Here is a 72,089-nt window from a genome sequence, read left to right as displayed (position 1 = left end):
GAGGATGAGGGCTGGAGGATGGGGGCTGGAGGATGGAGGATGGGGGCTGGGGGCTGGAGGATGGGGGATAGAGGATGGGGACTTTAGGTTGGGGGCTGGAGGATGGAGGATGGGGGCTGGAGGATGGGATGTGAGACGCTGGGGGTTCAGGACCTGTAGACATTGAGGCTCTATGAGCTCTGAAAACAGGGCTGCTGTGAGGCAGAGAGGAGGGAGACTGGAAGCTGCCAGTGTGTCTGTGTGTGTCAGGCCATGGGGATAAGTCTTGCTGCATGCACGGCCATGGGGATGTCTACCAGCTGTGCCAATGGCTCTTGGGCGTCTGCCAAGGTCGGCTGCTCTGGGAGGAGCAGGTAGTAGCCCAGCAGCTCAGAGGGAGAACAGGCTGAACTAGGACACATTTATCATTCCGCCTCCCATCCTGACCCACATAGCCCTCGCCGCGCTTCTCAACCCCTCCACTACTCCTCCTCCTCCCCTGCCCTCCACTCCTCCTCCTCCCCTGCCCTCCACTCCTCCCCTGCACTGCCCATTGCTTTCCCTTTACCCCATTGTGAATGTCAGTGTACACTGGCTGAATTTGAATAGATTAGTGTGTGTGTGTGCGTATGTGTCACGGTGTTTGGTGTGTGTGTGTGGCCTACTGAAGACACAGATCGACCCCATGTCTAGGACAGAGGAGGGCCACTATTTCTGCCTTACTTGAACCTAAATCTAGAATGTTCCTTTTGAATCCATCATAGGCTGCTGAAGCCTGCTCACCCACTATTCCACCTCTTGGACAGGGGCTGGGGCTGGGACAGGGGCAGGGGCTGGGGCGAGGGCTGAAGAAAACATCAGGAAGACTGGATTGGCTTTCTGCAGTTCTTAATTGAGTTTCAGACTCTCACATGTTGTTCTGATCTCAAAGTTTTATCTGGGACAGATTGGAGGAAAAATCTAAAAAGTCTTCCTGTTAGTGAATTCTCATATTTTTATTTTATTTTCATTCAACCCCCCCCCCCCCCCCCCCCCCCACCCTCACTACTTCTCAAGGCCAGAGACACATGCTGAGACAACGTGTCAGTTCCAAAAGTAATTATTTCTTCTCTATTGGGAACAAAACATTATCTTTAACATAAAAGCATGTTCTTACACAAAGTAAACTATAGATTTATGTGTGATTACACTTTCTCAAGTCCTGCTGAACCAATTTACACAGCTTGAGAATGTGGTTCTGGGTAATGGGATTTGTCTTTCGAATAATTGCCCAGTGTTAGGACATAAAAAGAAACTAATGACAGACAGGAACTAATCAACACCCGAAAAACTACCTAAATGTATTACTGTGCATGAATGTGATTTTCACAGGGGTTTTTGTACATGCTACGCAGGATATACGAAACAGGCGATTAATCATTAGTGTCGGTTGTCACATTTCAGCCACAGGGCTATGCACATCTGTAAACTTGTTAATCTTCCATCGTGGAACTAGTATAGGAGTAGTGCTGCGTTTAACTAATGCATACACTTACTTGAAGTACATAGTGTTTTAACATACTCACAGGCAATGTAGGCGATCAAGGCGAGAGCAACTAGCAGCTTCATCATCCTTCTGTTGAGTCCTGATATCACCCAGAGCACCCGCTTCATCATCTGCTTACTGCAGCATCAGGAACCCCGGAAGCACAGGAGGGCTCTGGCTCACAGCATTTCAGTCACCAAAACGCTCGCCTTTCTTCAATCCCTCAGTTCCAGTTATCTTTCCTTGCCCAATCTGTACCTGTTATTATGTGTGTAACTTGTTGATAAACTGTAAATGTATTTTCCAGGAAAACAGTCCTCCAATCCCCTATACGTGGCCAACTCTCGACTTGCTAGTTAGCTATTGTTGCTCATCTCTGCCACCATTGCATCAAGGTTGTTACTGAATTTCCCTCATTCTGGTTAGTTGCACGTGTAGCAATTATGCAGTAGAGTCATTCATTTGTGTCGTTTCTACATGCAGTAGAACTGAGTAACTTGATACATTAACTGGTTGATTGGCCTGCTACACAATTTATCAGCTACCAGAGTTAGCATTTAGCTAACGTTAGCTATCCAGCTTGAGCCAGCTGCCGACGACATTATCAATATTAATGGCAAGGACTGCTTTGTATGTGTTTTTAGAAAACTAATCATATGCATTGGCCATGTTATAAGAATGTAAACGAATAGTTATCTTATCTTTCCACTAACGCTCGCATAACGAAGTTTATTTCCCTCTTGAGTCGAAGATATTCCAAGCAAGCGATTATTCCATGCATCGATTGAGCAGCCTGTCGCGATAGCGACTGTCACTCGTTACACTTAGTTTGGACGGCTTGTCATAAAACAATTTATAATATTTTTACACTTGCCCTTAATTACAACCGAATTGCAAACGTTAAACTACCGAATACATTTTTACCGAAACCTTGCGTATTCATTATTCACTCAGGTAAGATGTGTCGATTTCCGCTGCATTCATCTCATGCACAGAGGCTTATTCATAAACTCATGGCTTGGTCTGCTGATACGCACTTGAGTAATTTTCCATTTAACTAGTGCACTGCTTTTCGGAGCCTATGCATTGTTTCTATGTGAAAAGAATGTCACCGTTCGGCATTTTTATTTTTTGACAGAATAACACATTGACAACTTTTTAAACTACTAGTGTGCAACGACATGCAGTTAATTGAGCTTTGTCTGAATCCAATCATATTTTTATCATACCAGCCTAATGAAGAGGGTATCTCCATTCATGGACATAATTGCCTAGTTTTCCACTTCATAAATAGGAATGTGTATGATTTGTAATATTGAATAAGAATGCGTTATCCTAGAGTAGGTCGCTGATGAGTTTAACACATTCACAAGGTTGATGGGGAAAGTCTTGCTTTAGTCATCAGGCCAATTGTTTGACATCCCACTCTCACTAAGGTTGTGAGTGAGTGCTGTCCTGTGGACCTGAATGGTGTTTGGAGCACACGGACACCAACAAGATGAACAGTGTGAGATTGGCTGCAAGAATAAATAAATTAACAAAGGTAAATGAACCTGGCCAAAGACTCTTGAACGTTCTCAGAATTGATCGGAACCTCGTTAGCTAGTCAAACCTGCCCTTGCCTCAGAAAATAAATCTGTCTTCCCACCTGGAAACCTGGCTGTTTTGCTGGTAGCTTGATAAAAACAGCCATATCCACTCTCTTCACACCTCTCTTCAGAGCCTCTTGGATCTGTTTGTGCCCTCTGAATGTACTGTAATCACCTTCAAGCTGTGGAACTCGGTACCCTCTCCATTCCTCCTAAGTACCTCCCCTCAAGTGTTCTTATTCCTCATTAACACTTCAACTCTACCACGTTAAAATGTATGCAGGCTGTCAACAGTGTGAGTGAGAGGTGTACTGCAAGGGAAATCTGAATGCAGAGAGAGAGAAGGTGTGTGGGGGTGGATTTAAATAATCCAAAGTGTGTCTATTTAACCCATGCAGCACTTTGAGCACACATATAGACCTGAAGTCTCTCCCCAAATGGACTTAGCTTTGCTCAACACACACACACACACAAGCCTATATCCAGCATCTGTGTTTTGTCCAACCACAAACGTAAATCAAACATTTCAAGATTTGGGAGATGGTAATAAAAAAAATATTGCGTGTGCTTTCTCTAAGTCCAGCCTCCAAGTACATACACCTAAACCTGTACACACACTCACACACCCTATCTACTTTTGAGAGATCTCCAGAAGAATATGTAGTTCACGTCTTAAGAAGGATGTGTAGTTAGTCATACCTTAATTTTTTCTTAATTAATAAAATGTATCCTGAATTTTATTCAGGATTAATAAATGAAATGAATGAACTTCAATGTAACTGGATCATCAAATATTTGACTTAAAGAGACACCAAATCTGATGTGTTGGTGTGCGGTTGTAACACGTTTTCGAAATTCAAGATGAGTGCAGATTGCTGCATGTCGGCTTGCAGTCATGGTGTGAAGGTATATCTCTACCACACAGGAATCCTTGCTTTTCTGCTTGGCAGACCCACTGACATGTTAACCTCTGAATACATTTCAGCAGGCATTAGAGATCCAGGCCCCTAGCTTTGCCCTGAGATCTCATAGGTATGCTACCCCATACTGAGACTCCCCTCCTGGGGTCTAAGGGGAATGGAGGTCTGGTGGGGAGGAGCAGAACCGATATACTCATTTTCTGGTCCAAATGATCACCCCGCTGACATTGTAGGAGTCATTTGAAATGTTCAAGTGAAATTGTAAAAATAGGTCAACATTCTGACTTGGACATTCCCCCCGAGGCAAGTAGGGTGAAGTGCCTTGCCCAAGGACACAACGTCATTTGGCAGGGCGGGGAATCGATCCGGCAACCTTCTGATTACTAGCCTGACTCCCTCACCGCTCAGCCATCTGACTCCCATTGTGTTGTCCCTGTGTTGAACAGCTGTCCTCTGGGGGATTAGGACTGGCTTCGTGTGGATGGACTTTTTAGGGGGAGGAGGAGAAGGACAGATGAACATAGAAAACTCACCTTATGGTCAGACTACCTTAAATTCTACAGGATATTTTTTGTTAGATTTTTGTATTACACAAAAAACTCATAGAACTGTGTTATCTGTGTTAACTTGAATATAACAGCTTGTTTTACATGGGTATAATTGAAGTAAGGTTTAACCAAAGGCTGTATACAATGCCAAGCATTAGCTGATGAAGACAGAAGAACATGTACAAGTGTTTTGTGTAGCCGTGGGAATGTTTTCCTCATGTTGCCATGAAATACATATGTTGTAGTCTTGGTGTCTGAGTAGGTGTGTATGTTTTACACAGTCAACGCACTTGTAATCCACACAAATGTGTCACCAGATGAACATAGTCTTTTGATAGCATGATATGAAATCAAAATCATCACAAATAATAAATTGTGTTTTGTATATTTTTTATATCACATTCAGGTACTGCATGATGTATTAAATCCAATTCCCTGACTGATGAGTCACACATTTTGTCTGTTTTCTGAGGGACTGACTTACAGTAAATATCACAACCTCATGTTCGCACAGGCTCGACAGATGGTTTTCTGGAAGGTTCTTTCAGTAAACTGGTCTTGCTGTCTCTCTCACATTCCTAAAGCTGGTCACCCCTACTCAAGCTGGTGCCCCTCTGCCCCTCAGTTCTACAGTTCTTCTACTGGAAAATGGAACGCATAAGAAGACATGCATATGTGGTGGGCGCATGTAGGTCACTGTAAATGTGGTGAAAAATGTGTACGAGTTTATGTAAATGTGTGGGTTTTTGTGTGTGTGTGTGAGAGAGAGAGAGAGAGAGAGAGAGAGAGAGAGAGAGAGAGAGAGAGAGAGAGAGAGAGAGAGAGAGAGAAAGAGAGAGAGAGAGAGAAAGAGAAAGAGAAAGAGAAAGAGAGAGAGATAGAAAGAGAGAGAGAGAAAGTAAATGAAAGAAAACGATGTAAGACTGGGTATTTTAGTGCAGTGTGGGGTGAGCCAGGATTCGGAGCATGTGGTGGAATGGCTCTGAGACAGGACAGCCACCTCTTCTATCCAGCGTCTCATAAGCTTTCTGCATGTCACTCTCAAAGTGCCGCATGAAATCAGAGCTAGTTAAGTAACTAAATGTCTACTGGGATGTGCATCCATTTTTACTTCATGCACCTTTTTAAAAGCAACTGAGGAAAACATGCCTGTCCTTATCCAGATCAGTACTCAAAGCTGACCATCTAAGTCCAATAACAAGTGGGCTACTCTTTCCAGTCAACCAGAGGCCTACGAGAACAACACCGGCATGTTTCAGTGTTGGGCATTGCAGGTTCACTGGTGTGTCCTAACTGGTGTGTCCTAACTGATGTGTCCTAACTGGTGTGTCCTAGCTGGTGTGTCCTAGCTGTTGTGTCCTAACTGGTGTGTCCTAACTGATGTGTCCTAACTGATGTGTTCTAACTGGTGTGTCCTAGCTGGTGTGTCCTAGCTGGTGTGTCCTAACTGATGTGTCCTAACTGGTGTGTCCTAGCTGGTGTGTCCTAGCTGTTGTGTCCTAACTGGTGTGTCCTAGCTGGTGTGTCCTAGCTGTTGTGTCCTAACTGGTGTGTCCTAACTGGTGTGTCCTAGCTGGTGTGTCCTAGCTGTTGTGTCCTAACTGGTGTGTCTGTTTATTTATGATCTCAGGTGATAGATGATGTGGTGGTGAACTTCATGCATTGATTATATGGTAACAAACAGGTTTTTAAGTCTTAGCGCCTTCCACCCTGAGAGAGAGGACATTTCACCAAAAGTGTACAGTAGGTTTAGCTGTAATCACCACAGTTGACATAGAACCAGTGTTTGTCCTGACTTCATGCGTTCCCTAGAGACAACAGGGTACACATGGCTCATGCACATTATGTTCCAAGCGATGGCATGAATGCTACTTTGGCACCTTCATTGCAAGTAGTCTCAAACACTCCACATATATTTTTACGTACATTTCCTTATGCATTGTACTGCACTGGGGTCTGAGGGTCATTGTACTGCACTCAGCCGTCTATGAGGTCAGACGGCTGAGTGATTAGGGAATCGTGTTTTTAATCAGAAGGTTGCCGGTTCGATTTTTGGCCGTGCGATTTGACGTTGTGTCCTTGGGCAAGTTACTTCACCCTTCTTGCCACGGGGGGAATGTCCTTGTACTTACTTTAAGTCGCTCTGGATAAGAGCGTTTGCTAACTGACTAAATGTAATGTAATGTACTGCATTCAAGGTAATTGCTGACTTTATTCTGTGGCAATCATTATTTAAATCTGAATCCCCTTTAAATGTCACAGATCATTTGAATGCATCCGTCATTTGTGGGTTGGTCATTGTTAAACCATCCTGGTGCTGAGTTCTCTATCTGTCCACCACCAGAGATTTAATCTGCCTAGTAACAACAATGTGCTGCTGGTCGCCACGACAGCGGTGGTGCATAGTTACAGAGTCACAGTTTGGCTGTGACTCACATTGCCTTCCTCCTTTTCTCCTTGCTGTCATTCCACTGAAAAACGATGTAATTACAGTGCTTTTAAAAGTAACTTTAGATTAGTCTGTAAGAAACAGGAAATGAATCATAATTTTTTTCCCAATGATTTGAAGTTATCAGCACACTCTCTTTAATCTCTACTTCTACCATTAGATCTCTGTCTTGGTTTCTATTATCTGCATCACCATCTCGTTTTCCTTGTCTCTGTTCTCACAGTATCTGAATATCCATCTCTCTATCTCTCCTTCCACGGCCAGCTCCTTCCATTCCCCTCTTTCAGCCATTTCTCCATCTTCACCGCTCTGGCATATCACATACATTAAATAAGCAACCATTTATAGTATTCTAGCATTTCAGAATCATAACAAACATCTGAGGAGGTTGTTTAACAGTTTTTGTTGTCTCTTCTCTTATTTCAGGGGGTCAGATCGCTCAGCGGTTAGGGAATCGTGCTATTAATCAGAAGGTTGCCAGTTTGATTCTCGGCCATGCAAAATGACGTTGTGTCCTTGGGCAAGGCACTTAATGTCGTGGAAGTTTTTGAGAGAATCAATAGTTTAAGCTTAAGTCGGGTAAAGTACAGTGACAGTGGTGGCTCCCCTTCCCCGATCACTGTCACCAGAGTTTTGAAGTTCCTCAACTCACACACCTGCATCTTGTTTGCCTGATTAGATGTAAATCTATATATACCAGCTTAGCTTATCTCTTCTTCTTCTTTGCGAATTTCTTACCAGCAAAACCGACCGTTACTTTCTCAGAGATGTATGTGTACCGAACCATTGTTTTTGCCTCGACCATTCTTCTGCTCTTCCCCTTGGATTCCTAGAAACGGAGATAACGACCCCTGCTTGACATCGTACCTGCTCTGTGCCTCGTCTCTGCAATTCCTGTCAGCCTCTGCTCGCCCCAAGCCTGTGACTCGACCATCCTTTGGATTTGTCTGCCTTGCTGTTAGCCTGTTGCCGACCTGTGCCTGTCTGACTACTCTGTACTCTCATTAAAGCCCGCACTTGGATCGCTACCACGGCTCCTGAGTTCGATCATTACAAGGACAGAGTTAATATTTATTTGACGTAGATGTAAATATAATAACGTTATCAACATAACATCTTTGACACCTTGCTTGCCTCGGGGGAATGTCCCTGTACTTAATGTAAGTCCCTCTGGATAAGAGCATCTGCGAAATGACTAAATGTACATGTAATGTAAAATGTTTTTGTCCTCCTCAAACACCATGGCAACAGTTTTTCATCGGGCACACTCATGACACATACACTCACTCACCCACCCACACACATTCAGCAGCAGTTCAAATTAGAGTTGACTACATTTCGAAATAATTCCAGAATATTCCGATCCCTGCTTAAGTGCTTAATTAGAAATTAACAAGCTTTGCTTTAGTCATTAGATATTTTGTATGCTGAATATTTGATTATATCTGATGCGACCTAAACGTTTCTCCACCACAGGAAAACACATGTGCCTTGTTCTTGCATCATTAATGGAGACAGTTGAGGAGAGAGACCATTGAGGAAAGAGACAGGAAAGCAGGGAGAGAGGAGAAGAAATGTAGGACAAGGCCCGGGTCGGAATTGAAACCCGGTCCCTGCCTCAAGGCCTTGGTCTTAATGACACACGCTCCTATCCAGCAACTGGTTCCTCAACTGTCTTTGTCCTCTGGTTTTGAAACGTTCTTACATTTTTTATAAATTTCCTGTGGTGATTAAAAATAGGAAAATAAAGTACATATAAAAAATATATATAAAGTCACAACATGTCACGTTTTATCCCGGATAATGTGCTCGGAAAAACATTCAATGTGCTCTCTCTGGATACAGTAATCTAATCCTCCATGATCTCCACTAGCAAGTCTGTAAAAGCTACGTAACCAGAAGCAACACAGACACTCACTCACACACACACACACACACACACACACACACACGCCCTCCAAGATTTTCATCCATCTGTATTTTGCACAGATACACAAACAAACACATCAAACCCAGAAGTCAGTCAGCGTAGTTACTCCTTAATCAGGGCCTGGGTGGGCAGACCCTTCTTGCTGAGAGAAGCTGAGGGTTTGATTGGCCATAAGACCTGCCCACCTCTTGAAGTCCCCCTTGGTTTCTGTTTACATGTTCACACCATCAAGTAGACCTACAAATTATTCCATTTGGTTTGGAGAACTGGAGTGGAGAACCCAAAGTGTTTATTATTTTATCTCCTATCCGATCTTTAATAACACTCTGGGTGAGATACACAGATATACTTTCTTGTCTTGATTCCCTGCTGCAACATCACACTCACAAGCACGGACATACACACACACACACAGTAAGTGCAGACACACAATTGCTCTATTTCACTGTGTCTTTCTTCTGTGTCTTTGTCCGTCTCTTTCTAATAACCAATTTAGTTGAAAATCAATGTGCCAATGTTCATTCAATGGTCTTCAACCCTTGACCTCAATCCAACGCCCTTGCGTCAGGTGAACGGTTATAATTACCCTTCATACCACCACGCATCACCCCCCCCCCCCCCCCCCCTCCCCCGCAAGTTTAATGGCCTGCCACGCTGTGAGCCGCTCATACAAACAGAAGTAATCACCTGTTATGCAGCCTGACTCTCTGGTTGCCTGTTGGTCTGACTGCCCGGCTATGTGACTGCCCGGCTATGTGACTGCCCGGCTGTGTGACTGCCCGGCTATGTGACTGCCCGGCTGTGTGACTGCCTGTCGGGCTGTCTGGTTGTCTGGTTGTCTGGTTGTCTGGTTGTCTGTGAGGTCAAGCACATTATTGAGTCGGCCTGCCAGCCAACCAACATGGCCACTTTCATGTAAGAGTCAATCAACCTAATTACCACAGGATGGTTCAACAAACAAGCCTAACGAGGGCAGCGTGCTCCAGTCTCTCCCTGTGGCCTAGTCCCTCATCCCAGTGGCCACAGTCAGAATCTGGATCAGACGTAATCCCTGTCGAAATGGAATTGATCAGATTATAGAGACGAGAATTTTTTTTCATCATATCTGTCCTTGTGTCCTTTCAGTGAAAGGGATGTTTTGCAATCAAGCACATGTGTTGCACATGTATTGAATCAAATAGAGTATGGCTATACATTTCTGCTCACTACCACCCCAACCCTCTCCAAACCCCTCTCTTTGTTCTCTCGGGGCTTCAGTTATGGTATTAGTAATAGTTAGGTATTAGTAATGATGGCGAAAGCTTTTTGTCAATTACACTGATTTGACAGGTAGATTTTGGCAGATAATGACTTCTAATGGAGGACCACTGGGAACAACTATCGCTGTGGAAATGATGGGGATTATGGTTATGATTATCATCAATGTTTATCTCTTGCTCTTTTCATATTATTCCCCCCCCCCCCCCCCCCCCACGTTTTCCCTGCAAACACAATGTGAGGAGACTGGTCCATCCACATCGTCTGAGCAGCCAACAGCTGAACATCATCCATCCGATATAGAACAAGACAACAGCAGTAAGCCATAGAGCAGAGACGCACACGCTCAGAACACGCCTCCAATACAAAGGACAGAGGTTTAATTATTTATATTGCTGTCAACTTCTCCCACCTGTTGCCCTAGTTGGAAGAGAGAAACAATAAGGGATGATGTCACATCATTGATGTGTGTGTGTCTGTGTGTGTGTGGATCCTTTGTTTCTCATCTTGTTCTTCACTGTACTCTTTATGATCCTAAACAGATGCTGCGGAGGGAGATCGCATCGGCCTTTATCCTACAGCATGCCAAGGACCTTTTACACGGAGAGCAGAACTCTCTTCGGGAGAACATTAGTAAACACGTCAGCGACGACGGATAACGACTGGCTATTTACTGATGTTCATGGTCAAGTCGGCAGAATAATTAATACATTTCAATTATATAAATAGTAAATGATGGAGCACATTTGATTTGGAATGAGTTCAAAATATGGGGGCCCCTAGCACTCTCTGTTGAAAACTAGCCACTGTTCAGCTCCTTTTCAGCTAGCTACACTGCATTCTTTTGGTATCGCGTATTTTTAAGATTCTTAATTTGTATGTATTATTTTCCTTTTGTAGATGTTTATTACGTATTTATTTTTTTATCAGTAACCTATTTTGATTGTAATGTTTTAAGCCTATTTCCTCTTCTTGCCTGGTTCAGTGTTGCACTTTCCACTTGAGATTCTACTTTACCTACCTAATACCAACCTTTTTCTTTCTTTTTCCTGAGGATAATTGCATTTAAATGGTCTCACCCAGTCTTTCATGCTGTGAATTTGTTGACAGCATCTGCCTTCAATTGACCACACACACATGCACAGGTCTATTGACTTGATGTTTTTATGTATTTATTCATGTTTGGAATGTATGTCAGTGTGTGTGAGAGAGGGAGAGAGAAAAAGGGAGAGAGAGTGTGTGTTTTTATTTTTTAAGCGTTTATAAGGCAACCACAAAAGCTGTCACTCTCCCATTCACTTTCTAAAACTGCAGGTAAGCTGGAAACACCGCACAGCCTTGTCATCAAACTGCTAGCTTTTCGTTTCGCAGCCAGGCCAAAGCAATGTTTAAGGCGTTCGTTATCTGGACTTTCCCAGTTTGAGCCGGGCGGGGTGAGAGAGAGCGAGAGAGGGAAAAAAGAGGAAGAGAGAGATCTGGGCCCATTGAAAGGGACGGAGAAGTTGGAATGAACCAGCCCACTTATCATCTTCGCTTGGTTGGTTTTTCTCTCGGCCACACAGTCTTGACAGCACAATCTCCCCCACACCAGCGCACTGATAGAAACCCTCGACTCTAGAATTACACTTTCCAATCACTCAAGATTTCCTTATTCTTTTTCTGTGTTTCTTGGCGGGTCTGCCTTGCAAGAGCGATCGATATGTCCCAATGAGAAATACAATACCTGGATGACTGAATAATCCTACACATTTATAAACACAGAGTACGGTAATTACATCTCTGTTATTCTCCCGTATTAACCATGGGCTTATCAAAAGGGTTGCATCATTCTTCTACCTGCAGCTCAGCTCGGAAGATTACTGCTATGACTAGATGTCTTTGTGTGTTGTGTGAGTGTATGTGCTGCCCTAGGTGCTCGTGTGCTTGTCGGAAACCTCTCAGGCATATGTGCTTAATCAAAGTTTGGCTATGTTGAGTTCAAATTCATTCCACTGGTATGCTTTCCAAATCACGTTAGAGTCTAAACTCAAAACTCTTTCTCTGCACATCCCACTGGGCCCCAATGACCTTGCCTTCTTACCTTCTTTACATAGCACATCATTGTGTTTTGGTAGACCCCACCTCTGCAAAGTACCAGGTAATCAATTATGAAATAAAATAATACATTAAATAATGGATACCTGTACTCAGAAAACCAAATCAACATCAGAATGCACAAGGATGTGTGTTTTGAGGAAAGAACCACAGTACCTGTAGAGTGAATACCCAAAGAAAGCACAGCAGGAAATGAAGCACACCTGCTGTGAAGCACACACACACACACACCTGCTGTGAAGCACACGCACACACACCTGCTGTGAAGCACACACACACACAGCACACCTGCTGTGAAGCACACACACACACGTGGGTAAGCAAGCACACTCCCATTCACACACTCAAACGGAGATTGGAATGCACACACTAAGGCCGAATCCCAATACTCCCCCTTACCCCTTACCCCTTCCCCTTAACTTATCCCTTCCCCTTGGCCCTCGAAAGTAAGGGGTAAGGGCTACATAGCCCTAGGAAATGGGACGCCACTTGGTTACAGGTACGTCATCTAGCACGTATCGATATCTCCAAAGCAAGTAGCGTTATGCACTGATGTTAAACGAAATTCGCTGCTAATGGAGTTTACTTAGAACTGTAGACATGCTAGTCAAAGAAATGCGGGACTGTTGTGCAATTCAGAACTGTAACATTAACGTACCAAACTAGCGATTTTTAGAAACGTTTCAATTAGGAAAATGGTTGCAAATATACAGTGCCCTCCAAAAGTATTGGAACAGTGAGGCAAATTCCTTTATTTTTGCTGTAGACTGAAAACATTTGGGCTTGACATCAAATAATGAACGTGAGACCAGAGATCAACGTTTCAGCTTTTATTTCCAGGTATTTACATCAGGATCTGATGCACAACTAAGAAAATATCACATTTTGTTTGAATCCACCCATTTGTCATGTGAGCAAAAGTATTGGAACAGATATACTTAAAACATATTTAAGTGAATAAGACTTAATATTTAGTTGCAAATCCTTTGCTTTCAATAACTGCAGCAAGTCTGTGACCCATTGACGTCACCAAACTTTTACATTCTTCCTTTTTGATGCTTTCCCAGGCTTTCACTGCAGCCTCTTTCAGTTGTTGTTTGTTTTGTGGGGTTCCTCCCTTCAGTCTCCTCTTAAGCAGGTAAAATGCATGCTCTATAGGGTTTAAGTCTGGAGATTGACTTGGCCAGTCTAATACCTTCCATTTCTTGCCCCTGATGAACTCCTTTGTTGTTTTGGCAGTGTGTTTTGGGTCGTTATCTTGCTGCATGATGAAGGCTCTGCCAATCAGTTTGGTTGCATCTTTCCTTAAATTGGCAGACAAAATGTTTCTGTAGACTTCCGAGGTCATTTTGCTGCTGCCATCATGTGTTACATCCTCAATGAAGATTAATGAGCCCGTCCCAGAAGAAGCCATGCAAGTCCAAGCCATGACATTACCTCCACCGTGTTTCACAGATGAGCTTGTGTGTTTGGGATCATGAGCAGTTCCTTTCTTTCTCCAAACTTTAGCCTTTCCATCACTTTGGTAAAAGTTAATCTTTGTCTCATCAGTCCATAAAACTTTGTCCCAGAATTTTTGAGGTTCATCTCTGTACTTTTTGGCAATTTCCAGCCTGGCCTTCCTATTCTTCTCGCTAATGAGTGGTTTGCATCTTCTGGTGTAGCCCTTGTACTTTTGTTCATGAAGTCTTCTGCGAACAGTAGATAGTGATACCTTCACTCCTGCCATCTGGAGGTTGTTGCTGATCTCACTAACAGTTGTTTTAGGGTCTTTCTTTACAGCTCTCACAATGTTTCTGTCATCAACTGCTGATGTTTTCCTTGGTCTACCTGTTCGACGTCTGTTACTTAGTACACCAGTAGTTTTCTTCTTTCTTCAGGACATTCCAAATGGTTGTACTGGCTATGGCCAATGTTTCTGCAATGGCTCTGATTGATTTTCCATCTTCTCTAAGACTCACAATTGCTTGTTTTTCACCCAAAGACAGCGCTCTGGTTTTCATGTTGTTTTCACCTCTGAATACAGTCTGCATAGACAAAACCTATCTTACCCAATCTGAACCTGAGTGTAGACATTCAGTGGTATTTATTGATTGAATAATGTATGTAATAGGACACACCTGGGCAACAAAACACACCTGTCAGTCACATGTTCCAATACTTTTGCTCACGTGACAAATGGGTAGGTTCGAACAAAAAGGTGATATTTTCTAATTTGTGCATCAGATCCTGATGTAAATACCTGGAAATAAAAGCTGAAACGTTGATCTCTAGTTTCACATTCATCGTTTGATGTCAAGCCCAAATGTTTTCAGTCTACAGCAAAAATAAAGGAATTGGCCTCACTGTTCCAATACTTTTGGAGGGCACTGTATATGTTCATGACTGTATATAACACAAAACAAGACCGTCATAATTTGTTTTATCAATTAATTAAGCCGATAATATAACATTTATCGGATTCTCTGGATGATTTGGTCGCCATTGTTGCCGGTCGCGCAGTTTTCACATAGCCCTAGGTTTCAAGTAAGCTCCCGATCTTACTTGGTTTTAAGGGGTGTATACCCCTTAGTCTTAGCCCTTCCCCTAGCTCCAAAAGAGTATTGGGACACCACTAGCTCTCACGGGAACGCGCAAAACTAAGGGGAAGGGGGAAGGGGTAAGGGGGAGTATTGGGATTCGGCCTAAGTCTCTCGCAGGACTAACTGGACGTTAGAGAAGGCGAAGGAGTGAGATTAAAGTGTGAGAGAAAATGTCCCCTGTCTGACACCCCAGCCACGAGGACATTAGAAAGAGAGAGAGAGAGAGAGGAACAAGCACCCCTGTCTCCTTTAGGGAGACTCTCTTTGAGTGAGGCCATTAGAGCAGGAGGAAGGGAACATTAATCAGTGGGCTATTCCGGAAAACCACCCATCTGTCGGTGGAGGTGTGTGCTACTGTGTTAGTGTGTTGTTTGGTAATGAAACAGCAGACAGCTGCTAATGGAGGTAGGACACCTAAGTGGAGCTGCATTAGTGCCTTTGGTTGAATCCTCCCTAGACGAATCATGGCTTACTGATGTTCCTTTCCTTTCCTCCCCTTAACCTTCTCTCAGCGTCTCTCTCTCTCTCTCTCTCTGTCTCTCTCTCTCCCTCGCCTCCTCATGTGTCTGGTCCCAGATCTGTTTGGAGCACCCTCTCATCCAGATGCAACCAGACCCAGATTCAGAACAGCAGTGCCAGCAGTCATGGGCACCAGGACAACTGGCCCCCCAGCCTGTGACAGACTGCCACCTCTCAAGGGGGGCAAACAGCCTGAAGGGTGCATTCATTTGATGAACAGTGAAGGAGATTGGCCACTTTAAACCTTCATTACCATAAGAAGTGGAGAAAGGGGAACATGCAGCATTTCTGTTAGGGATTTGCTATGTAACTTGTTGAGAAAGAGATTGGGCAGAACATGTGGGTAGTTGCCTGAAGGTTTTAAAAAGGTCCAGAGGGAAAGGGGGAGAGAGAGACAGAGAGAGAGAGAGAGAGAGAGAGAGAGAGAGAGAGAGAGAGAGAGAGAGGGAGAGAGACAGAGAGAGAGAGAGAGAGACAGAGAGAGAGAGAGAGAGAGAGAGAGAGAGAGAGAGAGAGAGAGAGAGAGAGAGAGATAGAAAGCTAATGAGACCCAAGAGACAAGATCGTGTACGATGAAATGCTGGATGAGACAAATGTCAGATATTGTTCCCCCCTGTTTATATTCACTACTATCTGGAGAGAGAGAGAGAGAGAGAGAGAGAGAGAGAGAGAGAGAGAGAGAGAGAGAGAGAGAGTGAGGGGGAGGACAGAAAGGAAATGGAAGAGAGGGACAGAGGTCACTGTCTTTTTCCCCGATGGCACCTGGGTGAAGGTGGGATTTGGCACGTGTGGTGTTTTTATAAGGCTGAGATGATGCTGACTGATGACGGTGTTCAGATGTTCAAGCTGAGGTGAGAGGCTTCTCACAAGGCTGAGCCACTGAGGCTACCACCCAGCCCTTCAACCCTGTCCCTCTCTCTCCATCTGTCCATGTTGGCGTCTGAATACTGATTTGACAAATACTAGAAGAATGAAGGTATAGCTCGGATATTTTGAATGTAATTATTAGTGCTGTCAGTTTAACGCGTTATTAACGGCGTTAACGCAAACCCAAATTAACGGCGTCAATTTTTTTATCGCGCGATTAACGCTCTTTTTGGCCTAGCAAACTTTGTAGTTTTTTTCACATGCTGTTGCAACAATTACCGACGTCAGAAAGACTACAACACCACACCGGATCTAGCTAGACCGGAAATAAAACAACAGGCACGCCACACACGCACTTGTTTGGCTTGCGAGCCGGATAAAGAGTAGTAGCAGAGCCCGTTTACGGATATTAGACATTCTCTGGTAGTAGGCTAACGTTTTGAGTGGATGGCGAGCGCGAGACGCCGAAATGGATGCCAATAAGATTCTGAATGGAAAGTTTACTTTTAAAAAGTTGCCAAATGGTTCCATTGACAAGACCAAAGTGATATGTGTGTTTTGTCGTTGTAAACTGAGTTATCATCGTAGCACGTCCAGTCTGAAATACCACTTGATGGCCAAGCACACAGCTGATGCGATTCATCCGAATTCTCCGCCCCCTCGTCAAAGCCAGGCGATTGCAATGTTGTTTTCAATAAAAAAATATTTGCACGAAGCAATCCGAACCACTTTTCCATGTTGATAAGAGCTTTTTAAAATTGAAAAAAGAATGTGACAAAAAGAAATCAAGGGACATTTAGAATAGATAAAAATGTGCGATTAATCGCGAGTTAACTATGACATTAATGCGATTAATCGCGATTAAATATTTTAATCGTTTGACAGCACTAGTAATTATTTCTCGGAAGGAACTCTCGATTTTGAACTTGATTTTGATAGTTCCTCTCACCATTCTGTAGTCATAAACTGATGATGTGCACACACCCCACTTCAGATCATCCATTATGGAAGAATGCACCAATAACCAGAACCCATTCCCATGACAATGCCAGACTGTAGGGTGAGGGGACAGTTTTGGCACTTGGCAAATAAATGGTTTCTGTCTCCACTAGAATGCAGCAAGCCTCTCCAGCTCTGCACATTCTCCACTACAATGGGCCGATCCCTTTTTACAGGTTGAACCGAATGAAACGATTCCTTCACGGTAAAACATTTGTATTACCTGTAATATTGCAAACAGTGGGAAGGCCAAAGTCTGTACGAAAGAGATAATTTGTATCACCTGGTACTTTTTGTGTACAGACCTTGACAGTCTCTTCCTTTTAAGAGAAGCTCTTAATCAAGGTTGGAAACCCTCCCCCCGTGGGTACTCTCTCTCCCAGTCTCAGCCGTTGTATAGACTGCAGTGACCGGACACTAAGAGCTTGCTTCCTGGATCCACCAGACAAGTAAATAGGTTATGCATTTGAAACACATACAGTAATACACATGCCTAGAGCATAAGAGGATATGATGGTATCCAGTGAGATTGTGGATAATGGATCTTATGATAAGTGATAAGTCAAGCTCTTCTCCTGCCTGGCACCCCAGTGGTGGAATCAACTCCCCACCTCCATCAGAGACACGGACTGTCTCTCCACCTTCAAGAGAAGGCTCAAGACGCACTTGTTCCGGGAGTACAATGGTACTTAGGAATGGTTTGCTGAACCCAACGCTAGTTTCCTCAAGGATCACAATGACTCTTGCTTAGACTGTTGCTCTTGTTGGTTAGTGGTAGCTGGTTTAAACTGTTGTATTCTATTTTAGTTAATCCTATTTTTATTGCTTTCCTACAGGTACACCTGCACTTAAAGATTAATGTTGTGTAATTTAACTTGTTTAACTACATGCTCTTATGGTTTCTTCCCTTTAGCACTATTTTTTTTTGGTTGTTCACAATATGTACTTCTTGTTTTTGACTACCCGCAATGCTGTGGGGCTATCTTGTTGTTATTATCAGTGACCTATGCACTTTGTAAAGCTCTCTCTTGGAAGTCGCTTTGGATAAAAGCGTCTGCTAAATGAATAAATGTAATGTAAGTGTGGACCAGTAAGAGGACTCAGCTGTCGTGGTGTGACTGTGAACTTCTCAAACCGCCCTCCTCCTGAGGTCATTCCCATTGGAGCATGTCAGTGTCATAAGCTCACCGTCTTAGCGCTAACTGAGATAGAAGGGTGTGAACACGTTTTATTTGTGTCTGACTGTATGTGAACATTTTGACACAGTGTGTGTGTGTTTGTGTGAAAGGGAGAGATGGGAAAGTGAATTTGTGTTTGCCTGTCTACCACACAGACATTACCCTTGCACACATCTCTGACCCTTCACAACAGCATCTCAATGTAGCCTTGGCCTAATCAGTTGTTGCCCAAGACAGGTGTGACTCAAATGTCCAGAAAAAAACGTATTGTCCTTCCCTGTCCTGTCCGTATTTCTCCTGTCCTTTCCTATATTCTCTACTGACCTCTCATTACCTCTGTTCCCCTTGCACCATATCTCCTCTCTTGTCCTCTCCTCACATCTCCTCCCCTCCCCCCTCCTCTCCTCCCCTGTCCTTCCTTCCTCTGCCTGTTCTTTACCCGAACTCACATTGTAACTCACACGTATAATTCCAATCTATTCTAATGAGGAATGCTAATCAACACTAACAAGCAGCCAAGCTCTGGGACCACTATAGCAGGGAAACAGTCTGAGGTAGGGCCAACAGTAATCACAGCTATTATTTGTAATTTACATTTTCTAATTCTGAAAAATGTGTGCAGTCCCCATTATGGTGCCAGTTGTAAAAGTAGTTAGGAGTCAGGTTTTAAAGGTATATCGTGTTTCTGCGCGGACTTCACACTTCTCTCTCTTCTCTCTCTCTTTTCTCTCTATCTCTCTCTCTCTTGCTCTCTCTTTCCACCTCTCTCGCTCTCTATGAAATTGAAATTTCTCTTTTCAAATGTTTCTTTCCTCTGTCTCGCTTTCGTCTCCTCTTTCTCTCCGTCTCTTCTTCTCACTCCCTCTCCCTCTCTCTCTCTCTTTTCTTCTCATACGTTCTCCTTCTCTCTCATCAACACCCTCCACAGCCTCGGGCTGGTCAGCCCTCTGCCCTCTCACATCTCAGCCCCCCCACGAGGCCTGTGAAGGGTTAGGGCCGGGGGCAGCATGCCTGGGAGGAGTTAGAGACCCCCCACTGACAACCTGTGGATCAGAGGGTGCAGCATGCCTGGGAGGGTTCACTGCCACATGGGTCAGGTTCAGAATAAGAGCAGGAATAAACAACACAGACCCAGATGTGACCTGGAGTGGATATGTATCTTTACTACCTGTACTTTTGTTACAGTAACATGCGCAGTTACCATGCAGAAAACAGAACCATAAGATTCACTGGGATCTTGGCTGGGATTAGATACAGTTTGTCTATTTGCTACATTTGTCTAAAGTCTAAACTACAGAGGTGTATTCGGGGCCAGTACCGAGGAAGAGGGAAGACCAGATTGGCCACCCAATTCAATGTCCGTGAGTCACATGGAATTGTGAAAGCCAGAAATTTTTCTGTCCACCCACAGATGCAATCCCTGAACAATATATGTTTAAATTTACATTTTTCAAACATACTGGTTTAAATGGAAAACATGATACAGTATTTCCAGATTAGCTCTCCAGGATTATATGAGAGGGTTTCTAGTACACAAGTACACTTGACCAATCAACAGAGGGAGGATAATGAACAAGATTTAGAGGACTTCTCCAAAATATCATACAAAATGGCAGCATTTCAGGGATGGACTACCGGATTGCTAGGATTAAAAATAGGCTGAAATGTTAATAAATTTGTGGATGCTAACAATAACTTTGAAAGTCTTGTGGAACATTTCATAGCTAATCAAAATGTGGTAAAAAATTCTGTGGAAGCGTCCGTGAGTCAGACTGTGAGTCTGAGAACACACACATGGATAATAGCGCTGTGAAGCTCAGCTTGCCTCTGAGGATTTGGTCAGTAATTTGGGATAAAGCAACACATTTTAACTGTAATTGTGTTCTTGTCAAATAACAGAGATTATTTCTACATGCTGTCCTAACCCTTCAACACAATTAATCAGGCATCATTGTGTTGTAAATAAGAGCTTTAAAATCCCTGCTGAGGCCTGTAATACTAATATAGAATGCTGTTATCTGGATTAGTTTTGTCTCTAACTGAATGAGTTGTCCTATATGCTGGACATAGCTACTGAACACTAGTCAGGGCTGATGAGTTGGGTGTTGTAGGAGGACAGGTGGCAACTGGCATCCCTCCAGCATCACGACCTCAACTATATGCTTATTATACAAGCATACAGACAAGCTGCACATGGGCTACATACTGTAGTGCCTACAGTGTATCCACTCAGGAGGGGATTTAACCAGTTCAGCTCTGTTACACAAACATATACAGTTCAGAGTGTAAATAATCCCTCCTCTTGGATGCTAAAGCACGCTACAACTTGTATACTTCCTATGGTGCCTGGCGCTTAACTCTGGCCTCAGCTCTGACCCAGCCAACCAACCATAGCCCTCTGACCCAGCCAACGAACCACAGAGCGATCGTGTTACTAAAACCAGCAGGTGACAGTGGTGCTCCTGTTAAGACTGCAAACAATCCTGCAGAAAACATCTGAGTTGTCATCATGAATCAGCATATACCTGCCTGTCTGTCTACCTCTTACCGCATGATGTAGCATTCTCGGACCTGTCTTTCTGCCTCTTAGAGCATGATGTAGCAGTCTAAGACCTTTCTGTCTGCCTCTTCCTGGATGGTGCAGCAGTCCCAGACCTGTCTGTCTGCCTCTTCATGGATGGTGTAGCAGTCTAAGACCTGTCTGTCTGCCTCTTCCTGGATGGTGCAGCAGTCCCAGACCCGTGTTTATTCCAGCCCTTCATGGATCGTGCTGAATTTGGTGTGTCTGTATGTGCATGCGAAGGAAGGTCACTTTTATCCATAAAACTCCCACCTCTCAACTATTTCTCATTCGGATTTTCTTTCTCTCTCTCACTCTCCCTCTCTCTCTTTCACTCTCTATCTCTCTCTTTGTGTCTCTATCTGGTGACGTAGGCTGGGATTTGGCTTTAAAAGCTTTTCCGTGCTCATTCGAGGATTGAGAGCTCTCAGGTGCTCAACACGGTCATGCAGCCGATGTGCGTATTTATTTGAGACTAATATGTTCGTAGGGAATTATACCGTTTGTAGCCAGTTCGTGGAACATTTGTTTAACACAGAAAGTTTGTTTGCAAGTTATGGAATACTAGACTTTCAATGTTGATTCTTAGCCTAACGGCCAGCATTCAGCAACACGTTTCATACGATCAGAATAATGATAATGATTAGAAAAAAGATGAAGTAACCTTACACTGGATATTATCCATTTACTCCATCTGCCGTCGAAGATTGTGAATTAATCTGGAGCCTTCGTACACTGGTACACTCGCCAATGTACACTGTGGACCAGCGTGCGCTTTCACTCGGGGACTACCTCGCGCCATCGCTTTACAGTTAAAATGCTCAGAAAATGCCAATTAAGGCACTAGCCAAGAATCTAAATAATTTGACAATTTATGTAAAATAGCCTACTACATCTGTATCCTGACAATATCGATTGAAGAGATGCATAAAGCTCAATTGATGCCCAACGAACAATACAAATGCTGAGGAGTTTTCACTACTAACACGTTTTGAAGAAAAAGGGAGAGAATTCCGCATTCCTGTGTTATCCAGAGCATGGATTAAGCTACCATCTGGATCTCTACTATTGAACCCATCTCGATGGGCAGTAAAGCAGTTTATAATCTGTAAATGGGCAGTGAGAATGGAAGAAAGAGATATCTAGATAATTGCTGCAAGCTGTGCGCCCTATCCAATTGCACCCAAACCCTCATAAGACTAATGTGAAACTAGCTTTAATGAATAAAACCCAGGATGTTTTCTGACCAGGCAGACTTGAACTACAGTTTCAACGTGAGCGAAGACCTGTTCACGTTCCTGGACCGAGATTCGAGCAACTCTACGGAGGCAAAGCTCTCCAGAGCTGGCTTCATTGTCCTATCTGTGTTCCTGGGCTTGATCATGACTTTCGGATTCCTCAACAACTTCATTGTCCTCATGCTCTTCTGCAGATTCAAGACTCTGCGAACGCCTGTCAACATGCTCTTACTGAACATCAGTGTTAGCGACATGCTAGTGTGCTTGTTCGGAACCACGCTGAGCTTCGCGTCCAGCATCCGCGGGAAGTGGTTCCTAGGCACCCACGGATGCAACTGGTACGGCTTCATCAACTCCTGTTTCGGTGAGTCCGAGGTTGCCAGACCTCTACTTGCGGCTGTTTGTCTTAATTTCGGCCTCTGTTCAAACACGCCCTTTTAATTTAGTGGGTTGTTTCTCACGTGGGTTTAGAGATAGGCACCTCTGGTTTTACTCATACATGCCGTTTACGACTGTAAAACAGCCTCCAGAGCTCATTATTTACGTTTTCAGTTAATCAAACAGGGAGTTGGTGTATATTTTAAGAATCCGACACTAATAATGAAGCTTGTAAAGCTATAGAAAACCGCTGCATCTATAACACTCAAGTCACCATGACCGCTTGAGACTAAATAACTACATGAATATTTGCTACTATAACTGCACAATAATTACATATAATATAATAATAGACAGTATAAGGTAGTATAGTTGACATGCACAAAGACCACGTGCGCCTGTTCATGATGAAAAATATGTCTAAAGGTTTCAACTTCAGCCAAAGGAAATGTGAAATTATGTTAAAATATATATTTTCCGCCTGAAACCCCACTCTGAAAGTGAACCTTTGGCTCATTCGTTTGTATCCTGCAATTTGATGTCACACTTGATGCAAAGTCAAAGCTATCCACTTAAAGTCTATTGGATTGAAACATCACTCAGGCTTTGAAGTGCTGAAATATGTGTTGCTACAGGCAAGTATAGAGCAGCTAACAAGCTATTGAAACCTCCAGCACTATACCAGGACAGCTGTCTCTAGCTCCCCTGGGATCCAGTCTGTCTGTTTCACATACGGTATGGACTGTGATTGATCCTATAAACCCTCCCATCTGGGATGTCACACATCTCTTCTCAGCCACTTACTTGAAGAACGTGCACACACCTTATCCTCCTTAACGGTCATTGATACATTGTTTCATCGACGACATCATATCTACAGATATGGATTATTGTTCACGGTAATCTTACCAGCCAGTGTATAAAACTCAGGAAGATGGTATGTGGTGTAATGATAACAGAGAGAGAGAGAGAGAGAGAGAGAGAGAGAGGGAGAGAGAGAGAGAGAGAGAGGAGGGAGGGAGGGAGGGAGGGAGGGAGGGAGGGAGGGGAGGGAGAGAGAGAGAGAGAGAGGGAATGTGTGTGTGCGTTCGTATGCGTGTGTAGGGGTGAAGATTACACCATGGTCTGAACGGTGGGTGGACAGGCAGGTAGTGTGGAGGGTGGCGATGGAGGGAAGGTGTGGACCGGAAGGGGGGTGGGGGGGTGAGGATGAAAGGAAGGGGGATGTGTGAGTGAGCTTTGACTGATCTGTCTTGAAGAGAGGAGGGCAAGGTTGAAGAGAGAGAAGAATGGGAGAGATTACAGGAGAGGATGGGAGATCCTGCGAAGCAGTGATCCAGCCCTTAAATTGGCAGAGACAATCTGTCCAGTTGCAAGAAACAGGATATCTTAAGGAGGAAAACATTGAGGAGAGAAGAAGTTGGTAGAGTTGGTAGGAGAAAGAAAGGAGATGAGGGGAAAGGGACTGGGAGAGGTAACAAAGGGAGGAAAGCTGATCGGTGAGGTGATGATGGGAGGAGAGCAGAGGGTTCAAGGACAGGTGAGGGATGCCGTGTGGGGAGCTGACAAGGTGGGGGAGCAGGTCAAACCCATAGCTGTCACACACACATCAACACACACCTGAAACCCCTGATCCTGCATTCCTGTCATAAGTGCAGTGGCCAGTGATTCATGACTTTCATTCTCTCTTTCGCAGAATTCTGTCTCCTCCCCACCGTCTTTTCTTGTCCTTACACACACGCGTTTCTCTTTTTGTCAGATGATTAAATCATAACTATCGCCTGAATAACGTGAATCCGTTTAAAGCTTAATATGACAGCACTCTTAAGAGAGTCAGATGGCTGCCATTTGTGAGCTCCAGGCGCTCTGCCTGCTCCTGGAGAGGGATTAGGAAAGTGAAGGCCATTGTTCTGCTCTCTGGAATTTGCTTATCTTTTGTACCAGCATCCAATAAAAGCAGTTACTGTACAGAATGTTCTTCTGCAGGAAAAGTTCAGACCAATATATCAAAAAGGGGCTATGTGATAGCAGTTCAGAGCAACACACAGTAGGAGTGTGATTAGCCAGAGTGCTATCTGTCTATGTGCTCTCAGAGGAGAGGGAGGAGAACTGCCACTGCTCTCTCTCTCTCTCTGCTCTCTGTCCTGTGAGTCGGCTTAGTCTTACCGACCAGCACTAAGTCCAGGATTGCCTGGCTTTCTCTGGACCAATTGCCTCAGCTGACTTTGTGTCTGTGTGTGTATGCCCAGAAGAGCTCAGGAAATTAGTGAATTTTTTATGTACTATGTACCTTCTCTATGCATTTGTTTGTGTGTCTCTGTGTGTGTGTGTGTGTGTGTGTGTGTGTGTGTGTGTGTGTGTGTGTGTGTGTATGACCCGCCAACACAGAAAAAGGCACATAAGAGCACAATGAATTAGAGCCCGACTGATAAAGGATTTTTAAGGCCGATATCAATACGAATATTTGGTGTTTAAAAAATCAGATATTCTGATATATCGGCCGATATATATATATATATTTTTTAATACTCAGATTTATTTACATATTTTTTATCCAGAAACGCATGACAAAACAAACGGATTTCCCCAACATGAGTTATTTGTAGTTTACATGTAGTCATTTTTAGCAGACGCTCTTATCCAGAGCGACTTGAAGTTAGTACAGGGGCATTCCCCCGAGTCAAGTAGGGTGAAGTGCCTTGCCGAAGGACACAACGTAATTTTGCATGGCCGGGTATCGAACTGGCAACCTCCCCCCCCCCCCCCAACCCCGGCCATTCTAAATGCCAATACAGATAGTTTGGTAAGTGCCTAATATCGTCCGATAACATCGGCCAGCCGATAATATCGGCCTGCCAATATATATCGGTCGGGGTCTACAATAAATAAGTGATAGTTATTACGGGTAACGGGTAAGCAGGGTGGGTTAGGAGAGGGCTCCTGTCTGTCAGCAGAGGGATGTACAAACACGGTTTGAAATCCCGTCAAACACCAGTGTTTGCTTGAATCTCTCTGGACTGTCTCTCGGCTAGGGTGCATATTTAGAAAAACGCATTGGTTCTTTTGAAGTTGACAAGAATAATCCAGTACAAATACCCGTAAGTCATGTTAATGATAATGAATTGAGTGTTTAGACTCAAGACTTCCTGCCCGTCAAATATAATTGTAGTCCTCTATGATGATACAAGGACACTCTACCCACGGTAACTGTGGCCTTGCAAACATCCAGTGTTCTGGATCCAAACGCACATTGAACAAACCAGACTTTCATCTTCAGACTACTTGTTCTGAAGTCTGTCCTGTAGTAAACAGCCAAGGAAGAGTGAGTGTTAAACCGAAGTTGAGCCCAGCGGGGGGTGACTTCACTGACTGCATGCTCGGGTCTGATAAGCACAGGGACCATGAGGCTCAAACTAAAACTGTCAACGCTCAAATGCATTGTGTGTTTGTTGGTGTGTGTGTGTGTTCCTTCCTACTACAGTTCAATGATCAGATTTTTTTTCCTGTTTCACAGGGCTTAGGGATCACTTCTGCTGAATTACATGTCACGTAGCTCTGTTACACCCAACATGTGAGAAGTACAGAGATGGAAAATGGCTTCTGCGGATATTTTGTGTTGGCTTTTCAGTGTGTGTGACAGGATGTATATTATTTAAATGAATTCCCTTCTCACCTTTGCACACCTTCGGAAGAAATTGTTGTCTGTCCACACTACTCAGATGAATGTCTCAAGAAAGAGAAAGGTGATTGACATCAAAGAAATTACATTACTCCCTCCCTCCCTCCCTTTATCTAAATGAAACACAGAAGGAGAGGGAATAGGTAATATTTCTAGGGGCCTATCCTGGGGGCTTGCATTGATGGACTTATTTCACATCCCCTGTTATTTCTCCATTGCCATTACTGTCTACTTCTGTAGCTGGCTTTGCTGTTCTCAACTCCTCCTGCGGCATCCAGAACCCGTTTTGTCAGGGAGAGAGCAGGAGGTAATCAGACATAGACGAAGGCAAGGGGTAAAAGTGAGATTTAATCCACACAGCAAAGCAGATACATAAACAGCAGGCAGGCAGAAAATAGTTCACAAACGTCAGATGCAGAATCCCAAAACAACAGGAGAAATTGGGGTAAATAAACAAGCAGGGGTCTGAACAGGGTCTGAACGCTAGAAAATGCTGAAAGACTCTTGAAAATACTGTCACGATCTGGCAGGGTACAAAGGCACAGACAGTAAACACAGTCAATGTGTAGAGCACAGGTGAAGCTAGTGATGATAATTGTTCTCTGAGGAGGGGCTTGGTTGAAAGCTGGTTGAAGGATGAGTTATCTAAACCTCTTCTTGGTCATCCTGCAAAAATGCAAGATTCTGATGTTTTTAATCCACCACTTGTCAGCATGTTGGTAGTGAATAAAGAGCGAGGCGCTCTTGGAATGACTTTCTAGAAGTTGTTCTGTTATCTGGCGTGTTCAAGCTGCCAAATCCCCCCCCCCCTCATCTGCAGAGTTAACCAGCAGATCAATGGTGTTTTGGCCTTCAGTGGCCCTTGAAGTGTGTGACTGGGAGAGAAGGTGGGAATGTTCTTGTCCTCTAAGCTACCACACATCCTATGTATTTAAATGTACATGCGGTGGAACATTTTAGATGTGGTGAAGATAGAAGATTTATTGTTCAATTTCATTTTCATGTGTGTGTGTGTGTGTGGGAGAGTCACACAGCAGTCAATGCAATTCAAAATACAGGAAACTATTATGATGAAAATAGGATTTATAATAAGGCATATCTTGTTGTGCATAATTGCAATCATATATTTATCCCACATCACCATAAAACCCACTCTTTCTCCCTCTCTCTCTCTCTCTCTCTCTCTCTCTCTCTCTCTCTCTCTCTCTCTCTCTCTCTCCCTCTTTCTTCACCTCATCTTTCGTCATTATCATCCCTGTTTGCCAAATTGTCTTAGATTATTCTGATATTTTTCTCCCCTATTTCTATCTTTCCTTCTCCCTCTGTTTAGAGCTGATTAATTCACACACACTCTCGTCTCCTCAGGCAAGAGGCATGGTTTCCACACAAACACACATACACATGGGCACAGTCATTAGAAATGTACTCTGTTACGAAGATGCTTACATACACAATGACAAACATATTTCAAATGCATCAGACAATGACACTCAGTCCTTGTCATGGACACACCTTTCTCCTCTTCTATTTACCGTCTCTCCTTATTGTTATTGTTTTATGTCATATTTTTTGCTGTTAATGATTGGATTTTGTTTAATGTCAGCCTATTGGTTGATCATTTGACCCTTGACTTGATGTTGTGATATATATTGGGATGGAGGGAAGCGGAAGGAGAGAAGATGGTGGAGATATCAGAGTCTGTGTGCGTGGAGTTTGATATAATATTGCAGTCCTTATTAAACTTAAACTTTAGTAGGCTACAGTAAAGTTGATTGAATTGTGGGTTGCCAACTAGGTAATCATATTCAGATTGTAGTTACTGGTGAGCTGTCGGATAGGCAACTCCGTGGTTACAATTCAGAAAGGGACGGTATCAGAATGGAGAAGGACCAGATTTGATGGCTAGCCAAATCCAGGAAGCTTATTCATTTCTATACCATCAAATCTTCAACAAACTCTGCCAAGGTTCTCCGGGACACCGTCGACCTGCTCGCTCAGCTCTTTGATCATCGTATGCAGACTGTATTCAGAGGTGAAAACAACATGAAAACCGGAGCGCTGTCTTTGGGTGAGAAACAAGCAATTGTGAGTCTTAGAGAAGATGGAAAATCAATCAGAGCCATTGCAGAAACATTGGCCATAGCCAGTACAACCATTTGGAATGTCCTGAAGAAGAAGAAAACTACTGGTGTACTAAGTAACAGACGTCGAACAGGTAGACCAAGGAAAACATCAGCAGTTGATGACAGAAACATTGTGAGAGCTGTAAAGAAAGACCCTAAAACAACTGTTAGTGAGATCAGCAACAACCTCCAGATGGCAGGAGTGAGGGTATCACTATCTACTGTTCGCAGAAGACTTCATGAACAAAAGTACAAGGGCTACACCAGAAGATGCAAACCACTCATTAGCAAGAAGAGTAGGAAGGCCAGGCTGGAATTTGCCAAAAAGTACAGAGATGAACCTCAAAAATTCTGGGACAAAGTTTTATGGACTGATGAGACAAAGATTAACTTTTACCAAAGTGATGGAAAGGCTAAAGTTTGGAGAAAGAAAGGAACTGCTCATGATCCCAAACACACAAGCTCATCTGTGAAACACGGTGGAGGTAATGTCATGGCTTGGGCTTGCATGGCTTCTTCTAGGACGGGCTCATTAATCTTCATTGAGGATGTAACACATGATGACAGCAGCAAAATGAACTCGGAAGTCTACAGAAACATTTTGTCTGCCAATTTAAGGAAAGATGCAACCAAACTGATTGGCAGAGCCTTCATCATGCAGCAAGATAACGACCCAAAACACACTGCCAAAACAACAAAGGAGTTCATCAGGGGCAAGAAATGGAAGGTATTAGACTGGCCAAGTCAATCTCCAGACTTAAACCCTATAGAGCATGCATTTTACCTGCTTAAGAGGAGACTGAAGGGAGGAACCCCACAAAACAAACAACAACTGAAAGAGGCTGCAGTAAAAGCCTGGGAAAGCATCAAAAAGGAAGAATGCAAAGGTTTGGTGACGTCAATGGGTCACAGACTTGCTGCAGTTATTGAAAGCAAAGGATTTGCAACTAAATATTAAGTCTTATTCACTTAAATATGTTTTAAGTATATCTGTTCCAATACTTTTGCTCACATGACAAATGGGTGGATTCAAACAAAATGTGATATTTTCTTAGTTGTGCATCAGATCCTGATGTAAATACCTGGAAATAAAAGCTGAAACGTTGATCTCTGGTCTCACGTTCATTATTTGATGTCAAGCCCAAATGTTTTCAGTCTACAGCAAAAATAAAGGAATTCGCCTCACTGTTCCAATACTTTTGGAGGGCACTGTATATATAACCCTCTCCTTTTTCCTATTACTTAAAATATTTTTATGCGGTAGTGAAGCCCAGACCAACTGGCTCTGAGACAGCTTCTTCCCCCCCAAGCTATCAGACTTTGGAACAAATGACCCTAACTCCGTTTTTATTTACAATGATTGATAGTATAATTATAGTATAATCATAGCTATTTTTACTTTTAATTACATAATGATATGTGGTTTTATGTCATTTTCCGTCTCTGATCACATTTTCCGTCTCAGACACCCTGATCAACCTTATCACTGCGCAGAGTAATCCTGCAGCTGGCATTTACTCATGGACAAAAGGCTCTTTCTGGATTGAAGTTTAATCGATAGAAAATAGCATCTTCAAAAAACTGCTCACATCAAGGTCTATGGATTATCTGAGGCATTGAGAGACATATAAGACATCGCTATTGAGTTTTTCATTTCTGCGGCCAATATCTCCAAACCTTGGCAACTCACACCAAAACAATCTGAATGGATAAATAAATCAAGAAGAAAAACACATCAAATTTTAGGGGCTAACTGTCCTTGTAAACAGCAGCATAATGATGTGTGTAGAAACAATGCAACAAGAAAATATTATGGTTATACTATACAGATGAGCTGGGGCTGATTAAATCTGACCATGACCACCAAGCAATTCCACAAAAGAAGTCTCCAGATGGCTTTTAATCATGAAAATTGATGCAAAATGAAAATGAAAATGGCATCTCTTTCACAGCCATTTTTCCATCTCTCTGACAGTCACTCTCCACCTCTCTCTCCTCCCTCTATCTGTCTTACTCTGCATTGTTATTAGTTGTGACAGATTGAGCCATTGTCCGCTTTATCAGACCTGTAAACACAGTCTCGTCGAATTCTCCCCGACTCCCTCCTGGTAGCTACCTAGACTTACAGGGCTGGTTGTAACAGTGTTTCTGTAATCACGCTCGCTGTTCATTGGAGGCATCGTTCGAAATAATTCGAGACAAACATTGTGATGTAATATAGCGCCTTGGCGATTCCTCGGAGTTCCAAGGACGCTCGCTAACATTTAGTGTTTCACTCTGTCATTGCTAATTAGAATCATCTGCTTTAGAATGCCATGGCTTTCTCGCGCATTCGCACATCCACACACACACATTGTAAAATATGCAGAGATATTCGGTGCACAAACACACATAGACATCCACTCCCTAACGGCTGAGATCGAATCTCTGCAGGTTAGTGGAGAAGAAAACAGATCAGTTTTCTGCGGACATGATGGATGATGTGGAGAGTGTTTTGTCCCTATAGGGGGGCAAGCCTCACCCCTCAGCCTATTCTCTGTCTCAGAACAGATTACTTACTGATAGTCCTGACGACTGGTACTCTACCGAGGGATGGAGAAGAGAGAGGAGGAGAGGAGATGGAGGGGAGAGGAGAGGAGGAGAGGAGATGGAGGGGAGAGGAGAGGATGAGAGGAGATGGACAGGAGATGGAGAGGAGATGGAGTGGATAGGAGGAGAGGAGATGGACAGGAGATGGAGAGGAGATGGAGTGGAGAGGAGGAGATGGAGAGGAGATGGAGTGGAGAGGAGGAGATGGAGAGGAGATGGAGGGGAGAGGAGAGGAGATGGAGAGGAGATGGAGGGGAGAGGAGGAGAGGAGATGGAGGGGAGAGGAGATGGAGGGGAGAGGAGAGGAGGAAAGGAGAACGACAGGAGATGGAGAGGAGAGGAGGAGATGGAGAGGAGAGGAGAGGAGAGGAGGAGAGGAGATGGAGGGGAGAGGAGATGGAGGGGAGAGGAGGACAGGAGATGGAAAGGAGATGGAGGGGAGAGGAGGAGAGGAGATGGACAGGAGATGGAGGGGAAAGGAGATGGAGAGAACATGGAGAGAAGCCACACCTCATGCAGATAGGTAGAGGCAGTCTCTCTGCAGTGCTTTGATAAACCATAACTCAACAGTTATTGGAGAGTATCGGATCACCACACCCACCTACATCCTTCATTATCACCTCAAGGTTCCTCCAGGCATCGGTAGGAAAATGAAAATCCGAACCTAAACTGAGTGATAACTCTTTTGACCGGACTACTAAACCAGTCCTACCTCTCAATCCAAAACCCCGCCCCCAAACATTCTGTAATCACTAGCACGTGGCTTACTCTGGAGCAAAATGGCGTGCCGCAACATAACCGCTACGTTCCTCCTCTGCAGCCCTCGTACAGAGATAACGGCTGTGTGGAAATCCGCCCCCAGTGCTGTGTGATCTGAGGATTTGGTTGGGCCCCAGTTGGGTGGAGGATAGCAACGACAGCGTTAGGAGGAAAACCTATCCGTCTCATCCTTCTGTGGTTGCGTGTTTAGATGTAATCTGGGTTCAAATATTGTTGCTGTGAGTGTGTGTGTATGTGTGTGTATGTGTGTGCGCGCGTGTGTGTGTGTGTTGCACAAGGCAGCTTGTGAAGTTTTCCATCGACTGACCCTGTAGAGAGTTAGTGTCTGGTAGAGTCAGATAATCTGATCCATGGGACTTTCAGAGGTTATAACCAAACACTCCCTTTTCATCTCTCTAATCCGAGTTCTCCACCTCTCCTCTTTTCCCCCTTGGACTTTTCCCGTTCTCCCATACACCAATCTCAGGGAGAGAGAGAGAGAGAGACAAAGAGGGTGAAAGACAGATAAAGAAAGGGTGAGAGACATTACTACACCACAGGAGAGAGAGGGAGAGAATGCCTCACATACTTTTTCCCCGTCAGTAATTTTCCTCACGTCTGAGTTATCGGATGTAACAAGCGGCCGGGATTCCCTCACTGTAACTATCAGCCACACGTCGTTGAATCTTTTTAATTTTTCACTTGAAAGATTTTGTTACACGTACTTCTGTGTGTTTACACTGATTTGCTTGTGTGTATGTGTGTGTGTGTGTATGTGTGTGTGGCGATGGTGTATGAGTCAGCCATGTTAATACTTGCATGTACAGTATGAGTGTCATCGGTGAACCAGATAGTGATTAGCCTGAGCACCCCTACTCGCTGTGCTGAAGAATGACTGTGTGAAAGGTTCCTACATCAGGCCTTTCCTAAACTGGAGCATCATCACACCACACATATACATTATGATATGAGATGATCATATAATTCATTCGTATTTTGAGGGTCTTTGCATCGTGATGGGCATGCTGTTTACTGGGTATGCTGTCTTGGCTTTGATTGGCTGTTGGGGGGTGTGGGGGGGGGGCGGCAAAGTGCAAAGATGGGGGGGGCAAAAGCAGTGGAGCGCGAGACAGAAAGACAGATAGAGTGAGGAGGTCAGCAGACAGACAAAGCAGAGATTTCACTCTGACCCCCTGATTCACTTCAGGGTAACACTCATTCAGTCTGAGAGAGTGGTGTTCAGGAGCAATAAGATCTGTTGTTCAGGTTCAGCAGCAGAAGGAGGGTCTATAGCACAGCAGAGGGAGGTTCCATAGAACAGCAGAGAGAGGAGGCAATAGGTGGATTCTTATTCTTCATTTCAGAGACAGAGAAGTCAAACAGGGAAGGATAGGATGTGTGTATATGTGTGTGTGGATGTGTGTATATGTGTGTTGTGCCGCAGGTTGACTGGTGAGTCATAGTGACAGTGCAGATTCTGCACAGAAAAACTGAAAGGGTGAACCCATACCTGATGAATAGGATGTAACACTGTCTACCCTTCCCAGCTCCTTACCTCCCCTCCCCTCTCCTCTCCTCCCTTCCTGCCTCCCTCTCCCGCTTTACCCTCCCTCCACTCCTCCCCCTTCCTCCCAACTACAGCTGTCAGCAATCCCTCCCTCTTCCTCCTCATCTCCTCCCCCCCTCCACCTTTTAGCCATGCTCTCCTCCTCCCCCCCTCCACCTTTTAGCCATGCTCTCCTCCTTCCCTTCCTCCATCTTTCCATTCCTCTACATTCCACCCCTGTATCTCCCTTCTCCTGCCCTTTAGACATATCTGATAATCCTCAAATGGAAAAAGGGATTTGTCGATACAGCAGAAAAACAAAAGTAATATCACAGTATTTTCACAGACAGAACCCTCACCTGGCAAGTGTTCATTTGTTTTTGTTTGTTCCCGAAGGAGATTTGCCAGGGCGGTGATCCGCTTTGATTATTTTCTGTAGGATGACCATGATACACAACACTTAATGGAAAGGTGTACTTCTTCAATTTGAGTGGATTTAAAAATCCGTAAAAATCTCAATGCATCATAATGCACTTGCAAAACAAATATATATATATATATATATATATATGAATGTCCAGGAATAAAACATTCTCCCTCCTCTATTTCTCTACCCACACAAAGAGCTCTTATCTCCTCATGCAGCAGGTCGATGACAACTCTGCTGGGCCCAGCCCCCTGGTTCTGCTATTAGGAAGATAAAGGAATGTTGTCTCATCCACCAGGGTGGTGTGACTGCGTAGTGCCATCTGTTCAGAGCCCGTGCTTATCACTGTTCAACAATATGACATACATTCCTCTCCCCTCCTCAATGTTCAACAATAACATACTCTACACATGTGTTCTCCCCTCGCAGGTATAGTGTCTCTGATCTCCCTGGTGATCCTGTCCTACGACCGGTATAGCACCCTGACCGTCTACAACAAGCGGGGGCCCGACTACAGGAAGCCCCTGCTGGCTGTGGGGGGGTCCTGGCTGTACTCCCTGCTGTGGACGGTGCCCCCCCTAATGGGCTGGAGCAGCTATGGCCTGGAGGGGGCGGGGACTAGCTGCTCTGTGTCCTGGAACGAGCGCACCGCCCAGTCCCACGCCTATATCATCTGCCTGTTCATCTTCTGCCTGGCCCTGCCCATCATGGTCATGGTGTACTGCTACGGACGCCTCCTGTGGGCAGTGAAACAAGTATGGAGGTGGGGGGGGGGGGGGGGGGGGGGGGGGGGGGGTGAGGGGGCTGCAGGTGTGTGTTAGAGTGTGGTGTGTGTGCGGCTGTGGGGCGTGTGGGGTGTGTGGGGTGGGTGTGTGTGTGCGGGGTGGTGTGCATGAGGTTTACCGTTTGTTCCTAGAAGGACTTGTCTTGACAGGGTAAACCTTCTTCCCGTCAGTAAGGATATCCAGGAGGAACCATACAGTGCTATGCTCAAATCTGTTTCCGTGGTTCTGCATGTGTGTTTGTGTGTGTGTGTGGGGGGGGGGGGGGGGTCTGGCTTAGGGTCCTGTGTCCGTCCACCTCGAGAAGCCGTTTAAATCCTTTTTATTCGGAAAGGCTGATTTAAATAGTTTACGTCGCAATGCTAAGAGTGGCGAGCAGACCAGTGGATTACCTTGCGAATTTGTTTGCAGCGTGTAAGAATCAGCAGCTTTCACAAAGCCTAAGCCACTTACTGGCAACATACCAAAATACCAGGCATTCCAGGCATTCCCTTTTATAATATACAATGGACAGGGTCTTCTACGAATACACACCTCTCTCTCTCTCCCTTACAGACTTGGCTTTATTGTTTACAGGACCTGTTCTATCTTAAGGGGACCAAACCATTTGTTAAATAATCTTATTTTGGTGGTGGCCTCCTGATTATAATAAGTAGCTTTTCTCTAAATACACCTAGATCTCCATTAGCACCCTACTGTGTACAGGGGCGAAGGGTACTTCACACCAGGGGGTGTTCCCTGGGTCACAACAAGCTACCCTGAACTTGACCTGTCCGGCATAAATGGCCCCTGCTATCAGCAACCTGCCTAGCTTCCTATCTGTGTACCTGCCTGCCTATCTGTGTACCTGCCTGCCTGTCTGTGTGCCTGTTTGTCGGCCTGCCTGCATTCTCCATCTACTTGCCTGCCTGCTTGTGTGTCTGTCTGCCTTCCTTCCTGCCTGCCTGACTTCCCTCCTTCCTACCTCCATCTACCCGTCCGTTCGTCTGTCCAGATGTCCATCTGCTTGCTTTTTGCTATCACATTATTCATTCAGTTCAACCAGGGAGCAGAGCTCCAGGCAGAGTGGGTTCATCCCCTCTCCCGGCCTGCCCTGGTGCTGACAGCAGAGAGGGGGAGATGGATGGAGGCGGTAGGAGGGCCGTGGCGGGGCAGGGAGGGCATCCAGCGGAACGGAACCGATGGACTGATTATCACAGGCTCTGTGTGTGGTGAGAGTGAGAGTGTGGGTGTGAGAGAGAGAGAGAGAGAGAGAGAGAGAGAGAGAGAGAGAGAGGGGGGGGGGGGGGGGGGGAGGGGGGGGGGTGTAATGTGATGGGGACCGTGGGGAGTGGGTGAGATGAGAAAACGGGAGAGAAAATGGGAAGTAGACTGTGGCTGAAAGAGGAAGCAAACACAGGTAATTGAAAGAATAAATAGAAGGTTAGATGAAGATCAACTTAATAAATGAGTGTATACAGGGGAAACAAGGAAGGGATGAATAGAGGAGGTGAATGAAGCGATAAAAGATTGGATGGAAGAATAAAGATAAGGAAAGGAGAATGTAGATGAGAAAATAGCGAAGAATGACAGACACAAATGTACTGACAGAGAAGAGACATAACCATAGAATGAAAGGAAACAAAATTCATATTTGTCCCTCAGGGTACCTGCATCTCTGACTAACGAGACGTAACGTCTACGTACACAAAAACCCTATAAACACACACCCTTTCAGACACACACACACACACCATCACATAGAAAAACCCTCTTACACAAACACACACTCTTTCTCACACACACACACACAATCTATTGCATTGAATACTCATTTGTATTCAGGCTCAGCTGGCTTTAGGCAAGCCCCCTGTCTCTGGTGCAGGTAGTGTGAGGCGGAGGAACCAGCACTGTGTTGTTATGTAGTGTCCTTCAGGTCAAGGGCAGGCGATCTGAAACAACTCACCACAAGGAAATCACTATCTCCAGATATACCACATGGGAACACCGTCTCTGCTCTGACTCCTCCGCCTCCCCTGCACGACTATCCTCTTCTTTATGATATTTTCGTTCTTCTTTCCCTACAATCGCCTAGTCAGTATTTCTGCATTCTCTCTATTTAGCTTTCTCAACTTCTATCTCAAACTGTGATATCCATCCATATATGTCCCCCCCCCTAACACACACACTTTAATATCTTCATGCCTTGCTAATCTGCTCTCCTCTCTCCCTCCTCCCCTCCTCAGGTGGGTAAGATTCGGAGGTCTGCAGCGAGGCGGAGGGAGTACCACATCCTGTTCATGGTCCTGACCACGGTGGTGTGCTACATGGTGTGCTGGATGCCTTACGGCGTGGTGGCCATGTTGGCCACCTTCGGCCCCCGCGGCATCATCACCCCTGTAGCCAGCGTGGTTCCTTCCCTACTAGCCAAGAGCAGCACAGTCATCAACCCCCTGATCTACATACTCATGAACAAGCAGGTGAGAAGTGGAGGGGTGTGTGTGTGTGTGTGTGTGGCCTTGTTTTACTACCCTTGTGGGGACCAGAAATCCAAGCTGAGACTACATGTATTTTGTGGGGACAATTTCTTGGTCCCCGCAGCTTCACTCTTGATTTCTAAGGATTTTTAGGGGTTGGAATGACAATGACATTACGTGTTGGGGTTAGGAGCAGGGATAGTTAAGAACTAGGGTTAGGGTTAAGCTTAGACTTAGGGTGAAGGTTGGGTTTTTGGGTGAAGGTTAGGTTTGGGGTTTAAGGTTTAGGCAAACAATATTTTTTTATGGGAAATTCTTTTTTTAAAGAACACACACAAGATATGCATGTACAACATTGTTTATTTACACAGTAAAAATACAAAAAACAATATCACGGAAGGAACAATGTATGAAATCATACAAACAGTCGATTTACATTTCCATTCAAGCCTAAGAAAGAGGCTTTCAATGACAAATCATAAAAGAAAATTTGAAAAATGAAGAAATCAACCCAAAGGCTGTTGTGATGGCAAAAGGCTTTTCAAGAGCTCTTATTATTGTGGAACGCTTAATCTCCCTCTTCCTCCCTGCCTTCACAGGAGGCCTCATTCAGAACCTCCAAAGGGACTTTGAAGGTGTTAAGTGAAAGAGGGAGAAGATGAACATTGTTTTCATTTCAAAGGCGGCATGGACCCACAGCACTCCTTCCTCTGAGGGAGGGAGGGGGGGGGGAGAGCATGTGTGAGAGATGATAGGAGTTGGTTAAGCACAAAGAGAGCAGATTGGAAGATATACAGATGTGTTTGAGAGGCCAAGATAACCAGTTGACCTCCAATCTGGGAACCAATCTCCAGTAATGATCTCGGCTCTACCCCATATGGATCCAAGCACCATTCAGATTAACACTTAACGCTACCATGACCCCTTTAGGTGCTCCATATTTGTTTTTAATGATGACCCCCCCACACACACACACCACATACCTTGCAGTAAACCACCTAACCAGGCCTGAGCAAAAGTAAATAACAGAAATTTGGCACAATTTCAAGATTCCCCTGCATTTGGCCAGAAGGCATTGCATTTGAAGCTTGTAGAAATCTGGCCAATAATACCAGCTCTCTCTCCAACCGCTGGATGTGATTTCCTAGTGAGCAGGCATGGAAACAAGCACACACACGCACATAAATCAGTGCCTGATGAACCATCAGACGATCTGCTCTTATTTTCAGCACAGTCTCTGTCCTCTGTCCTTAGACTGGCAGTCTATTCACTGCTCAGCAACGTAGTGCACGGACACACACAGCTTGTTAACACCTGGATCCGACTTCTGATCAGCATGCTCTGTGCATCAGAAGATGTGTTCCCCTCACACAACATGGAGGTTTTTTTGCGATTTCAGTCTGCAACAATCACAAACAGATTTACAAGAACAGTTTACTATTCAACACTTCAAACACAAACAGGGCAATGGCACGGGCAATCCAGGAGCCTACTGTATGGACTCAGTTTGCTAAGTTAGGATCATATCTATAATCATATTAAAGCAATATGCACATTACTACTCAGGTACTGTAGTGTTGTGTAATCATTATGGTTAATAATGATCTGGTCCATCAATTCCCTAAAGAGGAGATAATATAAGAATGTAAATGTGCCACAAAATACACACCTAGCAGAAACACTATCAACCCACCATCCAAGACCACCATCTTCCCATGCTCTGACCACCATCTTCCCATGCTCTGCATTTTACAAGGTGTTGTTTTTGATTGTGTGCTGTAAAGCAGCTGACTGGGCAGCTAGAACTCGGAGCGGAGCTTTGTGAGTGTGATGTCACAGCAAGCGCCAGGGCTGTTTGAGCCAGCGACGCTGCCTGGATACGCTTAAAAAAAACAAGCTTCAGAGCTTCAGATTCTCAGCGTAGCGCGACAATGCCCCCACACATCAGCTCTCCAGGGACGCCGGGCCTCTATGGCTGCGTCAATGCTCGGTTTCTGGGGTTTAGGGTGAGTGGTTGAATATTGAATCTGTGGTTTCAGCACACAGTAGCCTTCTAGTTTTTCCGAGCTGTCTAGCGTGGCCTGATAGGAATAGGACATCTAAACCCACCGGAGTTGGAGGTTCTGGAGGTCTGGTCTGGCACAGATTCAGTGTAAACACCACGAGCACGAGGCGGCAGGTAACCGCCTCCAATCCCCTGCCCTGATAGGATCAGTTGCTGGCAGGCTGTATTCTCTCAGTAGAAACAGTGCAGAGTAGATAAGCTTTTCATTTCTCCCTCTGTGAGAGAACCCTTTCAAGAACGCAACCCTTTAAAGAGAACCACCATTTAAAAGAAAGCTAGCTTTCTTGTTATTGCTGGAACCTTTTTGGGAAGTTGTTCTAGCTAGAACCTTTTGTTCAGTGACACTGACTTTTTATCCATTAGGTTTTGGGGTTCTTCCGAGGGTTCTTGCATGGGAACAACCACAGAACAATCTAGGGTGTCGAGCCATAGACCACAGTCATTTCTTTGTACCATGGGAGGTACGCAAGCAATACAAGAGAAGCTTCAAGACATTTCCCTGTGAGTACGGCGAAGGATGTGGCACAAAACTTCATGTTAGTTTGAAACAATCCTATGCGGCCCTTGAACACGTAGGCTTGAATGAATCTGTGCACCACAAACAGGTTTGTCTATTAGAAGTGGATTACATTCATGAAAGAGTGAGATGGTTTTCAGAGACAACTTGCTGACTGGTCGGCTTGTATAGTTGGAGAGCCAAATCATCCAGCATAACACCACCGGAAACCTTCTAACTCAATTTCTAACAAATGAATTGCATTTGGGATGCTGCAGTTTCTGGATGTAGCTAACAATGTTAAATCACAGAATTTAAACAGGCGCTGGGTGTTGGTAAGGCAACCCAGGAATAGTATCTGGTTGGCCGCTTGGCAGAGCGTTACAATTATATACAATGGGGTCAGATGGCTGAGCGGTTAGGGAGTCGGGCTATTAATCAGAAGGTTGTTGGTTCGATTCCCGGCCGTGCCAAATGACGTTGTGTCCTTGGGCAAGGCACTTCACCCTACTTGCCTCAGATGGAATGTCCCTGTACTTACTGTAGGTCGCTCTGGATAAGAGCGTCTGCTATATGACTAAATGTAATTGTACAATTAAGTGTTTTGAACAACTGCTATATTTTGCCCACCCTCCAAACCACATCATCAAACAGAACACTATCAAATTGTACTCTTTATCCAATGGTGGGGCTGCCAAAGCCTTTCCCTAATCAAACTTATATACAAAGGCCTCCTGCTTTTGCAGGGAAAGCCAGTTGTAAAGTGCAGAGTAGGGTGACAGTAGAGTGACAGCAGATTGACAGTCTCTTGGCAGATAAGTCTGTGCAGTCATGCGAGAGTGTGACAGGCATTGAGCACAGATACATCAACAGTGTCTCCAAAACACCTTGATGGTGACACCTTAAGACTTTCAGGAAGGTATGTAAAAAGTATCCCACAACAACAGGGCTGTAGATCAATAAAAGTCCACCTGTCTCAGTTAAGAGTACAGATAATGTGTTTGAGGAGTGCCTGGTTACAGCTTGCTCATATCGAGATATGTCGCTAAAAGGGTATGTTTGTGTTTGAGTGAGAGAGTGTGTGTTCAGCATGGAAGTATGTTTGACATTCAGTGCACAACACTGTTGACACATGGATAGAAATGACAAATACTTGTCAAAAAAGTGGACTATTCCTTTAGGAAGAACAAGAGAACTCGAAGCTCTCGGTAAAGCACAGTTTCACGACAGCAAACACACACCCAGAGATATCACAAAACATCTGTCTATCTAAAACTAGGGATCTATTGCTACCATAGTTAGCCCCAGTACTAGCCAGGTTCAGCTCCAGGAGATCAAGGTTCAAGCCCACTGAAACAAAAGGTTTCCGGAATCACCTCTGGTTCTGGTCATGGTTTCCTTTGTTGGTCCCACATTTAGTGGCTATGGCTTTGGTTCTCCACGGTTCTAAGTGGTTCCGTTTCAGCCTGAGGGGTTCAGTCACCATTTCACCATACCTCAGTCCTAGAACGCCAGAACCTGACCTGGAGAATGGCTGTGGCGGTTCTTCCGTTCTTGGACAGGTTCTCCGAGGAGTGGGGGAAGAAGGTCGGAGTTCAGAGGTCACAGTGGACGGTGCTGAAGCCTGGCAGGGTGACCCGGCCTTTTTTCTTCAGGTCCTCCTCAAGGCCCTCGTTGATCCTCTGGATCAGGGTCTTCTCAAACAGCAGGGGGTGGTAGGCGCCCAGCGTGCAGGCGGCGTCGTAGTAGGACTCGTGGTAGTGGCACAGGTCCGTCTGACGCAGCGAGGGGATGTACTCGTACACGTGCACCTTCTCGCACAGCGCCATCATCAACAGGATGCCTGCAACGATGGGAGAGAGAGAGAGATGGTGAGCGAGAGGGAGAGAGATGGAGAGAGAGATGGAGAGAGAGAGATGGTTTTGAGTTATTTATTTACATGGTGATTAAGTGGGGGTATTTGTGTGGAGTGTGTACACACACTCTACTGAACTGCATGCATGCGACTGGTTTACGCTCTGCACACACACCATCTGTACAGTTATTGTGCTGTACACACAAAACGCACAGAAATCTGGACGACATTCCATTTTGGCCAGCGACTTTGCCTGCTTTTACAATTTCTCCATCGCAATTCCTAGCCAATTGACCTCTTAACAGGCACCACAACAGAACTAGATCCCATTCTCTCCGACTCACCCTGCCTATGTAGTGGCCCTTCTGCAGTGACACTTAGCTGGCAGCGGTCTGTGTGGTCAATGTTGCATTCCTGATGGCCTGCAAGGCCACGCTAAACACGCTAAGAACACGCCACTCCGCTGGTGCAGCAGAGGACATTACAGGGGCCCTTTCCACTCTGCACTGGTCCACTTCCTGTTGATTACACATTCAAAACTCAGGCAGCAGGATTTCTGCTTGGACAAACTCTGGGAGCATGTACATTTGGCCAACCTGTCAGGAGAGGTCAGACACACACCTCTGGCCGCTGTATGACTTGTGTGTACGATTGCGTTTGTGTTTGAGTGTGTCAGATTCTATCAAGTGAGAAAGTCACTTTTAAAAGCAAACACTTAATCCCCTCTCTCTACCCATCACTCCCCTCTCTTTACCTCTTCACTTCTCTCCCTCCACCCCCCCCCCCCCACCTCCCTCCCCCCCAGTTCTACAGGTGTTTCCTGATCATGTTTCGTTGCAAGCGGCAGGCGATGGAAAACGGCCTGTCTTCCATGCCCTCCAAGACCACAGTGATCCAGCTCAACCGCCGGGTCCACAGCAACACCGTGGCCTGCACCGCTCAGATCTCCACGGGCCTCAACCACGGGTGCAGCACCCCAGCCACCGAGCGCACCAACCCCCCAGAGGTCACCTCCTGAGGGGGCACAGCGCCAGCAGAGGCCTGGGGTAAAGGCACGGGGACTCCCACCATGACCAATCACGGAACAGCACTGCATGGTCAATTCTGTCACATTCACCGGACCGATTCTGATGATGCCACCAGAATAAACTCCCTTGTAGGGAGTCCTCTGGAGTCCGTCCAGTCAGTGTGTTTACATTGTGTGTGTGTGTGTGTGTGTGTGTGTATAATAAAGAGAAAATACTGTATATGGGCAATTAATTGTGCATGTTGTATCTCAGACAAACGAGTGTGTGTGTGTGTGTGTGTTGACGAGTGTCCAACAGAGTGGGTGTGTATGACAGACATGTACAATAAGGAGTACTGTATGTGCAATTTGTGCCTGTTTTCTCTGCTTTGTGTGTGTGCAAACCCCGTTTAGGTGTAAATATCATGTTTCCATTTAGCTCCAGCTCCATTCCTCCTCCACTCAGCACACCTCGTCACCCCCGACCCCTCACTTCAACCCTCCCTGACCCCGCCTCCCTGACCCCGCCTCCCTGACCCCTCCTCCCTCACCCCACCTCCCTGACCCCTCCTCCCTGACCCTGCCTCCCTCACCCCTCCTCCCTGACCCCTCCTCCCTCACCCCACCTCCCTGACCCTGCCTCCCTGACCCCTCCTCCCTCACCCCACCTCCCTGACCCCTCCTCCCTGACCCTGCCTCCCTCACCCCTCCTCCCTGACCCTGCCTCCCTCACCCCTCCTCCCTGACCCTGCCTCCCTCACCCCTACTCCCTGACCCTGCCTCCCTGACCCCTCCTCCAGCTGCTGAGCTCCGTCAGTGGAGGCAGAGACAGACTGAGGTGCAATAAGCTCACCGAGGACACAGCTGCTCACACGGCCCCACAACTGCTTGATTTGAGGATGATATTGTTATTTATTTGAGAATGAACCCATGTGAGTTGATGTTGAAGGACCGTGTGTCAGAATCCCTCCAAATCTGTCTTCACCCTCGCCTGTACAAAGACAGCTCCATGGAGATGATTGAGTGCGTGGTTTCTTGGTTTCTTTTCAATTTGGTACAAATTCTTTCATACTGACAAAAGATTGAGAGATTCCAGAGCAATACCTTGGTTTATCTGGAGTGACAACACAGAGAACAGACTAACACACCACACCTATCTGGTTCTTACTGTAATACACACACACACAGACAAGCAATCTCTGTTACCCAACACCACAATATACACTTTGACATTCTTATTCACACCGGTGTGCACGCACACACACAATAGCCGTAAATGCAGGGATAAAACCCAACAGTGAGTCACGCATCATGTGAGGAAGGAAACACAAAGACCTACATGCAGGGGGGTGTTTGGTGAAACATTCCCCTCGTTTATTTTGTCTTAATGGGAGTATTAATGAGAAACGAAAGAAAGGAGCGGAGGACCCCCCCGCACACACACACACACGTCAACACTTGAATGGCATTAGCAGTGTAACCTTGGTAACTGCTTCTAGACGTAAGTGCTAAATGAAAGTTATCATGACAAAGTGTTCTGATGCATAGCACCACACACACACGTCTAGAAACAGGACACAGTGGCTCATACAGATTACAATGCTGCAGCTGTTCTGCGGTTGAAAGTAACTTATTTAACTGACTTACGCCCGCTTAATTATTTCCAACACGATTACTGCTGTAAAAAAAAAAGGCTGAGTCAAACTGACAGCAAGAATGTGTACATGTATATATATCCCCAGGCTAGGAAGCTAGGCCAGGAGATACAAGGACAGCCCCCCATACGTTAAACTCCCAGCATGCAGCTCTGCACAACGGCTTGTGTGGCACTATGGAGCCCTTGTTTGAGCTACGGTCTGGTCATTTCCCTTTCGATTGATGTCAAGCATCTATGGCCAACGTATAGGGTTTATGAGGCCTGCAGCCTGCAGGAAAGCAGGAGGATACATTTAGAGGAGAGCAGGTTCACGGTCCAAACAGAAGGCAGCAATTGACATGCTGCAGAAGCCATGCCCAAGGGGTGTAGAACGCACACACCTGACCACACACACACACACACACCAGGTGCTTTGAAGTGGGAGGCCAGGAGAAATGTCCCAAAGGCATGAGATTACATAAGTGTGTGTGTACATTTGTATGTATGGGTTAGTGTTGGTGGTACCTATGAAGCCTGACGAGGGCGGGTTGGGCTGGATGTTCTCCCGGGTGTTGCCCTGGACCAGATCCCAGAGCTGCCACACGTATCTGGGGTGCAGCACGTAGAAGGGCTGGCTGGGACGCAGCTTCCGGTGCTCCACATACGGACTGAACAGGTTGTAGTCCGGGCTGGCATACCACTGAGGGAGAGAGAGAGGGATGGAAAAAGGAGGAGAGAGAGGGATGGAAAAAGGAGGAGAGAGAGAGAGAGAGAGAGAGAGAGAGAGAGAGAGAGAGAGAGGACGGAACAAGCAAGAGTGTGGGGAAAGTGATAGGGCAGAGGAGGGAGAACATAAGTGATTATTGCCTGCGATCGTGATAGAAAGCATAATGGTGTGCATGTCAGTCAAGCAAATGGGTGCAGCAGTTAAACGGATGCCTGTGTTCATAATTGCATACTTTTCATCCATATACACACACAAACACACCCTTTTTTTCCATCAAAATTCCTTGTGTTGACGGATTGGATTAGAAAATGTATTGTTACACTGCTTTCCTTTGATAGGCTGCAATAGAAGGACACATTCATGATGAAAACATGCCATCAGCACGTAAGTTCTACCTGGAAACAATGAATAAACTTGATTTATCACTCAGTGGAATACCACTGGAACATGCCGGCTTCAGGGGAGCATCTAGCAAGGTATCTGACCCGATGTATTGGACCCGAGGTCTGTATCAGTACTTTACATCCATGTAATCCATAATGGTACACACGTCAGGGAAAAGATCGAAGCATTAGTAGAATTTTCAGGGGTTCAGGGTTGTCAAATTATTCAAAGCTCTTAAGAGGTTTGACTGAATTGAGTACTAGTAGTTTCAATGCATGAGGCAAAGCACCCTCCAACTAGTAGCATGCTATACATAGATTCCAGCAGCATCCCATGCATGTACTAATGACTCCAAATTCAGAGTGTGTGCCTATTAAATTGTGTATTGATGTAATATAAAGCAGGGATTGAATTATTCTATTCATTAGAACAGAGGGAAGAGGGAACGGAGGGAAGTGCGGCCATAATTCAATTTCCTATCGCCGTTTCCAGAAATGGAAGCAAGGAGCTTTCCAGAAGTCCGAGGAGTTGATTATTGCTCCATTTACGTGATCAAAAACACTGTCCCGGTTCTAGAAGAGAGAACGAGCCAGAACATAGAGCGCGAGCAGGACGTAAGAAGATACACATGTAGCAAGATGGGAGACAGTTGGCCCGGTAAAAGACGTAGGAATCACGCGCTGAAGAGAGGAGAAAAATGGAGGGAGAGAGGACTGGAGGAGAGACTGAGGGAGAAGGAGAGAGATGAAATGGCGGGGGGGGGGGGGACGTCGTGACAGATCACACGTATGAAACATGTGAGAGCGTCACACACGGACATTAATAATGGGTGGGGTCAAAGACGGAGGAAGGAGAAGAACCGAAAGTTGAAAAAAGGAAGAGAAGAAGATGAGATTGGATGGAAGAGATGGTTAATGAGGTGATGATACAGGTTGGATAGATGTAAGTTAGATAAAAGGACAGGGTGAGGATGAGTGGGATATATGTAGGTGTGCGTGTACATGTCAAAGGTTACAGTGTGTGTGTGTGTGGGGGGGGGGGGTATCGAATCCTGTCTCCTTGGCTGTAGCAGAAAGATAAATGAATGTAACATTTCCACTCATGGGCTCCTATACAGGGGTGGTTAGGACTGCAAAGATTACCGTGCCCTACACAGCACCTTGTCCTCACACACACTGTGTGTGTGTGTGTGGGTGTGTACCTCGTGTAGGTTGACAGCATAGGGTGCAGGGTCCCATGCCACCAGAGTCACATTCTGATAGAGGGAGCTGGTGTTGAACTTGTGCTTGGGGTTGTCCAGGATCTAGAACAGAACATACCCGTTGAACCAAGGATTCGAGGAAAAGTCAAAGCCATAGCTCATTTACAGGAAAACAACCACACAGACTCGTACAGATGCAAGTACAGCACAAACAGCAAACACACACACACTCAAAGTACACACACAATATTGCAACATTCTAGAGTTAATCCTTTTTCCATTAAACCTTTGTTTCAGGTAGCAAACTCTATACACCCACACACATAGGAGAACTGGATACACAAGTTCACGTTTTTCAGTATGTGTGTGTGATTAATGTCGATTATTCAGATGTAGATGAGCTATGCTGCTCCATGGCCGTGCACACATTAAGTGAGTGAGTTACAGATGTTCATGATCTCTAGCCGCTAACCCAGAAATCATATGAATAACACTTATTTGTGAATGTTTGCGTAATGAGGACTTTACACATTCATGGATCCTTCCGAACTCCGGTGGACTCTCTGACAAACACGTACACACACACACACACACAAACACACACCTACACACCCACACAGACACACACACACACACACACACACACCTACACACCTACACACCCACACACACACACACACACACACACACACCTACACACCTACACACACTCACCTGGGAGTTGATGACCCGGATGGTGGTCTTGTTTCCCACATCCCTCTCAAAGCCCTTGGTGGGAGCCGCGTTGAACCGCAGCACTGCATCATGGGAATCTGAGGAACACAACCCAGAAACCGCAACACGTGTCAACGGGAGCTGAACATCAGAGATCCAACAGAGATCCGAATCAAGCCCAGGACCGGGACCAGCACCAAACCCAGGCGCCAACACCACCCAGCCCACAGACCCAGAGGGCCCCATCAGGGCTCTTCCCTCCCCACTGAAGGAGCCTGGTCATTCAGGCTCAATCGTCCACACATCTGGATTCCACCGTCAAATCTTTGGAGGACACGTTTTTGGCAAACCACATCGAAAAAACCTGAAAACAAAATCGATCATGCACTTTAAAAAAGTGCCCGTCCCTAACTGAATCCACTAGGGTGTCCTTAGCGAGCACTGTGTTTACTCCCAACAAGCACTGTGATTGGTTGAGAGGACGTTCCACATAATCGGTCGTGTTCGGAGGGTGCCTCTGGGTAATTCAAACAAACAAATAAACCACGCACGCACACACACACACACAATCACTGAGGACGCCTTCTGGAACGCTGCAGTTTACTCAGCTTTAGAGAAGGTACACACACACACACACGTGATGCACCCCTATGCCTTCTGCAATTCCTCCTATACTGTACGTTCAACATGTGTAGTTATGGCTGTCAACACGTTTTCAGTTTATATCGATCAGAGTGAAGGAGAGCATCTCAAATGTCACCGAATGGGAGAATGGAGATAGATATCCACCTTGAGTTCCCTGGTGGAGGTCAGGAACCATCGCCAGGTTGGTTTTTCTTCTACATAGCTTGTTACCTTTCTAGCACTGACAGTCCCCCCCCCTGCTCTCCCTGAACCAACAGAAGCAGCAGGAGAGACCTCTAGTGGCAGCAGTGAGGAACTGCAGCCCCTCAGCCGCACCAGGGACACTCCACACCTTATCCGTCACTTTGAACAGTCATACATTATGGTGGAGGTTTGCCTTGAAGCCATTTAGAAACCAGCACAGGCTTTTGATGCAGTTATAATGTGTCCTTCTGCTGTCCTACACACACACAGTGCACACAAGCACACCCACATAGACACAAAGGCATGGCTCTTGTATCCCAAAATGTGAACAGACACAATCTCACAGTTGTGCATGTTGGTGGATAAGATCAAGGACTAGTAATCTGTGCTGCCATCGATTAAATATCGCTTGGCTATACTTTAATTTGACAACTGGATGATTGATGCTCCCATCTGAGAATGAAATCTTGTGTGTGTGTGTGTGTATATATATATGTGTGTATGTGTATGTGTGTGTGTGTGTGTGCGTGCATGTGTGCGTGCATGTATGCGTGCGTGTGCGTGTCACAGTGGATCGGCATGGAGCACCTTCACCACTTCTGAGCAATACCTAGGGAAGCAGTGTCCTGCCTGACATTGGGAGTGTGTGTGTGTGTGTGTGTGTGTGTGTACGTTCCCACTCTGAGCTGATAAAAGCAGCCATACATACTAGCAACCTTGACAGTTGAACACCCCTGGGTTGCAATCAAAAGTTCCTTTGAACTAAATTAGGATTCAGAGAGTAAAAGGAAGGTTTGCATCTGCATTTGCAAATGGTCATATTGCGTTTTCAGAGGGCGACAAGCCTGGGTTTGGACAGTGCTGGTTCCAGAGAGACAAGCCAGGAACCAGACTTTTCTAGAGGTCTAGAGATGTAAGCGTTTGGCCACTAACAAACAGCATGGTGATAAAGTAGAGTCCCGAAACACTGCAGTACCAAATAGCTAGACGAAAGCTGGTCCCACCTAGACTGACAACTTTGTTCATGTGTTCATTCAGCCAGCCATGCAAAGCATCATTCAGAGGGGTAATCAAACCGGCAGCCTTTCAATCTAACACCGAGGTAAAGCCCTGGGGGATGGGGTCGTGTTCATGTTTGAAAGGCAGCACACTGTTCTGGGTAAGTCTGTCTCAGGATGGAGATATGGAGGGGAATCTAGGAACAGACAGCTATTAGCAGTTAATGCCACTTAAGGTGCAGTTCACGCAAACCACCACAGGATGGCAGTACAACACAGCCAACGGGCCCAACAAGCACAGATCCAGACAGACGCTGAAGACAAATCTATACAACATCTGCACCAACACCGAGTGGTCTAGACTGTCAGTGGACACATCTAATTGCAACAGTCGTAGAGTCTGTCAGCTACAAGAGGCTGATATATGGCGTTAGCCTTGGGAGGTGAGGAACTTAGTCAGATCAATGCAGCTAGATTTCCCGCCGTTGTCTGGTCTATAAAATATGTGTAGCAGAGTTCGACTCCCCCCGCAGTTACGAGAAGGCTCAATAATTCATTAGTCTGTTACGTTCATCAACAGAACAAAAAAAGATCAACCCCCCTCCCTCTCTCCTCCTTCCACCTTCCCACCACCTCCCCCTCGCTCTCCCCCTCGCTCTCCCCCTCGCTGTCCCCCTCGTTCTCCCCCTCGCTGTCCCCCTCGCTCTCCCCCTCGCTCTCCCCCTCTCCCTCCCACCAGGCAGCCATTTTCTTCAGAGTTGTTACCTGACAACGGATAGACATCACAACGACGGTGTGTGTTTTCATGCAAGTAACAGAAGTATACGACCACACTCGACCACACTTGCCTTGGCCTGTTGTTCTGGTGTGTGTGTGTGTGTGTGTGTACGTGCGTGTCTATGCATGTGTGGGTCTGTGTGCGTGCATTCGTGAGTGCACAATACATGTGACATGCTTATCAATCCCACCGGTTCTTGTTCAGTCTGACAGATAACCAGACCCTTATCTCATCAAGTACAGTGCGGGAACATGCAGGATTGCAAACCACTCTTTCTTCTCGAGGGACTCAGGTGGCTGAGCGGTTAGGGAAGCGTGCTAGTAATCAGAAAGTTGTCAGGTCGATTCACGGCCGTGCCAAAAAAAAACAAAAACAAAAGCTATGACGTTGTGTCATTGCATTGTATGCATCTATGACGTTGTGTCATTGCATTGTATGCATCTATGACGCTGTGTCATTGCATTGTATGCATCTATGACGCTGTGTCATTGCATTGTATGCATCTATGACGCTGTGTCATTGCATTGTATGCATCTATGACGCTGTGTCATTGCATTGTATGCATCTATGACGTTGTGTCATTGCATTGTATGCATCTATGACGCTGTGTCATTGCATTGTATGCATCTATGACGTTGTGTCATTGCATTGTATGCATCTATGACGCTGTGTCATTGCATTGTATGCATCTATGACGCTGTGTCATTGCATTGTATGCATCTATGACGCTGTGTCATTGCATTGTATGCATCTATGACGTTGTGTCATTGCATTGTATGCATCTATGACGTTGTGTCATTGCATTGTATGCATCTATGACGCTGTGTCATTGCATTGTATGCATCTATGACGCTGTGTCATTGCATTGTATGCATCTATGACGCTGTGTCATTGCATTGTATGCATCTATGACGCTGAACATGCACTCCTCTCCTAAGTAAGAACATAGCCCTCTCCCCTGTGCTGTGTCATGTGCCATATGGGCTCTGCAGCACAGGCCTGCCAAGGACGAACTCATGAGCCCAGAGGAAGACGATGCCTTGTGATTGGTGCATCATAAAGCCATAGGGGTGATGTGACAACAACTTGATTGGCTAGCGGAGGGGGACTTCAGACGAGCCATCTGTCGCACAGTTCACACTCCCCCCAGGCACCCGGGAGCAGCCAATAGAGGCAGGGCCATCACACACACACACACACACGCGTGTGCACACAGAAATAATGACGCCTATCACAATCCTACTCAAGATAAAGATGGCTTTCACATTCTTTACAGACCATTCACAGTCTGAGGTAATCAACAGCTACCTCGGCTGTTTCTTTCTGAACATTTACAACTAGGGTCACACTATACTACCAACGCCTTCTCTCCTCACTGCTATCCCTCCTTCCCTCTCTCCCACTTCACCTCCCTCTCTTCTGGGCTCCCTCCCTCCACTCACCGATCTCTTGTCCCAGTCCGGAGTGCAGGATGGCCCCAGCAGACGCGACCACGGCGCAGCTCCCGAAGTCCTTCTTCCCCCCGTGCAGGTACAGCTCCTCCAAGCTCCTAGGGGGCACCAGCTTGGCCCAGCCCAGGTCGGAGAAGGGCTGCTCGGAGCCGTCGAGCGTGCCCAGCTTGGCCTGTCTCTTCATCTGACACAGAAGGTCCCTGGGGCTCTGGGTCTCACGCCGCTGGCCCATGAAGGCCACGTGGTGCTTGTTGGTGCTCAGGTAGTCCTTCATGGCGCGCTGCAGCCTGGGGCTCAGCATCCCGGCCGAGGCGATGCCCTTCCTCAGCCTCTGGACCACCGAGGCCGACTTGGAGAAGTAGTAGTCCTCGGACGAGTCGGCCGCCTCTCCTCGGCCCGCCGTCGTCCTGCGAGCGTTCCCCTCCTCCTCCTCCTCCTCCACCTCCTCGCCGCCATCTCCGCGCCGCGAGGCCTGGTTCTGGCGCCGGCTGGCGGAGGTTCTTTCCCGGTTCCGTGTCACCGGGTCGGGGTAGGAGCCCACGTTCTCCGTGCCGAAGGAGGACCAGGCGGCCAGGCTCTGCGGGTCCAGGTAGTCCTGCTGCGTAGCGTACTGGCTGTAGGGGGCGCCGTCTGGGCTCGGGCTCATCTCCGGGCTGGGCTCTGATGTGGAGGAAGAGGGTGTGGGGTCCAGGCCCGGATATGTGTAGGCGGTGGAAAGAGGGGAGGCCGGCTCGGGACGGGAGCCCACGATGGTATGGTGTTTGTGGGTTAGGGCTTGGACGGAGGCCAGGCGGCGGGTGTCGGGGTGCTGGGAGAGGGAGGAGAAAGAGGAGGAAGAGGCGGGGCCAGAGGAGGAAAGGGGCTCGTTCACGTGGGCATCCAGGAAGTAAGATAGTAGGGCCAGGAAGACAAGGGCCCAGGCTAGCATGCCCACCAACACCAGCCGACGCCACTGCTTCATACTGGACATGGTCACACACACACACACACACACAGACACGTGCAAGCGACGACCCTCCGCACCCAGCCCAGCAGAGAGCAACCTGCCCAGAGGTCAGCCGGAGGGCCTGTAAAAGATTTAAAAGGGTTGCAATTTTAAGTCTCTAAATAAAACAGGTTCATTTGAGCTGCATGTGTTTAAGCCAAAAAAAGGATTAGGTCTTTTTCATTTGGATATCTGCCCCGATCGTGTCTCTGGAGACTCACCTCGAATGATGTCCCTTCTATTTGTTGGAGTCCATGAATCTTCTAGAGCAGAATTGGGCCCTGTGGAACGACAGAGTACAAATTAGCAGAGGGATTTGGAAGAAGAGAGAACAAGCACAGAAGCAGGGAAAGACACACACACACGGAGGAGGAGAGAAAACAAATGAACCACTAAATTGCTTGACACCTGAGCACCACATGTAATGGTGAGTTTTCTGCTTGTGTTGTAATAGAGCCCATCTCTAGAGAGCAGAAAAGTAGACGTGGGCAGGGAAGGACTCCTCTAGTCCTAATTATGGTTCTCTACTTCTGTGGGCTGACCTTGTGGTAGCCAAGCCCAGCTAAGGAGTTCTGAGTCAGGCAGACAAGTCTCAGGGGAGCCCCTCTGGTGCTCCAGACCTCCCAGCAGGGCCCACACAGAGAAGCCAGGAATAATCCACTGACCCCAGGCTACACTGACCCCAGGCAACACTGACCCAAACAAGCCCAGTGGGTCCCCAAGGAGAAGGTACACACACAGCTGCCACCTCTCTCTCTGTGGGTTGATGGTGAGTGTGTGAGCTTGTACATGCGTTAGTGGGAGTGCAGTGTTTCCCCTACCATTACCCCGCCCCCCCCAACCACCCCCCCCAACCACCCCCCCCAACCCCCCCTTGAAATCATTTTTTATTTTATTTTTAATAATAAAACTATAAATGAATAAAACAGGTCTATAGCTTCTTCTTCTTAGCTTATTTTATTAAACAAACTAAATGGCCTTATGTTAGTTATCTTATTTACACAACGGCATGTCATTTCTGTCACTACATGGTCAGGCGACCATGCCCCCCCCCCCCCCCGCCCCAAAGCTGTAAACCTGGGGGAAACACTGGAGTGAGTGTACTCATGTGGCCCTGTCCATGCCAAGAAACTAAAGACAGACAGCCGGGATCCTTCGTTTAGCAGCTTGGAAGTTTGAGATCTTTCGAGAGTTCACCGTGTGTAAACAAGCCTTAGCAGCCCCATCGGCAACAACAACATCATCCTCTGCTCTCTTCACAACCTCACAACCAGCCGGCGCAACGCAACAGACGTCTCAGCCGGGTCGTCCTCATCCCCACACAGCTCTCTGCTGCTCCGCCCTTCCTCTCAGGCCCAGTCTGCCAGGCATGGGTTAAGCTTAGTCCACGTCTAAAACCCTTTTCACTGGAGATCTTTCTTTTTTTCTCTTATTTTAGGTCTAGGCTTAATCCATCTGGGGAAACTGGGCCTGCGTGCGTGTGTGTGTGTGTGTGTGTACGTGTGTGTGTGTGTGTGTGGGTGTACGTGTGTGGATAGTCTACGTCACCTGGCAGTAATCAGGATTTGTACCCCAGTAATTGCAGTTAAACAACATGAATGTGGCACAGATGGAAAAGAGGAGGAAGAGGAAAAGAGGAAGTCTGGAGTAAGAGTTAAAGGGACAGAAACAAGCAGGAAAGACAGAAATGATACTGCAGAGCTAGAGAGCTGGCTGAGGAGAGACACAAAAAGAAACGACAGACAGAGAGAGAGAGGTAGGAAGGAAGTGGTTGAGTGTTGAGATTGAGAAAGAGACGGTGAGAGAGAAGAACTTGAGACAGAGGAAGCCTCATCACTTGGTCTTCTTACTGCCGCACATCAAAAGAGAAAGGCAGCTTGTAGCCTCACATTCACAACCACATCCTAACGATGCTATAAAGATGACGGGGCACCTAATCTGTCATTGTCAGTAAGCCCTGTTGAAACTGTGCTCATTACCTCAACTTTATAGTAAAACAAAAAATATTTTAGGGAAACAGAACAGTACACACAGAACCATTGTATCTAACTGTCCAATTTCAATGAAGTTTTTGGAATTTAAATAGTTCATGAACAGAATGTCCTTACAGATCCACTTTAGAGCTGTCAGACTAACAATGGCGATACAGCGAGAGAAAAAGAGAGACACAGCTTGGGGGGAAATTGCGCGAAAGAAGGTTAGTGCAAAGCTATGTCATAAAATGTACATCTTCTATAATTCATCAGCTTTTCAGAGCATCCTGCTCTGTTAAGACACACGCACACAGCACATACACAGACATGACACACACACACACTGTGGAGCGCGCCTCCACAGGGAGATCACCCTCTAGGGGGGGAGAACTGAGAAAGACTGAGGAGTGGAGGAAAGGATGAATGGAGGAGAAGAGGAAGAGAGGAGTGGAGGAAAGGATGAATGGAGGAGAAGAGGAAGAGAGGAGTGGAGGAAGAAAGGAGAGGCGGAGTAGATAAAGGGAGGAGTGGAAGAACTGAGCCATCCACCTCCACAGACACCAGAACATCCACCTCCACAGACACCAGAACATCCGCCTCCACACAGACACCGGAACATCCACCTCCACATCCACCTCCACACAGACACCAGAACATCCACCTCCACAGACACCAGAACATCCACCTCCACAGACACCAGAACATCCACCTCCACACAGACACCAGAACATCCACCTCCACACAGACACCGGAACATCCACCTCCACATCCACCTCCACACAGACACCAGAACATCCACCTCCACATCCACACAGACACCAGAACATCCACCTCCACACAGACACCAGAACATCCACCTCCACATCCACACAGACACCAGAACATCCACCTCCACACAGACACCGGAACATCCACCTCCACACAGACACCAGAACATCCACCTCCACATCCACCTCCACACAGACACCAGAACATCCACCTCCACATCCACACAGACACCAGAACATCCACCTCCACACAGACACCAGAACATCCACCTCCACATCCACACAGACACCAGAACATCCACCTCCACACAGACACCAGAACATCCACCTCCACAGACACCAGAACATCCACCTCCACATCCACACAGACACCAGAACATCCACCTCCACAGACACCAGAACATCCACCTCCACAGACACCAGAACAGCTTGAACCCAGACTGACACACAGGCCTCTCTGACTCTCTCTTCAGAGACACACATGGGACATCCACAGTTCCAGAACAAGACATCCAGACAGAGGGGAAGATGGAGGAAAAAGGAAAAGATGGAAATAGAAAGGGAGGGAGAGAGTGAGATACTGGGTTTTGTAGAGTAAATGAGAGAGGGATGGAAGGACTTGATAATTGGGCCGCTGGAGATTGAGGTGCCTCATTAAAAACAAACCTCCATGAAAAGGAATGTGGTGGAAGAACGAGAGAGTGGTTTAGAAGGCTGTGATTACTAGAAGTGGGAGAAGAATGAGTCAGAGAGAACAAGATGTCCTCCACAATGCTGCTGCTCACTCTACTGGAAACACACACACACACACACACAGATAAAACACAGACTAAGCAGTTTGTTCCTCATTAAATATTAAGTGTCCAGGAGTGATGAAAGTGTGCGTGTGCACACGTGTTCTTGAGTGTTCTTAAAACCTTTCTCTTTTCTGTCAAATAAGTGCCTTAGGAAAGCTACGACCTTCACTGATGCAGAGTAGGTACTTATCTAATCAGCGGCCGCCTGCACAGAAGAACACACCGGGACCGTAGTCCAGAGATAAACAACACCATGAAGATGACATGCTGAGCGGACAGGCTGAGACAGAGGGGTGTGAACTCAGGGTGGACGGGGGAGAAACAGTATGTTCAAACCGAAAAGAGGGTGGCGCTTAAAGACACCAAGAAAAGAGAGAGATAGAACATCCAGAGAAAAGATAAGGAGTTAATATTATTTGTGGTTTAATATACACTCCCTGACTGCCCCCGCCCCCGCCCCCGCCCCCCCCTCCCTCCAGGTTCACCCACCCCCAGGCCCAGGGGCAAGCCAAGTTATTATTACTGTACACGGCTACCTGATACTGTAGCTAATAGCTACTGGCGCTTGGGTAGGATATCTGGAGTTTAACCCTCAATGGGCACTGTGGTCCTAGGCATCATGCTCTGCTCTGGCCGCTAGCAGGCTAACGACTGCATTATAGGCTGCATTTTCTAACCGAATAATGCAGCACAGCTGAATAATGATCAAGGTGGGACGTGTTTCATTCGATCAAAGCTGGACAATGAAGGAGACGGGGAGAGCACTAGAGAAAAAGAGAGAGGGGAAATACAGTCAAGGAGAGACAGCAGGGACACGGAGAGAACAGGCAAAGAGGGGATATGGGAGGAGAGGAGAGTGAGAGAGCAGGGGGAAAGACACTTAAAGAAAGACAGAAAGAGAGAGAGACAGAGACAGGGAGAGAGAGAGAGAGAGAGAAACAGAGACAGAGACAGAGAGAGACAGAGAAACAGAGAGAGGAGCGAAGCATGGCAGTAAAAGAGAAGGCGGAAGATGCTCAAACAGCTTGCTGCAGCAGGAAAGCTTTGAAGAGCGAAAGCAGGAGAGTCTGTCAGATGAAGAGACGCAGCCGTCTCTGCTGGATGGACGGATAATCTGTTGTTCATCTCTCCGCCCTCCTCATCCCTTGTTCCTCATCCCAAGAGCTAAACACTGGGGGGTTGAAGCCCCTCCCACAACGCCTGCCTGGTTCTAATCCTGCGGCTGCATTAGCAGTCACTTCCTGTTCCCAATAACAGCCTTCCCGTCTAACACCTTATCCTGCTCCTTTCTCCCGTCATTTTCCTCCCTTTTCTTCCTGCCAGCAGGGGATATGTGACTGTGTGTGTGTGTGTGTGACCTATCCACTGGGCTGTGTGATTTTGTACCAGCCATGGTTGCGCTGTGTCACAGGCTTGAAGCATGTGGGGGTGAACACACACTGAAGGCCACAGACGAGCTTGGCTCATTCTAGCCATGCCCTGGCCTGCCAATCAAACACGGAGTACTCACACACACACACACTCACTACGGAAAGTACACTAACACTGTCTCTGTAGGCCATCTTTCTCTAAGGACTACTTACTTCTTCTCCCTCTTTACATGAAGAAGAAGAAGAATGCATTACAACAACTAAATCCTATTTCAACGTCAGGTTAGTGGTTTTAAATGCGCACGCGCACACACCCACACACACACACACACACCCACACACCCACACACACACCCACACACACAGGCAAGGTCTGATGAGGTCTGGGTCAGACCTGAGAACATGATCTCAATTATAGACTGATCCTGCAGAGGAGGATTAGAGCTGCTGTCCTCTTCTGAATCACTTCTCTCTCCCCTTTCCCCTTCTTCTCTTCTCTCTTCCATCACCCGCTGCTCTCTCTCTCTCTCTCTCTCCTCCCCATCCTCACTCTGCTGCTGTGCTAAGACTCTCTACCACACTGAAGCGCTGACTAGATTTGCTGTTTGAAATAGCTACGTTGTGTGTTTCTAATGAGACACACCGGTTCTGTTCCCCTTCCAGACGCTCCCACCTGTACTGGGACCTGGGGGGGCGGAAGTCTCTCCCTCAGTCACCCCTGCCTGTGTCTTCTTCCATCTGGTACACAGGATTCACACCTGACCTGCAGCGCTGAGCGGAAGCGCACACACACACACACCTTCCAGGCACAATAGGGGAGTACAGTACACAGAGATATGATATCACAGACGAGTATAATATGCCATGATCTGAATGCCAGTGTTTCCCCTACCATTATATTAGGGGGGCGCCCCCCGCCCACCCTGGAAGGTCAAGTTAATTTAATTCAAATTTTTTATATAGCGCCATATCACAAAATAACTCATTTAAGGTTACCTTTCCTATAAAACAGGTCTATAGCTTGCTCTTTTATTAAACAAACTAAATGGCCTTATCGTATTTACACGGCAGCAAGTCATTTCTGTCTCTACATGGTCGGCCCCCCCCCACCCCTCTCACCCCCCCTCCCTCCACCCCCCCCTCTCCTCCCCCCCCCCCCTCCCCCCTATGAGAAACACTGGAACACCACACAGACATGCACAGCCACATGGGTAGGGTTATATTTAGCTGCCACCTGGACAGACACACACCTGGTTCGAGAAACCACAGTAGCAACTAGCTTCCCCCCCACCACCATCGTGTATCTATGGGAAGCAACGCAAACCCTGTCCTTACGGACGGGTAGATATGGTTCACTCAGACACGGAAGAGAGTTTGTTAGACACGACAGAGCAGTAGACAAAGACTGACTTCGAAAGATCATGCAGTTGCATGAGAGATGGGATTTTTTTTCGAGATTAAATCGAACCAAATAAAGTGTTTGAATGGTCATCAGTAGACTAAGGGGGTTTCCATTGGTATGGCAGTTTCCTGACAGGATGTGTATTGATTCACTCCCCAGATCCAGGGCTAACCACACATTGTCACACCACGTAGCACTGCATCATCATGCTTTATACACCACAGACTCAAAGTCACACACTACCACCCTTAAGTAACATTACAGACAATAGTTGTTTCAAATGGGTTTGTAACAGGAAAGTTTACATAAGAATTGAATGATTTATTCAAAGAAAGCCATGCCCTAGATTTGAACCAAACCTACATACGTAGCACCAGTGCAAAACTAAACCACTTCAAAATCAAGTTTCAGTTAAGTGCTCTGTTGACAAGGGGTAATGTAAAAGGAGACAAAAAGGAGTTGGAGAGATGAAGAGAGACCCAAGGCCAGGCAAGGTAAGGTAAAGAGAGGAGGTAGAGAGAAAGAGATGAGAGTAGAGGAGATGAGAGCAGAGGAGATGAGAGCAGAGGAGATGAGAGCAGATGAGAGGACAAGCCGGTCTCTCCCCCCGCCTCCCGACCTTCACGGCCCGTCCTCCTTTGGATAAATCTCACAGGACGCCGCGTCCAAACGACAGCCCATTGCCGGTGAGACGTAGGGTCTGGCACTCTCCAAGCACAGCCCACGCTGTGAGCCAGGTTCCATCCGCGTCGGACATTATAGCACCATAAATACAGAGCCTGAGTACCAGGCCTACACAAGGCTCACAGCAGTTCATCCTGGAGACTGAACACAGATTCACCCCCTGGGGGACACTAGGGGGAATCTTCCCTTCCTGGCCTGTTGGGGGGGGGGGCAGAGATGATGAAGGTGACTGCATAAATGACCCTCACAAGTACAGGGAGAAAAGCACCTCTCTAATACACCCCAGAGATGGGCACTTCTAACTCTGATTGGTTGGTTAGAGGTTCCCGGAACCAGGCTCTTAACCTATGAGAGCCTTTTATTATTGGTGGTACTATTCAAGAATACAATAATGTAATTATCATTCATTGCATTAAGACTTCAGACACACGTGCACAGTACACACGAACGTGCATACTGTGCACACACACATCCTGTGAGGCTCAAACACAGGGCTAATTAAACACAACATCTGTTTAAGTGTGAATTAGCCGGATTTATCGTGATTACATCACTAGCAAAGATAGAGGGAGAGAGAGGAAAAAGAGAGCGAGAGAAAGAGAGAGCAAAAGAAAGGGTGAGAGAGAGAGAGAGAGGGTGAGTGAGAGAGAGAGGGCGAGTGAGAGAGAGAGGATGAGAGAGAGAGAGAGAGAGAGAGAGAGAGAGAGAGGGTGTGTGTGACAGAGAGGGTGTGTGTGAGAGAGAAGCCGCTGACCGACTCCAGTCCTCTTCAGACAGCATTCACCTTCTGCTCTCTCTCCGCTTTCAGTCTCTGTGCTTATTCAGATGTCCTCTTCAGACACACGCCCACACACAAACTCCTTTCGAATCGTCAGCAACCCAATACAAGACACATGAAAGCCTGAGAACTTCTAGGCTGTTCTAAAGCAGCTCAAAAATATTGTACCGCAGCACCACACCGGCTGAACGGCTCTTTTAAATCATCTTAATGAACGTGTGAAGGAGGCACACACATCACCTCACCGGCATGTGTTTCTCCCACAGCTCCCTGCTCCCATGCTGCCTGACACCCAGACAGGGAGACGGACAGAGGAGCACAGCTGCTCTCATTCACCACCACCCCCCCACCCTCCCTCCCCAGTCCTCCTCTTCTTCTGAAGCTTGTGTAACTACAGCTCTGCTCTGAACCCAAGTGTCTGAAATTACACCTCAACTTTCCCCAACGTTCCCCGCTCCTGACCACCACCTCCCCCGCCCCCATCCACAACCCACCCACCCTCCTCACACCTCGCATAGCCCCTTTACACTCTCAACTGCAGCCCTCCTTCCTGGGAAACCCCTGATACGATAGCAGGGGATTGGGAACAGCTGTGTAGCATATGCTTTCACCTGTCCTGTCACGTCCTGTCGGACAACAGAGGTCAAACGGATGCAAATTCAATTCAGGTGACAATGCTGGAAGGGGTGCAAAAAGGGACCATTGCAAAAATTAAGGAGGGAGGTGAGAGAGAGAGATCCACATTACACATCTGTTAAGACATTAGCTCACTGACCTGCTTCAGGTATGTCTGTGTGTCTCTGTGACTGTCTGTGTTTAACATGAAGTCCCTTGTTGGAGACTGTGTGTGTGTACCTGTGAACACCTGTGGACTTCCTACCGTCCCTTAGAAAGTGTGCCCAGTTCAGGTCCATAAATAGGCAGCTGCAGACCCAGAGAGGTGCCAGTCTGTGTGCTGTGCTAATTGGACAGAAATATGTGCAATAACACGAATGCAGATGTTCTAAGGCGGTCACAGTACTCAGGGGGTTGGCGCGTGTGTGCGTGTTTGCTTGTTGGGAACCATTAGAGTCACAATTTGTATGGAGTGATTTGCATATCAGGTTGGTTAGACCTGAGCACCACTCACACATCCTTTACATGAACAAAACAAAGGCAACCTTTTAAACTTTCTTGAAGTGCCGCCTAATACGCAATAAACAAAGCTGTTTGCAGAATCTTTGAGTAACATGCTTATCCTCTTATAGACGAAAAGCAGCATGATTTGATGTGGGTTCTTTTCGTTTTCAACAACAACAAATGGAATTGTAATTCCTTCTCTAGCAGACACACTTATAAGCAGTGCTGTTCAGTCCAATTTTAACCAATATTTGAAAGACAAACATACTTACTGTGCTCCAAAAAAACTGTTATCTTGAGCATTCATGCTGCTTATTCATATGCTTATATTCATACACACATTCTTATATACATTTTATATTCTAAATTATTCAATTTTTTTGATTGAGTTAGACTATATGATCCTAATATGTTTATTGTTTGCACCTTCCTGCCACAGTAAATTTCGTGTTTGTGTAAACCTTGCATGGCAAATAAACCGAATTCTGATTCTGATTGTGCGACATCCTCAAATGACCCTAACTAAATGTATCATAAACACGTTAATGCGGGAACATTGGAACACATAAATAATAATAACCTAATAACAACCTAAAATTACATAATAATAATGACCCAGCTACGATAAATATTCTACAACGAATTATTTATATTTAAAATGTCACATCTGAAAGTACTGCATGACACAAGCCTGTGTTTAAAACACGAGGACATTGATAAATGGAGACAGTTGAGTTTGGTCAACTAGGAAAACGATCACACGTTTTTGCACAATATTACATAATTCAGTTGGTTAACATGACAAATAGCTTTTGAAAGGATTCCAACTTGCTACATAGGAGGGTCGCCTATTCTACAAAATATTCAGCATCTTTCCTACCGTGGTTTGCCCCTTACCCAGAAAATGAATGATGCACCGTCTATACTAGCTTGAACGACGCATTGTCAAATGATGTTCTATTGGTACATATCAAACCCTAATTTAAATACCGTGATTGGCGGTTACCAATATAATGATAAGTCCGGTGACAACACGGCGGACTGCTCGCACAAAGCGTTCCTAAGCGTGATGGGCAACTGCTTGCGAACGCTGCAGCATGAGACAGACCGCGAGCACAGAACAAAGCCTTACCTAAAAAACGTCCCCATTTTAATTGTTCTCGACACGTCCGATATCCATTTTCTTCTGCCGTTTGTCTAATCGCAGTGTGCGAAATGCACACCGCTATTTTTAAGCGCAGTGAATCAACCGCCTCCGCGAACGAGGTGCACATCGGTGTTGTCTGTCACATTGTTGCTGGCCTTTTCTTACATCCACTTGATGTGTGGTCAAGGGGGCGGAGCAACTACCGCTCTTTGAGCTTCTCAACGCCGAGCTGCTTTACGCTGTAATCACCAGATGGGAAGTAATGGAAAGCAGGAAATACATTGTTACAGATTTTTTTTTCTTTCTTTTTGTCTGGTAGGGCATATCAGTACTTTACTTAACTATTACATTTTCTGACAACTTTTTACTTTAATTCTTCACACTTTTTACACAAATATCTGTACTTTGTACTTCTTACATTATCAAACCAGGCTCGTTACTTAAGTTTTAATCTGTATTTGGTGGCATGATCAATATAATGTATTGCCATGCGTGTCATTTCCTGTCTATCACGCACAACAAACGTAAGCTACATGGAGCACGGCAGAAAGCAACTAGAAGAATGTGCACCACACATTCTTCCATTTATGACATTTCATGGCCACAAAGGTGACTTTACGGCAACCAAGACGGTTTGTGGCGGTCCTACTCAATCACAGGAGAACACTGAATCAGCAGCAGTAGCACATGGTCAGCATGGTCAGACTATTCATCTGCCCAGTGTCATTATTAACAGTAAGCTGACATGATTCAACTCTCCTTGGTATCCGGACAACCCTATAGGGTATCAGGGCCTATTGCAATCATAAAAGTGTGTGTGTGTGTGAGAGAGAGAGAGAGAGAGGTTATAATGGTTTGTCGGTCTCATCTTACTGGTCTGGTATCCATATCCGTGTTCTATGTTTACAGGGGGGTGTGCTGTTGTGTTTGTGGGTGTGTGTGTGGGGTTGTCAGAGTATGTCCCAACGGACACGTGTGTGTAGCGTGTGTGTGTGTGTGTAGCTTGTGTTTGTAGTGTGTGTGTGTGTGTAGCGTGTGTGTGTAGTGTGTGTGCAGCCTGTGTGTGCAGCCTGTGTGTGCAGTGTGTAGCGTGTGCTGTGTTGTTCGGGTGTTTCGTCGCTGGGCTCTTAATTGTCTCATCAGTAAATGTCAAACGTCCAAATGGCACCGCAGGCCCGATTTATTTATTCATTTGTGTTCCATCAGATGCAGCCGCGCAGTGCTACGCAGCAATTACAGGCACACGGCACCCGCTAATAAATCACAAGGAAGAGCGCAGACCGGCCGACTGGAAAACGACGAGAGACCAAACTACAGAATCCACCACCCTTCGTCTGTAGAGGCTAGGATGGGCTGACAGACACGCCCCCCTCGACGGACGTCTCAGAGAGATCTGTCAGGAGGATGGAGAGACGCACGCACGCACACGCACACACGCACACGCTCGAAATCTCTTGCAGACACGCAGTGTTGAACTAGGAAAGTAGAGTGCGGACACAGCAACCTTTTACACAGCAGCGTTTTGTTCAGACACACACACACACACACCAGCCTTTTTATAGAGACACACACAACCTCTTAATGGAAGATGACTCACACACACTCACAGGTGGGCTGTCTCTGTGTCTCAACACTTTCCTATCCTGAGGATAATGTCAAAGGATTTGTACCCTTTTGTTTGTGTGTGTCAGTGTGTGTGTGTGGATGCATGCATGTCTGTCTGTCCCAAAGCAGTCGTTACGTAATGCTGAATAATCTACCTTCCTCACAGCGCCCCTACACACACACCCACGCACCCTAAACACACACACACACACCCACGCACCCTAGACACACGCACCTACCCCTATCATCCACAGTTCCTCACCGCTCCTAATCCTGATGATCCGGCGAGGTAGGAAAACCCAGAAAGCGTGGCGGTTTCCACGGTGACGGACGCATTGATCCCGTCGCGGTGGTCGTCTCGCAGCTTTAAACGTTCCAGTCATTAGGACATCCCATCTGCTGTGGCTGATTACAGACGTCCGCTGATGGAAGGGTGATATGAGACCACACACCCAGAAACACGGCTGGATGTGTGGGCTGTGTGTTTGTGTTGAAAGGAGAAAGCTATCTGAAACCTACCACTCATGGACCTTGTTGAATGATGAAACCGGGGAAAGGAGAGTCGTCAGAGACTTGTGCACCTAGACAATAAAATCTCTCAGGTCATCACATCTCTCAGGTCATCAAATCTCTCAGGTTATCAAACACCATAAAACTTCTGTCACCCCTTCCATACTCAGCACGACACCCTTTACATAGAATGAAAGAAAACATGAAACCTGTAAAAAAAATAAAAAAAAATATTGAATGGATAATAGACAGTACTGAGTCGTGAAAACAAGTCATTTAGTTTACTTCCGAGGTCCCCCACAGTTATTGTTAATGAGCAGAGGTGGATGAACAGTGACCTTCTCCAGCTTTCGCTAGGCGCTAATCAGACTTCCCACCTCTCAGCTCTCTGTGCAGCCCAGCCTCTCTCTGCGAGCACAGGTCCTGGCCATCCATGATGTAGTGGAGCGAGTGGGGGTTTGTATGCCATCCGACTAACAACGAGCTAAGTATTCCCCCATGCTGTGTAGGATGGAGCCTTCCCTCCTTACCTGGGAGGTTGGGGAATAGGTGGTGCTGTGCAGGCTGGTGGATCTGCAGAGTGATTAGTCCTGCTGGTTTATCTGGGGCAGGAGTGTGGGGGGGGGGGGGGGGCAGAGAGGGAGGAAGAGAAGAAAAGAGAAGGAAAGACAGAGATCATGTAGATGAAGGGCACAAAAAACGAAAAGGAGAGCGAGTGAGATGGAGAAAGGGGACAGGAAGAGAGAACAAGAGACAGAGGGAGCGAGTCCAGAAAGAAAATAGAGAGAGAGGGAGAGGGAGAGAGAGAGGGAGAGGTGTACAGGTGGAGAGAAATAGTGTAGTGTTAATGATGAAGGATGAACACACCTCTATCATCACCCTGGGTCACCAAAGGCCCTTAGGTGTCAAGCTGTGATAAAGCTCAGAGTACACACTCACTCACACACACAAACACACACATGCTATGTCGTGTGTTTCCTTGCAGTTGGAATCACTCGCTCACACACATTGTCGGAATCTCATGGCTCCTGGCTGTGTCATGCCCTCTGACCGACCATTTTTTGTTTCTCTCAGTTTCGCTTCCTTTCCATTATGACCTTCTTCCCTTCTCCCATTCCCTGCATGCTGTTATCAGTTTGGACAAAGATCATCTGAACCTGCAGCTGCTTCTTCAGTTCCTTCCTCACACAGTCTCTCTCTCTCTCTCTCTCTCTCTCTCTCTCTCTCTCTCTCTCTCTCTCTCTCTCTCTCTCTCTCCCCTGTCTCTCTTGTTTTCACAATACCTTTATCTTTTACCTATGCTCTCATTATTTCTGTGGTCTGGTTATCACATGACCACAGAAACAACAGAATTCATTGTCATTTTGGTTTAATTCCCGTTCATTTCATTTTCCAACACGCAGACTGGATCAGATGATGTATCCTAAGCTTCCTGCTGAGTAATCTGCCCATGATCTGACGGCTGATGTAAGCTGTATGTAATGTGTTTCTAATACACACTGCGCATCGTTCCAGTCTGTGTATAGGCATCCCCAGTATTTGTTAAGTGTGTTCAAAGTAGTATATGGTGTGTCATAAACTGTGGTTGAATCTATGACACAAATCAAGGGAAGAGGACAATAATAGCTTGGACTGGAGACGTGGCACTACAAAACAGGGAGGTATTCCAGATAACAGGTTATGAGACATAGGCCTATCTGTTTGCCTTCACTCCCTGTGTCAACATTGTGGGTTGGCTGGAGAGTTAAGATGTAAAGATTTTTCATGAATGTCACATTAAAGTCACATAACCTGCTCTCTGGAATACCCGCCCGTTTGCGTTCTCTCTCGAACTACACAAACAAACGAAAACAGTGTATTTTGTTTCCAGCGAGTGTCTCTGCTTGTTTCTCAGGCCCAGCCTGCCTCCTCCTACACCCCTCATTTTCACTCCTACTAACTGGAGGAGACAGGGATGAGGGTCACATTTGAGCGCGACACCTTCCCCAGGCGAAGCTCTGGCACGTCCTCCATTAGCGACAGCGCAGCGCCCGCCAGGCGCTAGCTGCGAAGTAGGTTGTTTCCATGACAACGGAGCGCTTTGACGGACAGGTCTGTGTGTGATCAGTGGTTCCGTGTGCTAGCCAAACGTGATGCCAGTAAATTGGTGTCTCTCTTGCTTTTAGGCGCACACGAGACACATGCCGCAGAAATACAGACAAAAACGCAGAGTACCATGCACTGAGGACACATTATACACACACACACACAAACAGCATTACACAGACCAGTATATACACTGACAAGCTAGGTTACAGTAATGTAGCCTACTGTACTCGTTATGAATGCATGTTCATGGAGAAGTTAGACGGTTTACAACAATTGAAATGCCAAATAGGCCAGGCATCCACCCAAACAGACATCCACAGAATCAATAATATGGCCACGCTAGCCAGAAGGACGCAATCTTTGTTTCCTCTTCCAACCAACATATTCCACACCCTCAGCAATGTAACGGTGTCTCTCTACGTTCCTCTTTTCGCCCTCTCTCTAAACTGTGATCACCGATTCTTGCTAATGCGTAGACTCTACATCTGTTGCTGTTAGAACAATATTATGTCATCATTGTCTGCCACTTATGACCTCTGGCTGTACATTCTTAATTACAGTCTGTAGTTTGTGCCTTGGGCAGGCTCTGAGGACCTGTGTGTGTGGATTGTGTGTGTGTACTGTGTTTATAAGTCTGGGTTAGAAAGGCTATTGAAGCATCTCATAAACACAAACTGACTGCTGTGTGCCAAGTGCATTTTATCCTGAGACATCTAGTTGAGGCCGATGCAATCTTTGACGTGTTTTGTGGCTTCACGTTATACAACCTCCAACAAGCCTCTAGACGCCATGAATCTGTTTCCTCCAAGTCAGGTTCAATATTTTGTAAGAAGAAGATTTTTTGTTGCTGCCGAAAGTCTTCCTGAATGCCAACGGAATTGCCTCAAGCTTTTATCACTATTTTAAAAGCAACATTAGGTGGACGTGGTGTTTTCTTCCCTTCTCTCTCTCTCTCTCTCTCTCTCTCTCTCTCTCTCTCTCTCTCTCTCTCTCTCTCTCTCTCTGGCTCTCTCTCTCTTTCAATTTCACACCCTCTCAGCCAGCTCCACTTCTTTCTCTCTCTTCCTCACATCATCCCCTCCTCTGAGACCCTTCTCCTTTTCATCTGTTGTTCCGGTCGTTTCTGCTCCACCGTGTGTTTGGCACTAACTGGCTGCAAAGCCATCCTCAGAGGATTACAGTGTGTGGAGCACATTAAGCCCTGATTTCTCACTTTTCATTCCCCCCCCCCCCCCCCCCCCTCTCTCTCTCTCTCTCTCTCTTTCTTCTCTCTCTCTCTCTCTCTCTCTCTCTCTCTCTCTCTCTCTCTCTCTCTCTCTCTCTCTCCCCTGTCTCTTCTCCCCCATTTCACCTCATACAGGATAGATGTGACCAACTGGGGACTGGCCATCTCTCCTCCCGGTTCAACAATGAACCTTTACATCAAAGAACGGTTCACAGCAGAACTTTGTTGTTTTGCTGCCTCACAGGTCTATCTGACTCTTTTATGTTTTCTTCTTTGGATCCTTCTGTGCTCGTTGCATGGAGACAGGCATTATATATCTACGCTGGCAGGCTGTGTTTCAGTCGGGTACAATTAACCGCTATAAAAGAGGTGAGCATTTTTAGCTCCAGCTCCAAAGAAGATGTGTTTTCTTTGTGCGACTCGTCATGCCTGGCAGTTCTCTCACCGTTGAGCGCAGTGCCACTCGTCATGCCTGATTCTCTCTGAGCTTATCAGCACCTGCAGGTCACAAATACAACAGGCCTCATCAGCAGAGCGCTTGTGAACAGCAGGCCGGGAGGAGGACACACACACATCCATACACGCGCGCACACATCTCAAACATACACAAGTGTATTATCTCTAACCAACAGCCTAGCTAGCACACATTGCTCTCCGTTTCCACTAATCAACACACACATCTCAAACAGCCCAAAAGCTTGCCAAAATCACAAACATTTTTCCAGGTGCTTTATCCCTCCAGAGCCAGAAAACACGTTTATATGTGGAAAATACAATTCCTTTATTCCATGAAACGTATTTTGAAAACTAGCTTCTGAGAATTGAACAGATTATTGAAACTGAAATAGTTCTGATTCCTCAGAGAAATTAAAGTGACTAAAGATAAGTTAGACTGTGTACTGTTGGAAGATTTGATTAACTACACGCAAATGGAACTAGATCCGGAGGATTTGAACAAAGCGCTCATGGTGCCAGCTTCTGCTTAGTGGTTAGAGCACTGGATGGCAGAACAACAGGTCACAGGTTCAGGTTTTCAGGTTTAAATCCCCCTCTGTACATTGCTTTGGATAAACGTGTCTGCTAGATGAACACATTACCTCACGTGTGTGTATGTGTGTGCGTGTGTGTGCACAAACGTGTGAGTGTGTACTGTTGGGTTCGGAGCAGTGTGTGATTGGACAGTAGTGCCCTTCTCCGTCCTGACCACCAGCTCTGGCCCCCAGACAGGACCAGTGAGGTAATGAGGCACACTGCTGAGCCAAGCAGCCGACAGCCACTGGAACAGTCTGGAAGGGTTAGAGACGACGAGCCGAAGGGACATTTTTAGAAGAAGTCATGTTTATTTGAGGGCCATATATTAACTCACATATTTGTTTAGGGTGGCCATATATCATGTTACAGTTAGGACAGCTATGTGTTAAGGGATATGTTTAGTTAGGGGCGGCTATGAAGAGGAAGGGAGTCCATTCTTATCCTGTACATTTAAAGACTGTCTGTAAATCTGAATACATTGCCTATTTCTGTCAGAGTTAAATCTGGGACTGGAATTCACATAGGCATTCTTGGCCATTGTTTTCATCTTGTAAGCTTGTACTTAGCTTACTTTTCCAAAACAGCTCTACTGAGAAACATTGACAGCATAAGAGCGGCTGCAGTATTCAATATGTTACTGAGTCAATATAAGGAGAAAAGAATGGTATTTACAATCAATCTAGCTTGCACTTCCTTTTCAATCTATAACAGTTCCAAAACTGTCCCTGATACGCCATGGGAGTCATGTGCATGCTGAATGCTCCCTACTGTTAAAGTGTATGCAGAGACACACACACACACAACACACATACACAAACACACACACACCAAGGCACCCCACACACACATACACACACATGAAAAATGCATAGCCAGACCATTAGTCATGCCATTCATATTACTCCCTGAAGCATCCGAGGATGTCGAGACACACACTCTCTCTTACACTCTCGTCTCTCACACAAACACACACGCACGCACACCCATACTGGTAACACTTTAGAATAATGGTCCGTTGTTAATGAGTAGCTATGCAGGAAGTAATAGGTAGTTCTACATTAACACTGAATTTAATACTATTAACTAATATGGAACCAAGATTAACTAAGCAGTAAGTAATAGCGAATTTAGTACAAAGGTAGTTCCTTGGTAGGTATTTGATTATTACTAAATAAATATATCCTCATTGAGAACTACTTGTGAACTATGACCAATTAAGAAAAAATAACCAATGAATTACTAATCACAAAAGTAATGTCTACAAAGTGAACAATTGTTTTTTTTTAACTCTTAACAGGGTCATAACATTTCAAAAGCTTGTGCCTGAAATGAGTTCTTTGTGGAAACCAGTTTATGAATATTAACGTTATAACACGTCCCTGTATGATTATGGGACAGGTCCCCCCAATATTTGATCATACTGTATGATTATGCGGGCAATTTCGATGTGTCTGCTATTAGGTCTTTCTGCAGCTCAGAAAATATCAAATCACGGCCGGTCCGTTTTCCAAATCTAGTCGATTCGGCTTACCAAAACCTATTTGTCCTGAATCCATGTCATGTTTTCCCCTAAACCTATACTGGTGCAACGTCAACGAGTGAGTTTGGAGCGCGAAATCATTTGGCAGTGGCACATTTTTATGGATTGTAAATATCCAGTATTTGGCTAACATACAACGACTAGGTGAATTTCACTAGAATTTCGAATTGTAGAATTAGTGCAAATTTGGAATTGTAGAATTAGTGCAAATTTCTATTGCAATACTATACAGTTTGTATGAGGGACTTTTTACAAGCTAGCCGACAGCTATAGTCTGGCTTTACAGCTAGCAACAACTGTAGCTAACGTTTTGGGCCATGTTCCTGTTCTCTGAATTGGGTTATCTAGCAAGTTATTTTACAGTCCTGCCATTTGTTCTTTCTTCCTTAATCATTTTTATTCCTTTGGGAGCGTTGCTGTTGAAGTGGATAGGCCTATAGTTGATTTGGGTTAGGGTTAGCCATGTACTTACTTATTACTTATTTAGCCATTATGTTTGACTCAATTTATCATCACATTTTGTTGAGTGTGTTGAATGTTTAATTCCAAAATACAGAATTTTTGTTTAAATGCTAGGTTTCATCATTGTGCAAAACGAATAAAAGAAAAGAATGTTTAATTCAGACATATTTTACAAAATGCTTTATTATTGCATGCCCATGTGCATTTTTGCATTATGTAGGATTTTCTTTTACGACTTCATGGAAATCTTCCAGTGGATATAATTAAAAGAAATGTTATCCAATCACTGCAGTTGTTTTATGTTGTATATCTTGTGAGGTGACATGTTAGTGAGGTGTTAACATGTTTTTCATTTTGAAATAATGGTCCAGATTACAGTTACTGCAGGATGATAAGGTAACTCTTGAGTAATTAGTGAAGAGTTAACATGTTTGTCACTTTAAAATAATGGTCCACATCACAAGTAGTTACTGCAGGATTACAAGGTAACTCTTGAGTAATTAGTGAGGAGTTAACATGTTTGTCACTTTAAAATAATGGTCCACATCACAAGTAGTTCCTGCAGGATAACAAGGTAACGCTTGAATAATTAGTGAGGAGTTAACATGTTTTTCACTTTAAAATAATGGTCCACATCACAAGTAGTTCCTGCAGGATGACAAGGTAACGCTTGAGTAATTAGCGAAGAGTTGTACTGGTTTTCACAAGTAATAGACCTATAATGAGTCTAATTTTATATTTGACACATACGGTACAGGCATACATTTCTGTGAGGCACTAGTGATATTCTAACAAACATTGTAATCTGGAAGATTTGATTTTGCGCTTATCGCAACATAAATGCAGGATGCAAATTGTTTTTGAAAAGAGAACATCAATGTTTATATTCATATCCTAAAGAGAAGTCCTCCTCAGGCGGCTACTGTAACATAAAGGTAGGTCTTTGGAGTCTGAGACATTGAACTGACACTCAAGAGCTCATAATAGTAAACTAATACAAACATGAGAGTGTCAGCATAACTTCCTAATTATTATTATTTTTTAACAAATAATCATTATTTGTATTATGCCATGTTTAAGTTTGAAATAAACATAGAACATTCGTCCATCCTTTGGTAAGAGTAGGCAAAATCTCAACCTGTAGTTAATGTATTTGGGGGAATATAATATTCATAAACTGGTTTCCACAAAGAACCCATTTGAGGCACAAGCTTCTGAAAAGTTATGACCATGTTATGAGTAAAACAACCAAATTGTTCACTTTTTAGACATGTTACTTTTGTGATTAGTAAATAATTGGTTATTCTTTCTTAATTGGTCATAGTTCACAAGTAGTTCTCAAAAGGATACATTTATTTAGTAATAACTAAATACCTACCAAGGAACTACCTTTGTTGTAAATTAGCTATTACTTACTGCTTAGTTAATCTTGGTTCCATATTAGTTAATAGTATTAAATTCGGTGTTAATGTAGAACTACCTATTACTTCCTG

The 72,089-nt window shown here is 45.7% G+C and overlaps 2 protein-coding genes across 4 annotated transcripts; one reads left to right on the top strand and one right to left on the bottom strand.

Annotated features, from left to right (window-relative positions):
* The first annotated feature begins 21,436 nt into the window (after positions 1-21,436).
* tmtops2b (teleost multiple tissue opsin 2b) lies at positions 21,437-42,878 on the top strand. Its single transcript, XM_047046726.1, has 4 exons — positions 21,437-22,598; positions 34,165-34,490; positions 36,743-36,976; positions 42,195-42,878. The coding sequence occupies exons 1-4, from the start codon at positions 22,232-22,234 to the stop codon at positions 42,405-42,407; spliced, it is 1,140 nt and encodes a 379-aa protein (XP_046902682.1). The 5' UTR covers positions 21,437-22,231; the 3' UTR covers positions 42,408-42,878.
* st6gal2a (ST6 beta-galactosamide alpha-2,6-sialyltranferase 2a) lies at positions 37,316-62,303 on the bottom strand. 3 transcript variants are annotated; one of them, XR_006958045.1, is made up of 8 exons: positions 62,120-62,303; positions 52,319-52,378; positions 51,104-52,179; positions 47,058-47,155; positions 46,344-46,445; positions 44,557-44,731; positions 40,911-41,377; positions 37,316-38,373 (listed from the first exon to the last, which is right to left on the bottom strand). XR_006958045.1 is itself a non-coding variant. In XM_047046724.1 (7 exons), exons 3-7 carry the CDS (start codon positions 52,080-52,082, stop codon positions 41,130-41,132), a joined length of 1,602 nt encoding a protein of 533 aa, XP_046902680.1. In that variant the 5' UTR covers positions 52,083-52,179; positions 52,319-52,378; positions 62,120-62,303; the 3' UTR covers positions 40,051-41,129. The 3 variants fall into 3 exon arrangements, 1 of the variants encoding a protein (XP_046902680.1); XR_006958046.1 differs by having other exon boundaries at positions 41,058-41,377; XM_047046724.1 differs by lacking the exon at positions 37,316-38,373 and having other exon boundaries at positions 40,051-41,377.
* Positions 62,304-72,089: the final 9,786 nt, after the last annotated feature.

The sequence above is a fragment of the Hypomesus transpacificus genome, chromosome 23 (genome assembly GCF_021917145.1).
Source record: "Hypomesus transpacificus isolate Combined female chromosome 23, fHypTra1, whole genome shotgun sequence".
Lineage (NCBI taxonomy): Eukaryota > Metazoa > Chordata > Actinopteri > Osmeriformes > Osmeridae > Hypomesus > Hypomesus transpacificus.
The sequence above is the reverse complement of the archived record's forward strand: the minus strand, read 5'-3'. Positions and strand labels throughout refer to the sequence as shown.

Excerpts from the sequence above, each read along its gene's own strand:
- tmtops2b (XM_047046726.1), top strand. The coding sequence starts at position 22,232 with ATGTTTTCTGACCAGGCAGACTTGAACTACAGTTTCAACGTGAGCGAA. Across the intron at positions 22,599-34,164 it reads CTTCATCAACTCCTGTTTCG|GTATAGTGTCTCTGATCTCC; the intron begins GTGAGTCCGAGG and ends CTCCCCTCGCAG. Across the intron at positions 36,977-42,194 it reads ACATACTCATGAACAAGCAG|TTCTACAGGTGTTTCCTGAT; the intron begins GTGAGAAGTGGA and ends CCTCCCCCCCAG.
- st6gal2a (XM_047046724.1), bottom strand. The coding sequence starts at position 52,082 with ATGTCCAGTATGAAGCAGTGGCGTCGGCTGGTGTTGGTGGGCATGCTA. Across the intron at positions 47,156-51,103 it reads CGGACTGGGACAAGAGATCG|ATTCCCATGATGCAGTGCTG; the intron begins GTGAGTGGAGGG and ends TGTGTTCCTCAG. Across the intron at positions 46,446-47,057 it reads TCCGGGTCATCAACTCCCAG|ATCCTGGACAACCCCAAGCA; the intron begins GTGAGTGTGTGT and ends GTTCTGTTCTAG.